The sequence below is a fragment of the Xenopus laevis genome, chromosome 7S (assembly GCF_017654675.1).
Source record: "Xenopus laevis strain J_2021 chromosome 7S, Xenopus_laevis_v10.1, whole genome shotgun sequence".
NCBI classification, from domain to species: Eukaryota; Metazoa; Chordata; class Amphibia; order Anura; family Pipidae; genus Xenopus; species Xenopus laevis.
Genome location: NC_054384.1, coordinates 8,124,171 through 8,175,511, shown reverse-complemented (window position 1 = coordinate 8,175,511; position 51,341 = coordinate 8,124,171). Strand labels below are relative to the sequence as shown.

General features: G+C 41.6%; 1 protein-coding gene across 1 annotated transcript; it reads left to right on the top strand.

Moving 5' to 3' along the window:
- Nucleotides 1–323: 323 nt before the first annotated feature.
- Nucleotides 324–33,873, top strand: ccdc6.S (coiled-coil domain containing 6 S homeolog). The gene is given in 9 exon segments (NM_001086144.1): nt 324–610; nt 18,799–18,948; nt 23,807–23,935; nt 24,774–24,877; nt 27,258–27,418; nt 28,008–28,164; nt 28,381–28,481; nt 29,857–29,981; nt 32,804–33,873. Coding segments are annotated over 9 exon segments (1,365 nt in total). The 5' UTR covers nt 324–349; the 3' UTR covers nt 32,981–33,873.
- The last annotated feature ends 17,468 nt before the right edge of the window (nt 33,874–51,341 follow it).

Sequence of the window (51,341 nt, the reverse complement as noted above, 5' to 3'; positions counted from 1 at the left end):
CAAAAAACAGTAGCCCCAAATCTGTACCTTGGCTAGTTTGTACTTTCATAAACAACCTGGGCTTTAAATTAGTAGCCCAATTTGGCTGGAAAACCGCCAACATGGAGGAAGGATCCGAAAGGAAATCCTAAGGCTTTACCTGTAGCCCAATGACTTGTACTTTCACTCCCATCCTGCAGGTGTCGCTGTGACAGGGCAGCTCGTGTGGCGCATTAGGCGCGGCTCCCTCTCGGCCGTCCTCACGCTCGCTGTAGGCGCACATGCGCTGAGTAGTGTGAGTAAGTGTCTCGCCACTGCCGCCGCCTGCCCTGTGTCATCCTTTTCCCCGCCTGCCCCTCCCACCTCGGCAATGGCGGACAGCGCCAGCGAGAGCGACACCGACGGGGCCGGCAACAGCACAGCAGCCATGCAGACCTCCTCTCCGGCTTCATCATCTTCGGGTAAGTCCGGCATCGTCATCTCGTCCTTCCGCCTGGAGGAGCTGACGAATCGGCTGGCCTCGCTGCAGCAGGAGAACAAGGTGCTGAAGATCGAGCTGGAGACGTACAAGCTGAAGTGCAAAGCCCTGATGGAGGAGAACCGAGACCTGCGCAAGGCCAGCGTCACCATTGTAAGTAATGGAGCTCATGGGAGGGATCTGACAGATAGAATTGCCCTCTGAGCCTTATTTCTACTGCCATTTGCCCCTGCAGCCAAGTGCCACACAGACTGTTCCATTGTGTAACAAGCCCCAGGGGTGTCCCAGCTTGTCTTTCATCTACAACCCCTTTTCCCTTATCTCCCACTGTCAGAAGGGGGTGAGTTCCAGTTCAACCTCAGCTTCAGTGGCTCAAGCATAAAGTTCTTTTCTAATCCCTGTCCTTGAGGCCCATCATTCTAGAATAGGAATGAGTTGGGCTCCTTGTAAAAGACATTGGCCTGACAGTTGCAAGTTGGGGGCGAGACGTAAGATTTGCATGATGTGCTGGTTATTAAAGGAGACGTCAACCTATACCGGAAAAACCCCTCCCCTGTGTAGGCCCCGCCTACCTGCCTCTAACTTGTTACGCCCCTTTCGGCGCAGGTTCTGTTTTGCGGAGTTCATGGGCGCCATCTACTCCCAAGCGCTCTTCTTCCTGCTTTGCCCGGCGTTTTTTGGCGCATGTGCAGTACAAGGCTTTTACTGGTAAGGATCTTTTGCGCATGCGCCGGAAGTCACAAAGATTTCTGGTGCATTTGCCGGTACAGAGCTACTGCGCATGTGTCCAAAAGTCGCAAAGGTTTGATCTTTTTTTCGGAAACTGAATGACTTTCGTCGCATGTGCAGAAGATCCTTACCAGTAAATGCCTCGTACTGCACATGCGCCAAAAAACGCCGGGCAAAACAGAAAGAAGAGCGCTCAGGAGAAGATGGCGCCCATGAACTCCGCAGCAGAGTACCTGCGCCGAGGGGTGAGTAACAATTAGGGTCATTTGCCCAGGGGGGCAGGGAGGGGTGCCTACACAGGGGAGAGGGATAAAGGATAAGTAAACCTTAAAAATAAGTGAATGTAAAACTGACGAGGGGGCTATTCTAAGCACTTTTGTTTTTTACATACATTATTTATTTTTCTTTTAATTCCAAGATATTAAGGGACATATGTACTGTTAATATGAATAAACAGCGCCACCAGTCTGACCACCAAGTAGTCAAGGAAGTTGTCAGGAGAAAGAAAGAGGCTGCTCTGATGTTCTTCTGCTTAGGAAAGATGTGATAAAGGTTTCTAATTTTATTCCTAAGCAGAAGAACATCAGAGCAGCCTTGTTCTTTCTCCTGACAACTTCCTTGACTACTTGGTGGTCAGACTGGTGGGAAACTGACCAGCAGGTGGTGCTGTTGTAACAAAATTTATTCATATTAGTACATGTATCCCTTAATATCTTGGTATTAAAAGAAAAAAAATAAATGTAAATTGCAAAAGTTCTTCGAAAAGCCCCCTCATCACTTTTACATTCACTTATTTTAAAGGTTTACTTATCCTTTAATTGTGCGTTTGTTTAATAAGAGCCGGGAGTGATGGCATGTCGTGTAGAGAAGGAATTAAGTGTGACCTTTGCATTGGTTTAGGGAGCACCTTACATTGGAAAAGTGGGGGCATATGTTCAAGGCTGGGTCTATAACACAATGATCAGTATTGGGCATAAGAGCCGACCAAGAGCAATGCTTGGAGACAGTGACTGTAAACGGCTAATTCTGAGCATCTTTTCAGTTGGTCTTTATTTTTCCTTTTTTAGTTTTTGAACCATTCGCCATCTTCTTGGGAATCTTTCCATGGGGTTCACTGATCCGATCTAGAAAACAAATGCTCCGTAAGGCTACACATTTATTGTTATTAATACTCTTCCTTATTCAGTTTTCAGTTCAGGGCTTATTCAAATCAGTGCGCTGTTGCTAGGGGAATTTGAACCCTTGCAACCAAATAGCTTACATCGCATACTGGAGAGAGCTGCTCAAAACGCAACATAACTTAGAAACCACAAATAATAAAAAATGGAAAAGAAAATTGTCTCAGACTGTCACCCTCTACACGGCACTAAATGTTAATATAAAAGTGGAGAAGCCCTTGATGGTTGACTTGAGAAAACATTTGATTTTGGAAGAGAAACATATAAGGTTAAGGGAGCAGAATATAGAGTTGGGATTGGGGTTATGGAAGCAAATTTAGGGTTGGTATAGGGTAGGTACAGACAGAATAGAATTTGGATCGGTAGATGAAAAGACTTGTAGTTGGGATGGTGCGGGTTGTATTACAGGTCTGGGACCTGTTATCCAGAAAGCTCAGGACCTGGGGTTTTCCAAATAAGGGGTCTTTATCTAATTTGGATCACCATAACTTATGTCTACTAAAAATGATTAAACATAGGATGCTATTGCTTCCAATAAGAATTCTTTATATCCCATTTGGGATCAAGTACACGGTACAGGTATGTTTATCTGGAAACCTGTTATCCAGAAAGCTCTACGGAAAGGCTGTCTCCCATAGACACACTTTTTCAAATAATCCATATTTTTTTTTAAAAAGAAATTATTTCCCTTTTCTGTGTAATAATAAAACAGTAACTTGTACTTGATCCCAACTAAGATAAAATTAATTCTTATTGGAAGCAAAACAATCTTATTGGGTTTATTTAATACTTACATGATTTTCTACTAGACTTAAGGTATGAAGATCCAAATTACGTAAAGTCTTTGCTTTGGAGGATACTGTGGGACATTTTACAGTCAGTGTGGGTTTAACTGAGCAGGCACATGGCACAATCCAACTGAACTGGGCACCCTATTAATCTCTGCCCTTGCTAAAGGCACTGCTTTGTATGCTTGCCAGCTCCGACCATTAAAGGAGAACTAAAGCTTAACTAAAGAAGTAGCTAGAAATTATGTTTTAGACATTATGTTTTGTGCTTCTGTACCAGCCCAAGGCAACCACAGCCCTTTAGCAGTAAAGATCTGTGTCTCCAAAGATGCCCCAGTAGCTCCCCATCTTCTTTTCTGCTGATTCACTGCACATGCTCTGTGCTGCTGTCACTTACTGAGCTTAGGGACCCACTCACAATATACAGTACACATAGAATAGAAATGTCACAATATAAGGCTGATTAGTAATTAATACACATAATTACTACATGACAGCACAGAAACCAGTGCAATTAGCATCAGAATTTAATAATCAGCAAACCTGTAGCATCAGCTTATATTACAGCCAGGGAAGCTCATTTTCTGCTGGATAATTAGTGACGAGCCCTAAGCTTAGCTTCTCAACAGCCAATCAGAGCCCACTGAGCATGTGAGTGTCACAGACACTTTCCAAGATGGTGACCCCCTGTGACAAGTTTGAAGTCCTGGATCATTGCTGCTATTGACAAGCTGAAACTTTAAGCTGGTACAATAAGAATAGAAAGATGAGTAATAAAAAGTATCAATAACAATACATTTGTAGCCTTACAAAGCATTTGTTTTTTAGATGAAGGCCAGTTGAAAAGTTGCTTAGAATTGGCCATTCTATAACATACTAAGGGCAGAAACACATGGAGATTCGGGAGATCCAGTCGCTTGGCGACAAATCGCCTCTTCTTCGGGCAACTAATCTCCCCGCAATGCCTTCCCACCAGCTAGAATCTAAATCACCTGCGGGATGGCACTCGGATCACTTTGTTTGCGAGCAAACTTTGGGCGACTTTGGAAAATGAAGCACTCTGAGTGCCATCCCGCCGTCGATTCAGATTCTAGCCAGCGGAAAGGCATTGCGGGGAGATTAGTCGCTCGAAGAAGAGGTAACATGTCGCTGGGCGACTGAATCTCCCTGAACGTGTGTCTCTGCCTTTAGTATGTTATAGAATGGCCAATTCTAAGCAACTTTTCAATTAGCCTTTTTTTATATATATAGTTTTTAATTATTTGCCTTCTTCTGACTATTTCCAGTTTTCAAACAGGGGTCACTGACCCCATCTAAAAAACAAATGATCTGCAAGGCTACACCGCCTTCTTTTTATAATATTTGTCTGTTTCCATCAACATTTTCCAAATGAATGTAACATATCTGTATGTTTGTCTGCGGAAAATGTATTAGGTTGGACAAATCCGGCATTGCCCGGGGGGCCGACATGAGCCGACTGGGTGTGTAAGTGATGGTTTAGCCCGGGTAGGTCTTACTGGCCACAAAGCTCTGCGTTCGCTCATTAGGTGCATCCCATTATTTTGCTTTGGAAAGAATTTCTTGGGCGTTGCTCATTTAAATGTGTCTTTGCTTGAAACCTAATGTAATTAAACTAATCTTTTCTTGGCATTGTATCTGTGGCAGGTTGGGTGTTGTTGTGCAGCACAAATGTTAGCAGTGCAGGGATATACACCTAACGCTTCATGCAACATAGCCTGTGTCCTTCACTTTTAGTTGAACTGCACTTCTCAAGCAGAGTGGAGGGACCTGGAGATAGAGGCTGACCCCCCTCTCTGTTTCTATGAATGGAACGTCTTGCTGGAGAAGAATGTGTCTGCCTGGGAGCACAGGGTGCAGCGGGTAGAGCCGATTGTATTATATCTAAACAATCTCTTGTATCTTATCTGCTCCCCACTGGGCAAAACTGCTCCAAACCAGATAAACGGATCCTTTACAAGCACCAGAGCGAGTGTTTGTGCCTTTGTGCGCCCAGAAAGGCTCGTGAAGCCTGATAAGCTGCCGTCGGGAAAGTCATTGCCATTACTTTGGACTTTTGTACAATAAAATCACACGGCAAACACAGGCGCGTATGTGATTGTCTTGGAGACGAGTCAAACACAACCGTCCTATATTCCTAGCAAATGTGTAAACAATTCCGTTGTTGCACGACTGCAGCCTGCGCCTGTCTGAGTTAATGAGCAATAACCCAGTGTAGTTTGTATTTATCCCGTCTGCAACCTGAAGCAATGGCGCTGCTTATAGGCTCATTGCAAGGCGCCATATTGTACGGGAAAGAAGCTCTGTGGTTGCTTGTGGCTCCCTGATTAATTAGAGGCCATGTTTTGTTCCGGTTTTGTCTGCTGCTTCCCACATTGTTCCAGTGTGCTCTCATTGTGCCAAAATCTGTGTGTGCGGCAGTCTAATGTAGGGTTCTTCGGCAAGGTCAACAATACCCCTCTAACAATGTAGGTCTCTATAAAAAGATATTGCATAAAACAGCTCATATGTAAATCCCTGCTTCATGTAAATAAACCATATTCATAATAATATACTTTTCTCGTAGTATGTGCCATTAGGTAATCATAAATAGAAAAGTGCCATTTAAAAAATATAAGGGCCACCCCCTGGGATCGTAGGATTCACGGTGCACACAAACATACCATACATGTAAGGTCACATGAACCAATTAACAGCCAGAGTTGTGTCTTTTGCTTCAACACTTCTTCCTGTTGCAGTTAGAGCTGCAGTATTTCTGGTCAGGTGATCTCTGAGGCAGCACACAGACCATCACAAAATGGTGGCTCAAGGCAAGAGGTGTAAGGGTTAAGGTGGCCATACACGGGTCGATAAAAGCTGCTGACAGACCGCTCTGAATAAATTATTTATCTACTGTGTATCCTGTGCTTGAATGGCTGCCCCCATGGCTACACAGCAGCTTGTTTATATAAACTATAGTAGTACTTATCTGTTATCTACTGTGTATCCTGTGCTTGAACTGGTGCCCCCATGGCTACACAGCAGCTTGTTTATATAAACTATAGTAGTACTTATCTGTTATCTACTGTGTATCCTGTGCTTGAATGGCTGCCCCCATGGCTACACAGCAGCTTGTTTATATAAACTATAGTAGTACTTATCTGTTATCTACTGTGTATCCTGTGCTTGAATGGCTGCCCCCATGGCTACACAGCAGCTTGCTTATATAAACTATAGTAGTACTTATCTGTTATCTACTGTGTATCCTGTGCTTGAATGGCTGCCCCCCATGGCTACACAGCAGCTTGTTTATATAAACTATAGTAGTACTTATCTGTTATCTACTGTGTATCCTGTGCTTGAATGGCTGCCCCCCATGGCTACACAGCAGCTTGTTTATTTAAACTATAGTAGTACTTATCTGTTATCTACTGTGTATCCTTCAAAGGCGCCCAATCAAAATATTCCAGCCAGCCCGATAGACGAGCAGGCTGATATCCAAGTCTTCTGCTGATATCGGTCGGCTTGTCTCCCACCATACACGCACTGAATATCATATGAAAATTCGTTTCACCTTTAGCCCTGACCAGTTATCTGTCAGCTATGTTTTCTAGAGTAGAAAGTTTTTGGTTGAGTTATAGAACTGTCAACACCACGAGGGTGAGTAAGTGCGCGGTGCTGTTCCAAGACTCTCCCCATTTCATTCGCCACTTAAACCTCGACATGTACATACAATCACTGCATTTTGTGCAGCGGATGTGCTCCAGAATAATTTGTCTTGAATGGAAAAGAATTAGTTAATGGGTGTTGTGGTGGTTTCATTAATTCCTGGCTCATTACGTTGTTGTGTGGAACCTGAAGGTAAGCTTATAATAGTGCAGAGTTTCCCCTGTCAATGTTTGTCACCAAAGCATTGGCCTTAAAGGGGTGGTTCACCTTTAAATTAATCTGAAATTTGTTATAGAATGGCTAATACTCAGCAACATTCCAATTCGACTTCAGTTTTTTTTAAAATCATTTTTGAATTATTTGCCTTTTTCTTCTGACCTTTTCCAGCTTTCAAATTGGGGGTCACTGACCCCATCTAAAAAAAAAATGCTCTGTATGGGCAGAGACACAATCAGATTGATATCAGATAAGTCGCACGGCGACAAATCTCTTCTTCGGGGCAACTAATCTCCCCGAACTGCCTCCCTCCAGCTAGAATGTAAATTGCGGCACTAATATTTTTTGGTTGTATATAAATCATTTTAATACATGTATTAGGGATGCACCGAATCTAGGATTCGGTTCGGGATCTGGCCTTTTTCAGCAGGATTCGGGCGAATCCTTCTGCCTGGCTGAATTGAATCCTAATTTGCATATGCAAATCAGGGATGTGGAGGGAGATTGCTTGTCTTTTTTCCCCCTTCCCACCCCTAATTTGCATATGCAAATTAGGATTCAGTTCGGTATTCGGACAAATCTTTCGCAAAGGTTTCGGGGGTTTGGCCGAATCCAAAATAGTGGATTCGGTGCATTCCTAACAGGTATTTGACCTGTTATCCATAATGCTCGGGACCTGGGGTTTTCCGGATAACCGATCTTTCTATAATTTAGATCTTAATACCTTAAGTCTACTAGAAAACCATGTAAGCATTAAATAAACCCAGTAGGCTGGGACCTGTTACCCAGAATGCTTGGGACCTGGGGTTATCCGGCTATACCTTAAGTCTACTAGAAAATCATGTAAAAATTAAATAAACCGAATAGGCTGGTTTTGCTTCCAATAAGGATTAATTATATCTCAGTTTGGATCAAGTATGAGCTTCTGTTTTATTATAACAGAGAAAAAAAAAATCTTTTTTTTTTTTTTTTTTTTAAAAATTGGATTATTTGAATAAAATGGAGTCTATGGGAGACAGGCTTTCCATAATTCAAAGCTTTCTGGATAATGGATTGTTGTACATATAGGACTAGCTCTGCCTTTGAGCAATGGATGTGGATCTGGCTAATTATCTTTCTCCCCAGGGCAATGCAAGACTCCATGTAATTGCTGCATGTCTCGGTGACGTTTAATTGCTGTTTATTTAGGATTTAGGGATGGGCAGATTTAGTCTTGTTTTTTTTAATTTAATAATACCTGTTTCCTTTTTGGCTAGAAAAGCAGGAGACATCAGTACTGATTGCATTCATTTGATTGGCTGCCTGTGAAGCTGGGTGCATGCAGCCAGATCCATTTGTTTGGTAGGGCTGTGAATGGAGGGATTTCACCCCTAAAACGGCATGGGGGGGAGGTGCATGTCGTCTTGAGAAACATAGGGGAAGACATTACCAGAGTGATCAGTCATCTGATCAGTCCTGTCATATCAAATAAACTCCCTTAGCGAGATGTCTCTTCTTCTCAATATCACAAGCGTGCGTGGGATGTAGAGCTTGCTCGTTATTTTTGGCAGTGCGACTGCTCGAGTGGATGCCCAAAGTGAGCTCCAATGACATATAAAGCTTTTGCTTAAATTGCCAACCTATTTTCTATGCAGACACAAACTCTACAACGTGTTGTCTTTTGGTCCTACTGTTAAAGGGGACCTGTCACCCTAAAAAATAATTTCAAATTCTTTTCTATCATGTTAGTTGAGCAAAATAAACTTTACTTACACTGTATTTATTATTTACATTTTGTTTCCTTCTGTCTTGGAATTATACAATCACATCAAGCAGGCAGCAGCCATTTTGTGGACACAGTTATTAAGGGAAATTGTGTATCACCCCAAAATCTTGTGTATGCACCAGAATGGGGGACCTAATGTCCATGTGCAGTGCCCTAAACAATTATAGAGCCTGAGGAGGGCAGGGGGAATGTGAGGAGAGCAGTGACATGTAGGAAGTGCTGAATGGAAAGTGAAAGTAATTGACTGCCCCTCCTCTATGCCACGGGCATAGAGGCGGGGCAGGTAATATTTGATTGACAGTTTAGATATTTAAACAACTTTATAACAGGTATGGATGTTTTAATGAAATTTTTTTTGGGGGTTTCATATTTAATTTGCAAAGGACTTTCATTATGCAGCTTTTTATGTGTAGGTGACAGGTCCACTTTAAGGGGCTGCACACTTAAAAAAGTAGATGAATGCACAACGATGGTTTCGCAAAAAAAAGTTTCTTTCTAGATGATTCATTTATAATACAAAGATACATTTTCAGAAGTGAGAATTACCCCGTTACGGCCGAAAAATTATTTTTTTTTATCTGGGGGTAATTCTCACATCTTTGGCAAGGGTATCCGCTTGCTTGTATTGCTAACATAATCTGCTTACAAATTGGTGGTACGTATTTGACAATTACCATTGTTCTTTTCAAATTTGACTTTAAGGGTCAGGGCACACAGGCAGATTCGCGGAGATTAGTCGCCCGGCGACAAATTCTCCTTTTCTTCGGGGCGGCTAATCTCCACAAACTGCCTTCCTGCCCGCTAAAATGTAAATAGCCGGCGGGATGGCACTCGGAACGATATGTTTTCCGAAGTCGCCCGAAATTGCCTCACGGGGAAACTTCGAGTGACTTCTGAAAATGAATCGTTCCGACTGCCATCCCACCGGCGATTTACATTTTAGCGGGCAGGCAGAGGGGGACAGTTCCTAGCAAATTTATGGTGTTGCGATTGCTGCGAAGCAGTCACTCGTGTATTTTCGCTGTTAAGTAAATTCACCCCTATAAGCTAACTCAAAGGTGAACACCCCCTTTAATGCCTAAAACCCCCTACTTCACCTTCTTCCCCATCCAGTGCACCCACTCCTTCGACTATCTGACTGACTCCCCAGTTTCCGGTACCTCCAACTCCTCTGTATTAATATACTAATGTATTTCCCATGTTGATTGAAAGTACAATATATATGAGACATTTTATCACTGCCAAACCTCACAAATATAAACCACATCCTTTTGTAATTCTAAACCAAAATCAAAGTTAAAATACATAAACCAAAAAACATTGGAAAACCTAAAACAACTTGTATATTAATTGAACCTGGCATATACCTGTAGAATAGCTGTTAGATACAATCCAAAATTAACTAAAGTATTGCTCTTAGAGAAACGCATATCCTCCTTCATAAAAGCTCTTAAAAGGGAAGTTTACATTTACTTTTAGTATGTTCTACAATGGCCATGCTAAGCAACTTTTCTATTGGCCTTCATTATTATTATTATTATTATTATTTTATTGTTTTAGAATTATTTGCCTTCTTCTTATGGCTCTTTCCAGCTTTTAAATGGGGGTAACTGACCTGTATCTAAAAAAACAAATGCTCTGTAAGGCTACACATTTATAGTTAGTGCTACTTTATTTTACCCATCTTTCTATTCAGGCCTCTCCTATTCATATTCCAGTCTCTTATTCATATCAATGCATGGTTGCTAGGGGAATTTGGACCCCATGGCTTCACAGCAGCTTGTTTATATAAACTATAGTAGTGCTTATCGGTTATCTACTGTGTATCCTGTGCTTGAATGGCTGCCCCCATGGCTACACAGCAGCTTGTTTATATAAACTATAGTAGTACTTATCTGTTATCGACTGTGTATCCTGTGCTTGAATGGCTGCCCCCATGGCTACACAGCAGCTTGTTTATATAAACTATAGTAGTACTTATCTGTTATCAGCTGTGTATCCTGTGCTTGAATGGCTGCCCCCATGGCTACACAGCAGCTTGTTTATATAAACTATAGTAGTACTTATCTGTTATCTACTGTGTATCCTGTGCTTGAATGGCTGCCCCCATGGCTACACAGCAGCTTGTTTATATCAGCTTACTGTTGCTTTAATTGCTCCTAGAAGAATACACGTCCCCTGCTTATTGCTATCTATTCATAGTAGCAGTGCCCCTGTATTATCTAGGCAAAATGTCCCCCAGGGGAAAATGCCTCACACTGATAAAATTCACATTTCTCAACATCATTTTATACTCTGGGCGTAGTCGCATCAAGGATTTTAAAGGCTTCCTTTTGAAGTACTCATGAGTAATAGGTGTGACATAGCTTTGGGAAACTTAAAGGAGCACTACATTTTCCTATTTTAGTATTAAAAGGACTTTTCCTTCTCTTTAGGGTTGCGGCAGACAAACAGATTCGGGGAGATTTAGTCGCCTGTCGACGAGGCGGTGCTTCGATTTCTGTAGTCGCCCGGAGTTTGCTCATGAGGCAACTTCGAGCGGCTTTGGAAATCGAAGTTGCGAGTGCATTAGCGCAGGCGGTTCTTCATTCAAGCGGAAGGCAGTTTGTGGAGATTGTCGCCATGCGGAAGAGGCGATTAGTCACCAGGCGTCTGAATCTCCCCGAATCTGCTCGTCTGCCCCAAACCTTAAAGAATATAACCTTTCTGCGAGTGGGGAAGATATGGCATTCGGTGTTACTGAAAGGCTCTCAAGATAAAATCTAGGATTAAGGTCGGCACGGGTTACACTGTGCTTCTAATCTTTATATCTTCACGTGTTCTCTCTAATAATTTATAGCATTAAATGCTCCGTATTTACCATCAGTATTGCAGCCACTCGACAAATGGATATATTGCTCCCCTGCAGTAACAACATTCTGCTGCTGTCCTTGACTGTCCTTACAGAGAAACGAGACTGTCCTTACAGAGAAACGACTGTCCTTACAGAGAAACGAGACTGTCCTTACAGAGAAACGAGACTGCCCTTACAGACAGAGAAACGAGACTGCCCTTACAGACAGAGAAACGAGACTGCCCTTACAGAGAGAGAAACGAGACTGCCCTTACAGAGAGAGAAACGAGACTGCCCATACAGACAGAGAAACGAGACTGCCCATACAGACAGAGAAAGGAGACTGCCCATACAGACAGAGAAAGGAGACTGCCCATACAGACAGGGAAACGAGACTGAACATGCAGACAGGGAAACGAGACTGCCCTTGCAGACAGAGAAACGAGACTGCCCTTGCAGACAGAGAAACGAGACTGCCCTTGCAGACAGAGAAACGAGACTGCCCTTGCAGACAGAGAAACGAGACTGCCCTTGCAGACAGAGAAACGAGACTGCCCTTGCAGACAGAGAAACGAGACTGCCCTTGCAGACAGAGAAACGAGACTGCCCTTGCAGACAGAGAAACGAGACTGCCCTTGCAGACAGAGAAACGAGACTGCCCTTGCAGACAGAGAAACGAGACTGCCCTTGCAGACAGAGAAACGAGACTGCCCTTGCAGACAGAGAAACGAGACTGCCCTTGCAGACAGAGAAACGAGACTGCCCATGCAGACAGAGAAACGAGACTGCCCATGCAGACAGAGAAACGAGACTGCCCATGCAGACAGAGAAACGAGACTGCCCATGCAGACAGAGAAACGAGACTGCCCATGCAGACAGAGAAACGAGACTGCCCATGCAGACAGAGAAACGAGACTGCCCATGCAGACAGAGAAACGAGACTGCCCATGCAGACAGAGAAACGAGACTGCCCATGCAGACAGAGAAACGAGACTGCCCATGCAGACAGAGAAACGAGACTGCCCATGCAGACAGAGAAACGAGACTGCCCTTGCAGACAGAGAAACGAGACTGCCCTTGCAGACAGAGAAACGAGACTGCCCATGCAGACAGAGAAACGAGACTGCCCATGCAGACAGAGAAACGAGACTGCCCATGCAGACAGAGAAACGAGACTGCCCATGCAGACAGAGAAACGAGACTGCCCATGCAGACAGAGAAACGAGACTGCCCATGCAGACAGAGAAACGAGACTGCCCATGCAGACAGAGAAACGAGACTGCCCATGCAGACAGAGAAACGAGACTGCCCATGCAGACAGAGAAACGAGACTGCCCATGCAGACAGAGAAACGAGACTGCCCATGCAGACAGAGAAACGAGACTGCCCATGCAGACAGAGAAACGAGACTGCCCATGCAGACAGAGAAACGAGACTGCCCATGCAGACAGAGAAACGAGACTGCCCATGCAGACAGAGAAACGAGACTGCCCTTGCAGACAGAGAAACGAGACTGCCCTTGCAGACAGAGAAACGAGACTGCCCGACTATGACACCGATTCTTACCATTCAGTTCAGTACATGTATGGTATCGTTATCTGGAAAAAAAAAATTCAGAAAGTTCCGAATTACGGAAAAGCCATCTCCCATAGACTCTTTTATCCAAATAATCCAGATATTTAATAATAGATTTCCTTTTTCTGTGTAATAATAAAACAGTAGCTTGTACTTGATCCAAACTGAGATATAATTAATCGTTACTAATGGAGCAAATTGTAACAGAATCTGCACCCGGATCACTGAGCGACACCAGAGGGAGGAACTTTAGCTTCAAATTTGGAAAAACTGTAGAAAAAAATAAGACAGCAATTGATAAAAGTCTTTATTTCTGAACAACATTCTGAAAACAGCTCAACTGAAAAAAAGCGTTTGAAAGGCGAACACCCGTTTAAAGGGCAAATATACCCTATTTATAAAGTTTATCTACCGTGTAACCACATCAGTTTATTTCGTCAATTCCAGCATCTCTATTACAGGCTCCTATTCAGTCGTTTGGAATATTCATTGCTGCCCACATCAATGGCTTCCTATTGAGTCAGCCTGGCAAGGGCTTCGCTATCCACAGAGTTCTCGCTGCCAATGTAAAATTAGACGTGGCTCTTATTTATTAATGACAAAAGCAAATGGAGAGTCTGAAACCAAACAATTTGTCCATTTGCTTTTATCATGAATAAATGAGCAGCCTTCAGCTCCTTTTGCCTTGCATTGCCGACTCACTGGGGATGTCTGACTGCCAAATTCTAGAGGTGTTTATGGTTTTTCTTCCATTACTTGTGCCGGTTGCTGCCAAAGACAGTTGAGTGTTCTTTCTTTAGCGTGGCACATGTGAAATTTTATTTCATTGTATTTATATCCATAAGCATTGGTCAGAATGCTAAGAAAAGGTTTCAGTCTCTGGTCTTTATATAATATAAATATAATATAAAGACCAGAGTCTGAATCTTATATATAGTAATATATAATACACAAAAGCCATGAATATCTTGTAAATTATATTAGGGATGCACCGAATCCTCTATTTTGGATTCTGCCGAACCCACGAATCCTTTGGGTAAAGATTCGTCTGAATCCGAACCCTAATTTGCATATGCACATTTATTGTTATTTATTCTAGCTCATTCTAAGCAACTTTTCAATTGGTCACCGTTATTTATTTTTTATAGTTTTCGAATGATTTGCCACCTTCTTCTGACTCTTTCCAGCTTTCAAATGGGGGTCATTGACCCCATCTAAAAACAAAAGCTCTGTAGGACTACACATTTATTGTTATTGCTTCTTTTTATTACTCGTCTTTCTATTCAGGCATATGCAAATTAGGGGTGGGAAGGGGAAATTTGTTTTACTTACTTGTTTTCTGAAAGTCGCGTGAATCCCCTCCCCTAATTTGCATATGCAAATTAGGGTTCGGATTTGTTTCGGCCTGGCAGTAGGATTCATCCGAATCCTGCTGAAAAAGGCCGAATTCTGGATTGGTGCATCCTTATAAACAGTGAGTAGTGATGTCATCAGTTATAAACAGTGAGTAGTGATGTCATTTCTGTCACATGACTCACTGAAACTTGTGTATTATAATAAAGTACTCCCTGTTGCAAAATATGAGGATATTAGAAGTTAACTATGTTACTTATAATATCCTTATGATTTACAAGATGTACTTTATTCACTATATAATATATATGCAGGGAGTAATCAGGGAGGGGAGCCAGTGGTGATGGTGAATGGGGGCTTTTAACTATAGGGGGGTTTAGTTTAGTTCACCTTCATGTGCATTTTTAGTATGTTATAGAGTGGCTCATTCTAAGCAACTTTTCAATTGGTCATCTATCTTTTGTATAGTTTTTGAATGATTTGCCGCCTTCTTCTGACTCTTTCCAGCTTTCAAATGGGGGTCACTGACCCATCTAAAAACAAATGCTCTGTAAGGCAACAAATGTATTCTACTTTTTATTACTCATCCTTCTATTCAGGCCTCTCCTATTCATATTCCAGTTTCTTATTCATAACCCGCTGGTTACCAATAAAAAAAAGTGGGCACCCTGCGGAATGAGGGGGAGGATTTTCAGGTGCGGGTATAGCCGCGGGTCTGTGGGTTGGTTTGTGGGTCTTATCTTACGTAATATTGTCTATATTTTACTCCTTTTAAAGTTTAAACTTGTTTCTGCCCCCACCCACCTTTGATGATGTCACTTCCGGTTTGCAGCACCTGTTTGATGGTGGTTGGCGGGTTGGGTTGCTGATAAGGCAGTTGTGGGTTCGGGCCGGGTCAGAGTCTTAGAAATTGGTTCCTGTCTCTGTTGTCTCAGTCTGGCAGCTCAGTAATTCAGGTGATGGTCTGTGTGCTGCCTCAGAGATCACCTGACCAGAAATACTGCAGCTCTAACTGGAACAGGAAGAAGTGTGGAAGCAAAAGACACAACTCTGTCTGTTAATTGGCTCATGTGACCTAACATGTATGGTTTGTGGGTTTGTTTGTGAGTACAGTGAATCCTACGATCCCAGGGGGCGGCCCTTATTTTTTAAAATGGCAATTTTCTATTTATGATTACCCAATGGCACATACTACTAGAAAAGTATATTATTATGAAAATGGTTTATTTACATGAAGCACGATTTTACATATGAGCTGTTTTATGCAATATCTTTTTATAGAGACCTACATTGTTTGGGGGGTATAGTTTTCCTTTAATGACTATAAGTCATTGGATGATTTCTTGGACAGACATAATATCAAAGGCTATTAGTATAGATATGGGTATATATAATTTATGTGAAAGTATGGATGCTGGTTCTTCTATGGAAGATGGGCTTTCCGTAATTTGGTGCTTTCTGGATAACGGGTTCCAAGATAATGGATCCCATACCCCTAATTAGGGATGCACCGAAGCCACTATTTTGGATTCTGCTGAACCCCCCTAATCCTTCACAAAAGATTCAGCCGAATACCGAATCGAATCCGAACCTAATCCAAATCCTAATTTGCATATGCAAATTAGGGGTGGGAAGTGGAAAGCATTTTTTACTTCCTTGTTTTGTGAGAAAAAGTGACGCGATTTCCCTCCCCACCCCTAATCCTAATGCAAATTAGGATTCGGCCGAATCCTGCTTAAAAAGGCCGAATCCCGAACTGAATCCTGCATTCGGTGCATCCCTACCTGTAATCCAAATTTTTAAAAATGATTTCCTTTTTCTCTGTAGTAATAATAATAATAAAAATAATTTAATAAAAATAATAAAACAGTAACTTGTACTTGATCCCAACTAAGATATAATTAATCCTTACTGGAAGCAAAACCACCCTATTGGGTTTATTTCATGTTTACTTGATTTTTTAGTAGACTTAAGGTATGAAGATCCGAATTATGAAAAGATTCTTTATCCGGAAAACCCCAGGTCCCATACCTGTATAAAGCCAAGCAATGAATCCAGCGCCACACTAGGGGTTCCTAAATAAATCCCACATCTGTTAAAGGATAAGTAAACCTTTAAAATAAGTGAATGCAAAATTGATGAGGGTGCTATTCTAAGAACTTTTGCAATTTATATTCTTTCTTTCTCCTGACAACTTCCTTGACTACTTGGTGGTCAGACTGGTGGGAAACTGACAGCAGGTGGCGCTGTTGTAACAAAATGTATTCATATTAACAGTACATGTATCCCTTCATATCTTGGAATTAAAAATGAATAAATAATGAATGTAAATTACAAAAGTGCTTAGAATAGCCCCCTCATCAGTTTAAGTCAACACCGGGCAATTTAATATTAACTATAATAAATATGGGATCCGCTCACCATTCCCAGTTTAGGGCCTGGGTGCATCCAGCCCCGGACCTGGCGCTTATACTTTGGAGCGGTTGATTTTCCCCACACTTGCAAGGTTAATGAATCATCCGTTAAGAATCTGACCCGGTTGGCGTTGTGACCCAGGTGCTGCCGCCCTGAGTCCGTCACTAAGAAGAGCGTATCCAGTGCACACACCGATCATTGTAGCGGCGCACTCCAGGGTCCTCTCAAAAGAGTTGCTTGATTTCAGATTATAAGGAAAAAATTGTTACTTTATTGATACACATTGATACACCGATAAAAACAGCGTCTGAGTTCTGACGCGTTTCGTGTCACTGCACTTCCTCAGAGACATATATATATATATATATATATATATATATATATATATATATATATATATATATATATATATATATATATATATATATATATATATATATATATATATATATATATATATATATATATATATAATGTGTTTTGCATACAACCATCTCCATAATAGTGGGACAACTTTGTTGGCAGTGCTGCTAAAACAATTTATATTGCTGTTTTCCCTTTGGTGAATTTTCAATTTCCATGACACTTACCCTTTAACGGCTCCCTCTCTTATCGGCACCATAGTGTCCTCTCAATGGGCACCGGGCCAAACACTTGCGTCACCGATTTTGGTGGGATACAGATAATATGGATTTCTGGAAATGGAAAGGAAATGTGACATTTGTTTCCCCTGAAGAAATAAATGTTTCAGTGACTTATTTTCCTGTTATCAGTCGTTTGGCCCTGGATTTTCTCCTTCCACTCATTGTGTTTTCTTCGCAAGTCGTCTCATTCCCAGCATCACATTGTTGTCCGTGTTCGTGAGTCACAAGATCTGGAGGTTGGAAATGTCTGCCCGGCTTTTATACATTCACGCTCTCCTATGGGTGTCAGGCCAGTCACATGAAAATACATTACCGGTATATTATATTATAGTCTGTGCAAGTGGCTGTGCAAATCCTTTTAACAGACTAGAATAAAACTACTTTATATGAGGAGTCATCTCTAGGTGTGATCTGTCTGTGTAAGCAATTATAGCCCTGCAACCATTGTTATAGAAATTTGTCAGCCTTTTACATGGCATTTGGGAGATTTGTTAAAAATTTAGGGAATATATTCTACTCTACTGTAATTATACACATATTAGAAGTCACTGAGGGGTTGTTCTGTGACCATATAAAGGCACAAGGCTGCAGGCTGAGTTATACAGGGAACTCTGAGTATCACTCATGTATTATAAGGGATAATGTACCCCCTACTGTAAATGGTAAGGATATTAGAAGTCACTGAGGGGTTGTTCTGTGACCATATAAAGGCACAAGGCTGCAGGCTGAGTTATACAGGGAACTCTGAGTATCACTCATGTATTATAAGGGATAATGTACCCCCTACTGTAAATGATAAGGATATTAGAAGTCACTGAGGGGTTGTTCTGTGACCATATAAAGGCACAAGGCTGCAGGCTGAGTTATACAGGGAACTCTGAGTATCACTCATGTATTATAAGGGATAATGTACCCCCTACTGTAAATGATAAGGATATTCGAAGTAACAAGGCTGCAGGCTGAGTTATACAGTTCAGGAAATCCCCATGTGTCTTGCAATTCCTTTGTATTTTATGGTACCAGTAACACCAACTATTAAACGTATGTGTGATTTACAGTTTTTTTATCTTTCCCTTGCATTTACAAATGTTTGTCAAGTTGTTATTGCAATGTGTTCATAAACTGCCCCAAAATGCTGTATAAGAAAAACTACAAGTTATTTTTTGATTTCTTTCCCAGCAAGCCCGGGCAGAGCAAGAAGAGGAGTTTATCAGCAACACGTTATTTAAAAAGATCCAGGCTTTGCAGAAAGAGAAAGAAACCCTCGCTGTCAACTATGAGAAAGAAGAGGAGTTCCTCACTAACGAACTGTCCCGGAAACTCATGCAGGTGAATGGGCTCTTTCCTTTATTTATCTCTTTCCTACACAAGTGATTTTCATCCCTACTTTTTATAACTGTAGCAGAGCCCACTAAATTGTAAGCACCCCTAAAGGGGACCATAGGCGTGAGCGGATCTCTCCCCGATATCCCTACATCGAAGTGGGCGATATCGGGCTGATCCGATCGTGGGACCTAGTGCCCAACGATCGGATCCCCTTTTTTTGGGCTCCCCTTTTTATTCAGCAGCTCTCCAGTTTGCTGTTTCAGCAATCTGGTTGCTTGAGTCCAAGTTACCCTAGAAACCATGAATTGATTTGAATAAGAGACTGGAATATGAACAGCAGAGGGCCCAAATAGAAAGATAAGAAATAAAAACTAGCAATTCGTTGCCTTACAGAGCATTTGTTTTGTTTTTTAGATGGGGTCAGTGACCCCCAATTTGAAAGCTGGAAATAATTAGAAGAAAAAGGCAAATGATTCAGAAAGGATAAATAAATAATGAAGAGTTTCTTAGAATTTGCCATCTTATTCCACAATGAGAATGCAGCTGATTGCTACCTGCATGAGATTACTGTTAAAAGGGTGGTTTGCCTATAAAGGGATACTGTCGTGGGAAAAAAAATTTTTTTCAAAATGAATCAGTTAATAGTGCTGCTCCAGCAGAATTCTGCACTGAAATCCATTTCTCAAAAGAGCAAACAGATTTATTTTATATTCAATTTTGTAATCTGACATGGGGCTAGACATATTGTCGATTTCCCAGCTGCCCCCAGTCATGTGACTTGTGCTCTGATAAACTTCAATCACTCTTTACTGCTGTACTGCAAGTTAGAGTGATATCACCCCCCCCCCTGGCAGCCAACCAAAAGAACAATGGGAAGGTAACCAGATAACAGCTCCCTAACACAAGATAACAGCTGCCTGGTAGATCTAAGAACAACACTCAATAGTACAAACCCATGTCCCACTGAGACACATTCAGTTACATTGAGAAGGAAAAACAGCAGCCTGCCAGAAAGTATTTCTCTCCTAAAGTGCAGGCACAGGTCACATGACTGGGCAGCTGGGAAACTGACAAAATGTCTAGCCCCATGTCAGATTTCAAAATTGAATATAAACAAATCTGTTTGCTCTTTTGAGAAATGGATTTCAGTGCAGAATTCTGCTGGAGCAGCACTAATAACTGGTGTTTTGAAGAAAACATGTTTTCCGATGACAGGATCCCTTTGTTTACTTTAAGTATGTTATAGAATGGCTAATTCTAAGCAACTTTTCCATTGGCCTTAATTTTTTCTTTTTTTTTTTAAATATTTGCAACCTTCTTCTGACTCTTTCCAGCTTTTAAATGGGGCTCACTGACCCCACTAAAAAAAACAGATACTCTTCTTAGGCTACACATTTATTGCTATTGTTACTTTTTATTGCTCATCTTTCTATTCAGGCCTCTCCTATTCATGTTCCAGTCTCTTTTTCATAACAATGCATGGTTGCTAGGGTTATTTGCACCCTAGCAACCTGATTTGCTGAAATTGCAAACTGGAGAGCTGCTGAATAAAAAGCTAAATAACTGAAAACCCACAAATAATAAAAAAATGAAACCGATTGCAAATTGTTTCAGAATATAGTTTTCTACATCATGCTAACAGTCAATTTAAACGTGAACTTCCCTTTCCCATTCATAGCTCTCTGGCTAACCAAGATTAGTTGGAACCAGATTGTCTTGGACTAATTAAGCTTCTGATCAGCAATTCCTGCCTGACAGCTAGGAGCTATGGGAAACTGGGGTCCCATATGATGTAAACATTTGTGTAGGATGTGACTATACAGATGATAAATTAGAGAAAGCTTCCTCCTCCAGTCCCTTGTAAGAAGCCACTAATCCATTATTTCCCGTGGCCTCGTTTTCTCCAGAAGTATCAGTGACTCAGTAAAAATTCCAGCATGTCAGTAGCGCAGCGGTTTCAATGTACCTGAAACACAATGCCACCAGTATTCATTCTCCGCAGCTTTCTTATGGGATCTCAAGGAAACCCTGTGCCCTTGCTTCAGCTCACAAATGACTTTTTACAATCCTATTTTCCATTCAATATCCCATTGTCTTGTACTAAAGTCAGAGATATGGATCCATCCCCCCCCCCCCAATTATATCTTAGTTGGGATCAAGTACAAGTTACAGGTCTGGAACCTGTTATCCGGAATGCTTGGGGTTTTCCAGATGACGGATCTTTTTGTAATTTGGATCTTCATACCTTAAGTCTACTAGAAAATCATATAAACACTAAATAAACCCAATAGGCTGGTTCTGCTTCCAATAAGGATTAATTATATCTTAGTTGGGATCAAGTACAAGCTACTGTTTTATTATTATTGTTATTATTATTATTGTTATTATTATAGAGATAAGGGAAATAATGTTTAAAAATTTTGATTATAATGGAGTCTATGGCAGACGGCCTTTCCATAATTCGGAGCTTTCTGGATAACGGGTTTCCGGATAACTGATCCCATACCTGTATTGTTTTATAATTACAGAGAAAAAGGAAATCCTTTTTAAAAAATTTTGCTTACTTAGATAAAGTGGAGTCTATGGGAGATGACCTTTCTGTAATTCAGAGCTTTATGGATAACGGGTTTCCAGATAATGGATCTCATACCTGTCCTGTAATTCACTTGTATCCTGCACAGATAATCCATACCCTCCCTGCAAAGCTCACTTCCTTCGATCGTTTCCTACTCCAATTGTATTTCTTTTTAGCTTTTTTAATATCGGTAGAAGGTTACGCAGTGTATGGCCCCTCGTAATGTAACTGTTATTTCAGCCCATGGTCCAGTCGTTCTGATAGCGGATTGGCCCAAGTATGGCCGCCGTTGTGTTCTTATCGAATCAGTGGCGTAACTAGATATTACTGGGCCCCACAGCAAATTATTTTTCGGGACCCCAAAATGTGACTTTTTACCAATATTTATTGAAATTAGGGATGCACCGAATCCAGGATTCGGTTCGGGATTCGGCCTTTTTCAGCAGGATTCAGATTCGGCCGAATCCTTCTACCGAACCGAATCCTAATTTGCATATGCAAATTAGGGGCGGGGAGGGAAACTGCGTGACGTTTTGACACAAAACAAGGAAGTAACATTTTTCCCCTTCCCGCCCCTAATTTGCATATGTAAATTAGGATTCGGTTCGGTATTCCGCCGACTTTCGAGAAGGATTCGGGGTTTCGGCCGAATCCAAAATAGTGGATTCGGTGCATCCCTAATTGAAATTGTATATGAATTAGGGTCTCATGGGGCCCCTATACTTCTTGGGCTCTCCCTGCAGCCACAGGGTCTGCTTCCTCTATAGTTTCACCCTGTATAGAATCACACAGTGGGCCCCATTCACATTTGTGTAGGGGAGTTTATAGCTAAAGTAGTGGAAGGTTTGCTTGCATTTACAGAGGAGTAAAAAACATATCGGGCTTCTCCAAAACTCTGCCCTTGTTTCACTATACAAGACTGGGCATTCTGTATTTTCAGGATCAAGAGTTGGTTGGTACATAATGTAACTGAATCACTGTGTTTGTGTTAATCATCAGCGCAGGACAACCTTCCAAACAACTACTCACACGTATAGTCTACCCTGTATGGGAATGTAATGGAGTTTAGAGACTTTTAGGCAACTCCCTCTCATAGAAATGAATCCCAGATGTTCTCTTCACAGCTCATTAATCATAGTGTGACCAAAGCACCGGCATTTTCATATAAATTTTGTTAAAGGATAAGTAAACCTTTAAAATAAATGTATGTAAAACTGATGAGGGGGCTATTCTAAGAACCTTTGTAATTTACATTCATTATTTATTTTCTTTTAATTCCAAGATATTAAGGGATACATGTGCTGTTAATATGAATATGAATGAATTTTGTTACAACAGCGCCACCTGCTGGTCAGTTTCTGACCACCAAGTAGTCAAGGAAGTTGTCACAAGAAAGAAAGAGGCTGCTCTGATGTTTCTCTGCTTAGAAAAAATGTAAGAAAGGTTTCTAATTTTTTTCCTAAGTAGAAGAACATCCGAGCAGCCTCTTTTTTTCTCCTGACAACTTCCTTGACTACTTGGTGTAGAAATCCAATATACTGCAGCACACTGTAATTTGTGTAAATATAAAGATGTGCTTTATTGGCTCAAATACAAGCAGACATGTGGCAACGTTTCGGGCCTCGCAGGACCCTTTCTCAAGCCTTCCTTGACTACTTGGTGGTCAGACTGGTGGGAAATTGATCAACAGGTGGCGCTGATGGGGGGGGCCGTTGGGCAGCAACAGAACAATGGGAAGGTAACCAGATAGCCGCTCCCTAACACAAGATAACAACTGCCTGGTAGATCTAAGAACAGCACTCAATAGTAAAATCCAGGTCCCACTGCGACACATTCAGTTACATTGAGTAGGAGAAACAACAGCCTGCCAGAAAGCACTTCCATCCTAAAGTGCTGGCTCATTCTGAAAGCACATGACCAGGCAAAATGACCTGAGATGCACCTACACACTAATATTATAAATAAAAAATGATTCACTTGCTGGTTCAGGAATGAAATTTTATATTGTAGAGTGAATCATTTGCAGTGTAATTTAGAAATAAAGACATAAAAATCATGACAGAATCCCTTTCATTTAAAAAACAGGGCAGATAAAATGGTTTTATCCAAGCATGTGCAATATAACGCCATCCAGGCTGGAGAGCTGTAGGTTGGGTGTCCCTTAAACTTCAACTTTTTTGGCACAATCCGGCTTTCTTTCTAGTAAATATTATCTTGTAAATATTAAATAATGAAGCTGCAGTTTGTTTTGACTTAGTCACATATACATATTCTTTGTCTCTTTAGTTGCAGCACGAAAAGGCTGAGCTGGAGCAGCACCTGGAGCAGGAACAGGAGTTCCAAGTGAACAAGCTGATGAAGAAGATTAAGAAATTGGAAAATGATACCATCTCCAAACAGCTCACCCTGGAGCAGGTACACTGCCTGTCAATGTGTAAGGATCGTGTCTTTGTAGGTTAGTGGGGTTGGGGGTCGTGGGGAATGCCAGGGAGGGGGTTAAAGGAGAAGGAAAAACTAAGTAAGCTTTATCAGAAAATCTACATAAATACACCAGTAAACCCTCAAAGTAATGCTGCTCTGAGTCCTCTGTCAAAAGTAACACCACATTTCTTTCCTTCTATTGTGTACTCATGGGCTTCTGTATCAGACTTCCTGTTTTCAGCTTAAACCTCCAGGGCTTGGGCTTGAGCATGCTCAGTTTGCTCCTCTCCCCCCCTCCTCCCTTCCCTGCTGTAATCTGAGCCCAGAGCTATGACTGAGCAGGGAGAGGCAGGAAGTGATGTCACTCCAAGCTAATATGGCAGCTGCTATCCTAAAACAGAGAGAGCTTCTAGAGCTGTTACTCAGGTATGGTAAAGCATTCTGCAGAATAAATAGTCTTATAGCTTGCACTATTGTGGCTTATTTATTGGCAATAAACTGCTTCTGTAGCTTTCCTTCTCCTTTAAAACTATTCTTTAGACATTTGTAAAGCAAATATGCAGTTACTGCAACTAGCAGAGGCTTTGCATATACTGTATGTAGCCTCCCAGGCATAAAATGGCTGCGAGAGCCTCTAGGTGGATATAATATACCTTTTATTGAAGAAAATCATTCCTCTTTTTTACTAGGAGTGTGGGAGGAAGTGTATGAGGGAGTAATGCTGAAAATATATCAACTATGTGGGGCAGCCCATGTTCATGTCTTAAATATTGAAATTATCCGTGCCAGTTTGGGTGAAGTTAGTAAGTTGCCTGCGTTGTTATGCCCTTAGCTAAGGCGGGAGAAGATCGATCTGGAAAACACACTAGAACAGGAACAAGAGGCTCTGGTAAACCGTCTCTGGAAGCGAATGGACAAGTTGGAGGCTGAGAAAAGGTTGGTAATTGTGATGTTGCTCATTGTGGGTTTGCAATACAAGATAAAGATGTCATTCCTGAACCAGCAAGTGTATTTTTTTTGTTGTAATATTGGTGTGTAGGTGCATCTCAGGTCATTTTGCCTGGTGCTTTCAGAAAGAGCCAGCACTTTAGGATGGAACTGCTTTCTGGCAGCCTGTTGTTTCTCCTACTCAATGTAACTGAATGTGTCACAGTGGGACCTGGATTTTACTATTGAGTGTTGTTCTTAGATCTACCAGGCAGCTGTTATCTTGTGTTAGGGAGCTGCAATCTGGTTACCTTCCCATTGTTCTGTTTTTAGGCTGCTGGAGGGGAAAGGGAGGGGGGTGATATCACTCCAAATTGCAGTAAAGAGTGACTGAAGTTTATCAGAGCACAAGTCACATGACTGGGGGCAGCTGGGAAACTGACAATATGTCTAGCCCCATGTCAGATTTCAAAAAATTAAATATAAAAAATTCTGTTTACTCTTGAGAAATGAATTTCAGTGCAGAATTCTGCTGGAGCAGCACTATGAACTGATGCGTTTTGAAAAAAACATGTTTTCCCATGACGTTATTCCTTTAAGTAAATCACAGTGTAGCATATGAAGGTAGACACGCACACACCCCCCCCTCTTTTATGATCAGATTGCCTAGGAGGCCTGCATGATTACATTAGCCTGGTTTGTACATGTGTAACTAAATTAGGCAAAGATCTGATCATTTACTAAATTCACCAAATGAGTAGATATATGTCTATGGCCTTTGTGTCCACCCTTAAAGGAGAACTAAACCCTAAAAATGAATATGGCTAAAAATGTCCTATTTTATATAGTGAACTTATTGCACGAGGCTAAAGTTTGAGCTTGTCAATAGCAGCAATGATCCAGGACTTCAAACTTGTCACAGGGGGTCACCATCTTGGAAAGTGTCTGTGACACTCGCATGCTCAGTGGGCTCTGATTGGCTGTTGAGAAGCTAAGCTTAGGGCTCGTCACTAATTATCCAGCAGAAAATGAGCTTCCCTGGCTGTAATATAAGCTGATGCTACAGGTTTGCTGATTATTCAATTCTGATGCTAATTGCACTGGTTTCTGTGCTGCCATGTAGTAATTATGTGTATTAATTACTAATCAGCCTTATATTGTGACATTTCTATTCTATGTGTACTGTATATTGTGAGTGGGTCCCTAAGCTCAGTAAGTGACAGCAGCACAGAGCATGTGCAGTGAACCGGCAGAAAAGAAGATGGGGAGCTACTGGGGCATCTTTGGAGACACAGATCTTTACTGCTAACCTGCTAAGGGCAGAGACACACGTGGAGATTCGGGAGATTAGTTGGCTGGCGACAAATTGCCTCTTCTTCGGGCAACTAATCTCCCTGAACTGCCTTCCCGCTGCCTAGAATGTAAATCGCCGGCGGGATGGCACTTGGAGTGTATCGTTTTCCGAAATTGCCTGAAGTTTCCTCACAAGGAAACGAGGCGACTTCGGAAAACGAGGATTTCCCAGTGATTTACATTCTAGCCGGTTCAGGAAGGCAGTCGGCGAATCTCCGTGTGTGCCTTTACCTTACCCTTAGGGGCAGATTTATCAAGGGTCGATTTGAAAATTCGACTAGGGAGTTATCCAAATTCAATTCGAGGTTTTTTTTATATTTTTTTAAAAAAAATTCAAATCTGATTTTTGAGATTCATCATACTCTGGCCCTTTAAGACTTAAAATTGGACTATTTGCCACCTAAAACCTGCCGAATTGCTGTATAAAGGTGGCCATACATGGGCAGATCAAGCTGCTGATATCGGTCCTTTAGACCAATTTGGCAATTTATCTTCCGACGGGTCTTCCCGATCGATATCTGGCAACGATATAGATCGGGAAGGTTTAGTTTTTTCGCAACCAGTCAGTCGGACCCCATTGCTCCTTGCTATAATCCAAACGTTCTGCCTTAGGGCCGAATGTTTGGATTACCCCGACATAGCCTTGCTGTTGGGCATATCCGTGAAAGATCCGATTGTTTTGCAATGACGCCAGACGAGCGGATCTCTTCATGTGTGTCCGTAGCTTAAAGGTGGCCATAGACGTAGAAATCCGCTCATTTGGCGATGTCACCAAACCAGCTGATCTCTCACCGATATGCCCACATTAAGGTGGTTTAAACACATTTTTGTGTTGTTTAAATTCGACCGAGTTAAAAAAAATTGATTTTATTAATACATTTCGGTAAGTCAAATTTCGAATTTAGGGGAGTTTTAAAAAAACTCACATGAATTCAAAATTCGACCCTTGATAAATGTGCCTCCATGGTATTGTAGTCTTACATTGTCTGATTCTTAGCTGTCTCTTAGTTGTTGATCATATCTGGCTTTGTTCCAGAATATTACAAGAGAAATTAGACCAACCTGTTTCTGCTCCGCCGTCCCCACGAGACATATCAATGGAAATCGACTCCCCGGAAAACATGATGAGACACATTCGATATCTGAAGAATGAAGTCGAGAGGCTAAAGAAACAATTAAGGGCTGCACAACTGCAGCGTAAGTAAACTGCCTTATAAGTGCAGATCTCGCTGCTGTTTGTTCACCTTGTGCACTTTCTAAGGGGTTGAGATATGAGCAGCATTGGAGAAACCTGCAGAGTGGAGCCTGTTTAAAGGACAAGTAAACCTTTAAATTAAATGAATGTAAAACTGATGAGGGGGCTATAAGCACTTTTGTAATTTACATTCATTATTTATTTTTAATTCCTATTTACCCAGTTTTTATTTTTATAGTCCTGCTATCCCCTGCTCTGCTGCTGATGTTTTCAGTCCTCCAATCCCCTGCTCTGCTGTTGCTGCTTTCAGTCCTCCAATCCCTGCTCTGCTGTTCCTGCTTTCAGACCTCCAATCCCTGCTCTGCTGTTCCTGCTTTCAGTCCTCCAATCCCTGCTCTGCTGCTGCTGCTTTCAGTCCTCCAATCCCTGCTCTGTGGCTGCTTTCAGTCCCCCAACGCCTGCTCTGCTGCTGCTTTCAGTCCTCCAATCCCTGCTCTGCTGCTGCTTTCAGTCCTCCAATGCCACATCAGTTTACAAATACAAAAGCTGGTATGTTGCCGTCACAGCTTAGTTGGCAGTTTTCTGTTTCAGACACTGAGAAGATGGCACAGTATTTGGAGGAGGAGCGCCACATGAGGGAAGAGAACTTACGGCTTCAGAGGAAGTTACAGTGGGAGATGGAGAGGAGAGAAGCGCTGTGCAGGCAGTTATCAGAAAGCGAGTCCAGCTTAGAAATGGATGACGAAAGGTGAGTTTTATGGTCTGTTACATCCTAATTTACCCCGAGCTTTAACCAGTAGCAACTAGTCAGCTGTTTCATTGCTCTGGTGCAGTGGCTTTGTGCTCCGAGACTGGGAAAGCCAAGTTGTCTATTGACAGATTCTGTTGCTGTCCCATTGCATTATGGGTAAGAACCACACACTGTGGTTAGTTAGTTAGACTCACTGATTTTATTTAATTGTAGGTATTTTAATGAGATGTCGGCACAAGGCCTGAGGCCTCGCACTGTGTCCAGCCCAATACCATATACACCGTCACCAAGCTCCAGCAGGCCGATTTCACCCGGTAAGTCTTTTCTCTACCAAGTTTGTCTTAGAGATACCGACACCAGAAATTAAACTCTTTTTTACATATAGCATAATATTGCCTTTGAACGCTACTTATAATTTTGCCATAAAATAATTGCACGATGCTTTTACATTACCTGTCTGATGCCCCATGTTCCCGTATGAGGGGGCTGCCATATTTGTGCAGCAGGAGTCCGTTAGCATTAGAATCTCTAATCTGATAGGCTGAGATGGGACAGTCAGGTTGGCAAAACAGTCAGGTTTAGGAACTTCAAGTGACAATTACTTACAAAACAAACCTCTCGGCAAAAAACCATCAACATGACCTATAGGTAACTTTTAATGTATATTCATATTTTTAAAAAGTAGTTGTTTAGTGTCAGTATCACTTTAAGCAGGTCACACACATATCGTATGAAATAATAAAATTGTATTGATTGTGTGTATGACGGGAGACAAGGTGACATTGGCAAAAGACTTGAATATCGTCCGTCTCGCCGATTTGCCAAGACAAGTACATTTTTATTGGCATTAGTTTAGCGCTGGATAGTCAGAGATAGAATCCTTTTTACTAGGGATGCGCTGAATCCCGGATTCGGTTCGGTATTTGCCAAGGATTCGTCCCTTTTCAGCAGTATTCGGCCGAATCCTTGTCGCTGGCCGAACCAAATCCTTAAAATCATGTGACATACTGAATTGCATATGCAAATTCAAGTTTGGTATCCACAGACAAAGTGGATTTGGTGCATCCTTACTTTTGGTCTGTATATTTGATGGTTCAGCTCTTAATGTTTTTAATGAAAACCAATGGCCGCAGGAAAGATCGTATTTGTTACTTGTAGGGTCACCTTTAGCTCAACCACTTGGCATTTTAATCCTAAAGTGGTGCCAACTGTGAATTTCCACTCGGATCCTTGCACCACTGTGGTTTGAATGTGTGCTGTAAAGCACGTTAGAATTGCTGCTTTGTGAGAGAGAGGAAGGCTTTTTAACTGTTTGATTGTATGTCCCAGCGAATCAGGATTTGTGTGCATCATATATAATACACAAAAGCCATGAATATCCTGTAAATTATATCCTTATAAATGGTGAGTTCTGATGTCATCCGTTATAAACGGGGAGTTCTGATGTCATTTTTGTAATACTTGTGTATTATAATAAATAAAGTACCCATTGTTGAAAAATATGAGGATATTAGAAGTTACCTCGGAGTTTCATGACCTGTATAAAAACACTCAGCCTCGTACTTTTATATGGTCATGAAACTCCTCGGTAACTTATAATATCCTTATATTTTACAAGAGGGGGTACTTTATTCACTATATAAAACCATTTCAATTCTAACTATTTTATTGCTCTTCTTTGCGCCCCAGGTCTGTCGTATGCAAGTCACACCGTCGGCTTCACCCCTCCAACTTCTCTGACCAGAGCTGGAATGTCGTACTTTAATTCGCCGGGTTTACACGTGCAACATATGGGATCGTCTCACGGTATCGCGGTAAGAACACGGGTTTGTGCAGGAGTGCGTTTAGCTTCTCACATGTTACTGCATCTTTTATGTGGAACAGCAGAAATTCATGTGCGTGAGAGAAAGTTCCAGGATGAAAGTAGGTTAATGGATTTTCTCTTCTGTTTGCGAATGCATATATGTGTGTGTGTGTGTAGGGGTATAAAAAAAATGTGTGTACAAGGATAAAGGCCCCAGTGATATATATATATATATAAAATACACAAAAGCCATGAATATCTTGTAAATTATATCCTTATAAACAGTGAGTTCTGATGTCATCAGTTATAAACGGTGAGTTCTGATGTCATTTCTGTCACATGACTCACTGAAACTTGTGTATTATAATAAATAAAGTACCCCCAGTTGCAAAATATGAGGATATTAGAAGTTACCTCGGAGTTCCATGACCTGTATAAAAACACTCGGCCTTCGGCCTCGTACTTTTATATGGTCATGAAACTCCTCGGTAACTTATAATATCCTTATAATTTACAAGAGGGGGTACTTTATTCACTATATATAATGTATTCAGTTTGTCAGCATTGACCAGAAGCAAGGTTGGATTGGGGGGCCCAGGGCCCAATGGGGCTGCTGTCCGAGGGCCCCCCTCCATTCTCCCTTTCAGAGCCGCACGCATGGGGCAATGTTTTTGCCGTTTGTCGGGCAGTAGCAGCAGGAAGAAGGTGTGGATCTGGGCCGGCAGGGCCCACCGGGTTTTTTCCCGGTGTCCCGCCGGCCCAGTCCGACACTGAGCAGGAGGATACAACCCCTGGCTGCATTGTGTGCTCTTGCTGTGCTATAGACCGCCACAAGGGGGAGCAAATATCAAATCTCACCACTTGCTATATAGTTTATAGTTGCTATATAGTCTATAGTTGATATATAGAATTGCAAGAGACGTTTTTGAGAGACTGTCCTGCTGTACCAGTACAGTTTGGTTTGTAGCCTTTTAGTGTGTGTACTTGCCTTTTGGTGCGTGTGGGCTTGGAAGGAAGTGTATCTCCTTGCAGCCCCGTTTGCCTTTATTTTGCTTGGTTAGTGGGTAAGTCTAGTTAAGGGCTCTTACTCACGCGCGTTTTTACCTGCGCTCCCCTACGTTCCGTTTTTCAGCGTTCAGCCGCAGGGGAGCGCAGGAATAGACGCATTCATTTTTTCAAATGGGGCTGTACTCACACAGGCGCATGTAGGCGCCGAATGCAGGTTGAGACGCAACATGTTGCATTTTTCCTGCGTTCGGCACCTACACGCGCCTGTGTGAGTACAGCCCCATTTGAAAAAATGAAATGCGTCTATTCCTGCGCTCCCCTGCAGCTGAACGCCGAAAACCGGAACGCAGGTAAAAACGCGCGTGAGTAAGAGCCCTTAGAGATTCCACTATTACTGGTTTGCTGCAGCTGAAGTTTCTAGCACTTCAAGAACAGATCCAGGCTCTGAATTCTGATCCGTTTATTTAGTAAAACAAGCAAATTTTCCCAGTACAGATATGGGACCTGTTATCCAGAAAGCTCGGGATCTGGGGTTTTTCCGGATAAAGGATCTTTGGTTATTTGGATCTTCATACCTTATGTCTATTATAAAATCAAGTAAACGTGAAATAAACCCAATAGGCTGGTTTTGCTTCCAATAAGGATTAATTATATCTTAGTTGGGATCAAGTACAAGTTACTGTTTTATTATTACAGAGAAAAGGGAAGTAATATTTATAAATGTGGATTATTTGGATAAAATGGAGTTTGAGAGATGGCCATTCCGTAATTCTGAGCTTTCTGGATAACGGGTTTTCGATAATGGATCCAATACCTGTATTTGCTATGCTCTTCTTGAAGGGTGGGTTGACTGCGGATTCTGAAGAACTGCACCTCCCAGAATCCCCCCTATTATTAGTAGCAAGATTGCAGGGCATAACATTATTCTGTAGTGTAATTAGTGACCTCTTGTGTTTGATTGTGAATTGAGCTGATGTAGGATCTTCCTCTTGCATTGCTTAGTTTAAAGGGGAACTAAACTCCCCAAAGCAAATTAATTTACCCTCACTGCCCGTTTTACCCAATTTTTCCCTAATATCCAACATATTAGCCATTATTCAACTGATGAATTTAAAACATAATTGTACAGTTACACATTTGATCATTGTTGGCAAATGAGCGGTTGCATTTTCTAATAAGTTATACAGTGTAGGACAGGAGCAGGGGGATGTTATTTGAGGGGCACGCTTTATGGCGACCCTACTGGCAATGGCGTGTCAGTTAAAATATATTTTTAGATCATATACAGAGCTGTGATCATAATAAATTCAGTAACCTTGAACAGGCCTAGACACAAGGAACCCATCCTTAAAGCTGCACTGGTCTCATTATGATCCCTGCAGCTTTCCTTTCAAATGTTCCTTTTCTTAAAGGAGAATTACTGTGAAAATGAAAACTTAATTTAAGCTTCGTGATAGTTCCCCTTTTAAAGGACCAGCAACATCAAAAAAATTTTAAAAAAAATTCATTAGTATACATTGAAAAAAAAAAAACAACCAAGACAAATTAAACCTTAAAACTGCAAAGCCTTTATTAAGAAATAACTTACCGAAACTCCGCTTTCAGAGATCGATCGAGTGATCCATCGCGCGGCTCTCGATTTCTCCTCCCTGCCTTCCTTATAGGAGAAATCGAGCGCCGCACGATGGATCGTCGCCCTGACGCCTTTTCCGAAGAGGAAAAGGAAGCGGAGTTTCGAGCAGTTCGGTAAGTTTAATTTGTCTTGGTGTTTTTTTGGGTTTTTTTTTTTTTTAAATTCAAAAATTGCTTCCTTTTATTTTCCAGAGACCTTCTCCTCGAAGAAGCAACAGCCCGGACAAGTTCAAGCGTCCTACACCTCCTCCATCTCCCAACACCCAGACTCCTGTTCAACCTCCACCACCTCCACCTCCTCCAGCACAGCCTGCAGCGTCTCAGTCTTCAGCCTCCCACAATTCAGTGCACCCCTCCTCTCAGCCCTAGTGCATGACCCTCTGCAGTCTCTGCATTTTGAGTTGGACTCATAACATGGGACAGTTTACCGAAAGCCAAAGGCTTACCCATCATATTTGGATTTGACTATTTGCACTGAGGTTACATAGGCTTCACTGTTTAATCGTGTTGTAAATGTTTGTCTACTAAATGCAGCCGGTGTTGTGGGTCCTACATGCGTTAACCTTCCCAACACATATCCCCGTCCATGTTTACGGAATACTACATTTGCGTTCATCCTCGGCTGGAACATTTGGTATTGAGTAGAACAAACCATGTTAAAGGGCACCTATCACAACCAAAATCAAACACATATTAACAATCTGACCAGCACAACCTAAAAACGTTTAATCAAACTACATATATAGTTTTTTTGAAAAAAAAATGCAGGTTTTAAAAAATTCCCTTACTTTGGCAAATGGGTTCTTTCACTGAGGGAGGCCATACTGAGACTATAACATGCAAATGAGTTCATGAGCATGCTCAGATTGTAGCACTGCCGTGAGTATTCTACCCAGAATGCATTGTTTTAAGTATCACGAGATTTCCCTATCTTGTCCCCTGCTGGTGATGTTATTATGCAAATGAAGGGCACACACTAACTTTCAGAAGGTGGCAGCGCTACAGAACAGCAGCTAACACAGAGGTTTGGCTGATTTGGTAAGTAACCAAGGAATTGCAACTGAGCATGTGCGAGATTTCAGAGCTTTAGAAAATAAAGGTAGGAGGAGCCAGTGAAATCCAAAATGGCTGCCTCCGCTAGAACTGCAGTGGAGATAGGGGAGATCTTGCAGAAGGTAAAGTGAGCTGAGGATTTACATTAAACAAAAAATTGGATTTCTTGAACTTTCACATAATATTTACTTATTAAATGATTTTAGTTATGATTGGTGCCCTTTAAGTCACGCTGCTCCGATGCTTTCCCTGTTCAGGCTTTTAGGTTTGTATAATTAAAGGGATACCTCGTTTTTTGGGGTTTTTTTAAGTTCCCCTTTCGAGGGGCTGCGTACAAATGAAAACGCATGATGGTCTGGACTTTTAGTTTTATGGGGTATCCCAGCTTACAGTAATTAATCACTACGTACGATTAATGTTGAATAATGAACTTACAGGGGCATGTGAAACCACTGCAGTTACTTGGCCCGTCTGCATTTAGAAAAATAATGTGACGGAATCCACTATCAATAAAACCAGCATTTCTGCTTAATTATGGTAGGCCGCCTGTTGGAATATAGCAGCATGTTTTATTGCAGAGCTTTAAAAAAAAAAAAAAAAAGCACAGAGCTGTAGAGCATTGCAGAGCGCGCAGAGCAATACCGTGCGGCTGCTTTCTGGTACTGTTAAGGGTCGGATACCGAAATCGCGTGCTAGACGGAAGCATAATCTGGCTGGGGGTGCAGTCATTCAGTGCCTGTAATTCACAAAAAAAACATTTTATATTTTAATACTTACTGAGCGTAAAGTCTGCGTCTTGAGGCCGCAACACAAAAGGCGGCGCTGATTTCGCAGATTACTTCTTTGTCCATGACATGGTTGTGAAACGTTGTGGGAGAACATTTGTTTAAATATGTGGAATGTATTGTAAATGGATCTTAATCGTATCAGTTTTAGATGATCGTATCCAGTCCGCCAATCCATTTCTGAGAACGCCATTTTTTTTGTTTTTCTTAATGTCCAGTTTAGAAGCTTTTTGGCCTTATAAGTTCGCCTTCGTATATCTGCAAAATGAAAGGATAAGGAATACTAAAAGGCAAGCCACTCCTAAAAAATGCAGTTAATCCTTAATTTCATTCATTTGGCACAATACCAAATCTGTCACGATTCAGTTGATGCCGAATCCAAGTTTGCACGTTCAGTTTTAAAGGAACAGCTCAGTGTAAAATTAACAACTGGGTAAATAGGCTGAGCAAAATAAATGTTTCTAATATAGTTAGTTAGCCAAAAATGTAATGTATAAAGGCTGGAGTGACTGGATGTCTAACATAATAGCCAGAACTCTACTTCCTGCTTTTCAGCTCTCTAACTCTGAGTTAATCAGCGACTTTAAAGGAGAAGTAAACCTTTAAAATAAGTGAATGTAAAATTGATGAGGGGGCTATTCTAAGAACTTTTGTAATTTACATTCATTATATATTTTCTTTTAATTCCAAGATATTAAGGGATACATGTACTGTTAATATGAATGAATTTTGTTACAACAGCGCCACCTGTTGCTCAATTTCAGACCAGTCTGACCACCAAGTAGTCAAGGAAGTTGTCAGGAGAAAGAAAGAGGCTGCTCTGATGTTCTTCTGCTTAGGAAATAAAATTAGAAACCTTTCTCAAATCTTTCCTAAGCAGAAGAACATCAGAGCAGCCTCTTTCTTTCTCCTGACAAATTCCTTGACTACTTGGTGGTCAGACTGGTCTGAAATTGAGCAACAGGTGGCGCTGTTGTAACAAAATTCATTCATATTAACAGTACATGTATCCCTTAATATCTTGGAATTAAAAGAAAATAAATAATGAATGTAAATTACAAAAGTGCTTAGAATAGCCCCCTCATCAGTTTTACATTCACTTATTTTAAAGGTTTACTTATTCTTTAAGGACGGCCACATAAGACATAACTGTTCAGTGAGTTTGCAATTGATCCTCAGATTCATAAGCAACATTTATGACCCATGTGGCCCCCCTCCCTCAAGTCTCTGATTGGTTACTGCCTGGTAGCCAATCTGCCTGGTAACCAAATCTAGCTATTATGTTACATCCAGTCACTCCAGCCTTTATACATTACATTTTTGGCTAACTAACTATATTAGAAACATTGTTTATTTTGCACAGCCTGTCTATTTACCCACTTTTTATTTTTACACTGAACAATTCCTTTAAGTAAAACATTGTCCGTAGCTTTAAAGTCACATGACTTTATTTGGCTCAACTAAACATTCAGGTTCTGATCAAAGGGATTCCACGGATTCCCAAACCAAATTCTGGATTCAGTGCATCCCTTTACCACTCTTTGTCATATCCAGGGACCCTTTAGTTTGATTATCCCAATAGATATCAATAGTTTTCACAATGGCTGGACTGAACTATCCTCCCAAACCATCGTCCGCTTTGCTCAGGGAGGCGTAGAAAGGAAAACGACAGCCTTCTGTTGACTTAACCGATCATTTCTGAGTTCCTGGCAAGCTGCAAATGTTTGCTAGTAATTGTTCAGTATAAAAATAAAAACTGGGTAAATAGACAGGCTGTGCAAAATAAAAAATGTTTCTAATATAGTTAGTTAGCCAAAAATGTAATGTATAAAGGCTGGAGTGACTGGATGTGTAACATAATAGTCAGAACTCTACTTCCTGCTTTTCAGCTCTCTTGCTTTCCACTGATTGGTTACCAGGCAGTAACCAATCAGAGACGTGAGAGAGGGCCACATGGGTCATAGCTGTTGCTTTTGAATCTGAGCTGAATGCTGAGGATCAATTGCAAACTCAATGTCCCATGTGGGCCCCCTTATAGTCGCTGACTAACTCAGAGTTAGAGAGCTGCAAAGCAGGAAGTAGTGTCCTGGCTATTATGTTAGACATCCAGTCACTTCAGCCTTTATACATTACATTTTTGCCTAACTAACTATATTAGAAACATTTTTTATTTTGCACAGCCTGTCTATTTACCCAGATTTTATTTTTACACTGAACTGTTCCTTTAAAAATAAAAATTCTTTTAGAAAGGGGAGACTTGGAATTTTTAGATTTCCTTTTAGAAACACATTGCCTTCTTCATTTATTGGAAGGCATTTTAAAATGCAAATCCGGTCCTACTAGGAGGTCTGTGAGAAGGTGGATTTAGCATTCCTTCCCTGGAGTTTTCCCAGAGAATATTGCCTTTAAAGCTCTGTACTTCTCTCTTATGGATGGAGCAGAGAGAGAGTAAGGGCAGAAGTCGGACTTTTAAGGAGACTCTTTGATTTTTAGTCTGTATGTTCCTGGGCACCCGTTGGTAGAAAGCCTAAAAGCATTGGAAATGGAAGTTTTAGCATTGGCTGCTCTGCAAATCCTTTTCTATTGCTTAATATAAGCGGGACAGGTCACAGAGACCGTAGCACAGCTTGGCACTAATGAATGCTTAATTAGCAGAATACGGTAAGCCGGTACAATTGTATAAAGGAATTATTTTTGGAGAACTTTTATTTTTTTTTTTCCATTCATTTAGCACAAATAAATTGTTTGCGTTCACTTTGCAGTGGAACATCACGTGTGTTTTATTTGCTGTGTGGACAATATACATGTCATGCTTATTACTGGGCATTATACATATCATTCTGAAGAAGAGAGAAGTATATTTATCAGCTCTTTAGTATCCAAACACGCCTTTTCCTCTTCTTTTATTTATAGGGCTCACCCAACTCTATTTTGCCAATTCAGCACCTTTCTATGGATAATAAAGGTCAGCAGTAGCTTTTAGGGAACGTTGTCCAGTATGAATTGGCTTAGAAATTACTGCAGCTGGTTGTGCTCCAGTGAATAGTGGTATTTATATTTCACTAGCGAGATTAATGAATATCTAGACATTTTGGAGAGGAGCAAGGTCATGTGAGGGCAAATCTTTGGACCAAAGCACCAACATTTACTTATAAAGTAGAAACCCCCATTTTACGTTTTTCAAGGGACCAGAAAAAAAAGGTGTAAATTCCAGGGAAATGTAAAATCAGAGAAATATAATATTGTGGAGGGTTTGACCACAAAACAACAATGTAAAATGAGGGAAAACTTCCAATCAGAGGATGTAAAATTGAGTTGGCTGCCGACAGATTATTGGTCAGTGTATGGGGCTCTCTGGCGGGCTTCCCGATCGATATCTGGCTGAAAGTCAATCATCCAAGTTCCCATTGGATCAAGGACTGCATTGGTTCATCTTCAATCCGGCTTTCCCTATTCTGCTCATTGTGATCTGATCGCAATCTGATCATGATCAGATCAGCCCGATATCACCCACTTCAAGGTGAAAATATCGGCGAGAGATCCGCTCATTTGGCAGACTCTCCATACGAGCGGATCTCTCTTTATGTATGGTCAGCTTTAGGGTTTTTGTTTGTTCAATAAATCAGCCCGAAACACTGCTGATAATGTTTTATGGCAGCTGTACCCAACAGTGGTTCGTGGGCAACATCTCGCTCTCCGGCCACTTGTATGTTCCTCCTCATGGCCTCAAACCAGGTGATTATTTTTGAGTTCTGGGCTTGTAGGCAAGTTTTGGTTGCATAAAAACCAGGTGTACTCCAAAAATGAGCCTCCTGTAGGTTGACAGTCCATATAGGGGCTACCAAATAGCCACTCAGTCTTTATTTAGCTCCCCAGGAACATTTTCCATACTTGCGTTGCTCCTCAACTCCTTTTACATCTGAATGTTGCTCACGGGAAAAAAAATGTTGATGGCCCCTGTTTATGGTATAATGCTGAAACTGTTATAAACCAACCTTTAGTTATAAGGTTTAGGGCAGGTTCACTTATGACCTTATGTTCTTGGCACCTTCTTATTAACATGTTTGGAAGAACCGACACTTCACCAGCTTGTGATGTGATCTCCATCAAATTGTAAGACCTGTATCTTTATCCTATGGGATATCTAGGTTGTGGGGGAAGGTAGTTGCAGAATTGCATGGAAACATGGCATAAGATGGAAAGGAATAAGTTGAGGCAAAATGAAAAGACCTTTGGTTGATCCCAATTTCCAGATTCCATTTGGACTCCTGATGCAGAACCAGGTGGTTACTCCAACCCTTGGGTGTTTTCTAAACTAGACTTCATTCACCAGAATACTGTATTGCTTTTGCAAAGGAATTAGGGGCAAGAGCCACGTTTTATTTTTGCTTGACCTTTGGCTGATGGAGGAATGTTCAACATCAGGAGGGGTTTTACTTTATCAAACAGGTAAAATGGGCTGCTATAGCAAATGTAATGGGGCACTTATTTTTTAAAAATAAAAAACATCATCTTTGTAGTGTAACCACCCAAACTTCCAGGCCTGACTCACTATTGACACTACAGATTACAAACAGGCAGCATTAGGCATCTCATTCTTTTTAGTGGCTTTAAGAAAAGAGATGATGATCTTGTGAGTATCCAGTTGAGGTCACAGTGATGTGCACTATATTCCCTGGGAACCTTACCGCGAACTTGCCCAATGGCTTCATACATATACTACACATTTTAATTCTTTCTTTAAAGTCTAATAGGATTATTAGAACAAAGGACAAAAATAACAGTTCTGTGAAAGATTTCACCTGTAATCCATGAAATCGTTATGAAAAAAAATACCAATTCTTCGCTTTTTATTCTCATACATTTTCAAAACAATTTGATCATTTTCTCAAAGAATAAAAGATTAAGCCTAACCGTGCATAAAGGCTAAGAAGTCAAGAGTTATTCATCTGGAAGAAGTTGGTCAGCCAAGTTGGAGATTAATAAACATAGATTAAGCCCTGTGTAGCCCTTCTATGAACCAGACTCCACCAAGTTCAAGTGCAGGAGCTGAATAGTTTGAGGTGGCCCATATTATTATAACTAACATGATAGTGGTAGAAACATTGTTGACTATGAGGGTTCAGGGCACAGAGAAGAAGATGCTCAATTTGCTGATGTTCTGTGAGGAACAGTAACCCCGGTGAAACTGGCTTGCTGAAGGAAAGACCAACAAAAATACAGGTTTTCAGACTGCAAATTCTGTGCTGCTGGCAGTCATATCCTGGATAGCTGGAGCATTATAAGCATTATAATCTATAGCACGGGTCTCCTACCTTTTTTTTTTACCCATGAGACACATTTAAATTAAAAAAAAGTTGGGGAGTAATACAATCATGAAAAAAGGGTGCCCAATAAGTGACGTTATTGGTTATTTGGTTGCCCCTCTGAGGACTGGAACGCTAAAGGTTGGACTTTTTGGCCTTCAAGAGTTTCCTCCAAGTCAGAATTCCGAAAATAAGCATCTGCTTTTCGGCCCTGGGAGCAACATGTTGCTTGCGGCCACTGGTTGGGGATCATTGAGCTATACAGGATCCCCAACCTTTCAAACCCGTGAGCAACATTCAGAAGTAAAAGGAGTTGGGGAGCAACACTAGCATGAAAAATGTTCTTGGGATGCCAAATAAGGGCTGTGATTGGCCATTTGATAGCCCCTATGTGGATTGTCAATCTACATTGAGGCTCTGTTTGGCATTAGACCTAGTTTTAATGCAGCCAAAACTTGCCTCCATGCCTGGAATTCAAAAACAAGCTCCTGCTTTGAGGCCACTGGGAGCAACATCCAAGGGGTTGGAGAGCAACATGTTGCTCACAAGCTACTGGTTGGGGATCACTGAGCTATAGCATCCAAATAAATCATATTTTGTAGACCCACCATTTGTATCAATCAATCAAGCTCATTCAGTTGGTCTTGTGTAATTTTTTTGCAAAAAAATAATTGCATAAACACTATCTTAATAGTGAATAATATCGATTTTTTACACGGTCCCTCAGATTGAGAGGAAACTATGATAGACTGGGACTTGTAGGAACCATTTCCCAACTTCACTGGTCATTCAAGAGTCACTCGTCCCCTCCCTCATCCTGTTCAACGTTGAAGTGATGGATTCTGGGACCTAAAATTCCTCTGCTTTCCAAAGAATTTGTTCAGCTCTGACCCTTCTGAAGAGCTTACAATCTATTGAGGAGACAAAGCAAAATGACAAGGGAAAACCAGTGCATAAGGATAAACTTATTTTTGTCCTTGAGCTACTCCAGGGTTTTGCCTTGGGTGTGGGATCACTGTCCTTCTGAAAAATGAACTTACACCCAAGCTTTATTTATTTATTTATCAGCCTAAATCTTAAAGTATTTTGCACCATGTGTTCTTCCTTCTATTCTATCAAAATACCCAATTTCTGCTAATGAAAACCACCCATAACAATGATGCTACCACCATATATCACAGTAGCTATGATGTTATTCTGGTGTGGCCAGAGTTCAGTTTGGCCACAAAACTCTCTTTGGTTATAGTTTTTTGGAAACCTTCAGGTGAGCAGTCAAATGGTTCTGTTTGAGTAAATAATGTGCCACTCTTCTATACATTGTTATGCAAAAAGCTCTTTGTGTGGTCAATCCATATCCATACCTACAGTGAAGCGTCGTTGTCATGACAAGGGATATCTCCTCCGGAGAACATTACCAACTGTCACCTGTAAACTTGTTTTTATCCAACGACTGCAGCTTGAGGTATAGATGATTTAATGGCTCACTTACCTACCTGGACTATGAAAGAATTCCTACTATGTCTCCAAGTTTGCTCATGATTCAGCTTCATTGTGGCAACTCCCTAATATGTATACAGTAATTGCTATGTAATCTTACCAGTGAATGGTATTAAAAAGAGAATTTGAAAGAATTGGAAAATAAAGCAAAGAACAATGTAAAACTGAACACACATACACTGTGTCTGAACCCAGGAAACAATGGAGTTCCAGGAACTGACGTTTTCAGATAAGTTTTGTTTATTTAATATAATCTGGGCAATAATGAATGAAATCAAGTTAAATTAATAATCGCAGTTATCTGGCAGTTGTATAAACTGTGCTCAAATGTTCCCTGGCAGAGGCTTCCCCTGACAATACGGTGATTAGTTAAGATCAGGGAACAGCAGCTCCAATTCAGGTCTCGGTGACTTACATGGAGTTTTCTGGATGCTACAGACAACTATTTATGAGAATGTCCATGCTTCTTATATTGTTATGTAAAGGTTAAAAGCAAATTTAAGAGGCTGTTTCTCCAGAATTGTGCTTTGGGAATGGAAGTGTGACTGTGGGATAGCAGGTATAGTAGGGAGAGATGGTGCCTATAGTAACAGTGGGATAATAGTCTCTGGGAAGGGAGTGTGACTGTGGGATAGCAGGTATAGTAGGGAGAGATGGTGTCTATAGTAACAGTGGATAATAATCTCTGGGAAGGGAGTGTGACTGTGGGATAGCAGGTATAGTAGGGAGAGATGGTGCATATAGTAACAGTGGATAATAGTCTCTGGGAAGGGAGTGTGACTGTGGGATAGCAGGTATAGTAGGGAGAGATGGTGCCTATAGTAACAGTGGATAATAGTCTCTGGGAAGGGAGTGTGACTGTGGGATAGCAGGTATAGTAGGGAGAGATGGTGCATATAGTAACAGTGGATAATAGTCTCTGGGAAGGGAGTGTGACTGTGGGATAGCAGGTATAGTAGGGAGAGATGGTGTCTATAGTAACAGTGGATAATAGTCTCTGGGAAGGGAGTGTGACTGTGGAATAGCAGGTATAGTAGGGAGAGATGGTGCCTATAGTAACAGTAGGATAATAGTCTCTGGGAAGGGAGTGTGACTGTGGGATAGCAGGTATAGTAGGGAGAGATGGTGCCTATAGTAACAGTGGATAATAGTCTCTGGGAAGGGAGTGTGACTGTGGGATAGCAGGTATAGTAGGGAGAGATGGTGCCTATAGTAACAGTGGATAATAGTCTCTGGGAAGGGAGTGTGACTGTGGGATAGCAGGTATAGTAGGGAGAGATGGTGTCTATAGTAACAGTGGGATAATAGTCTCTGGGAAGGGAGTGTGACTGTGGGATAGCAGGTATAGTAGGGAGAGATGGTGTCTATAGTAACAGTGGATAATAGTCTCTGGGAAGGGAGTGTGACTGTGGGATAGCAGATATAGTAGGGAGAGATGGTGCCTATAGTAACAGTGGATAATAGTCTCTGGGAAGGGAGTGTGACTGTGGGATAGCAGGTATAGTAGGGAGAGATGTGTCTATAGTAACAGTGGGATAATAGCAAGAAGGCAGGTTTAGTAGGGAGAGGTAATGTAGTGTAAATATTATAGTGGTAGTGCAAAAACAGCTCAAATGACTATAGTTTAAAGGGCCCTACTTTATATGAAAGTATCTCTGGTGATTGTATATTGGACATATTTAGAGAACATTATACAACCTGTCCAATGTAAGAGTAAACTGCCTAAATAACACTGAGAACTTTTATGTACAGTTGTTACACTAATCTGTAAATTTCTAAGCACAATAACATTTTTTAACAAGACAACATATCACATGTTGGGCAGTATCCAGGGAAACCAAAATTCCATTTAAAAACATTTGTGTTTATAATCCGGGAGGCTTTCAATCTGTGCATAATGCTTGGTGATTCATTAAGTAGGAAAGGAATAATCCTTGGTATGGGGTGTTTTATTTAAGATCCCTTTTTTTGTTGAAGAAGAGACAAATTTCCTTGGCACAATACATCACATTTACCTAAAGTTACGACTTATTGTATCTGCACCATATACAACAGGGCAAAAGACCATTGGCATTAAAGGAGAACTAAAGTTTAACTAAAGAAGTAGGTAGAAATGTTGTACATGATGTTTTGTGCTTCTGTACCAGCCCAAGGCAACCACAGCCCTTTAGCAGTAAAGATCTGTGTCTCCAAAGATGCCCCAGTAGCTCCCCATCTTCTTTTCTGCTGATTCACTGCACATGCTCTGTGCTGCTGTCTCTTACTGAGTTTAGGGACCCACTCACAATATACAGTACACATAGAATAGAAATGTCACAATATAAGGCTGATTAGTAATTAATACACATAATTACTACATGGCAGCACAGAAACCAGTGCAATTAGCATCAGAATTGAATAATCAGCAAACCTGTAGCATCAGCTTATATTACAGCCAGGGAAGCTCATTTTCTGCTGGATAATTATGACGAGCCCTAAGCTTAGCTTCTCAACAGCCAATCAGAGCCCACTGAGCATGTGAGTGTCACAGACACTTTCCAAGATGGTGACCCCCTGTGACAAGTTTGAAGTCCTGGATCATTGCTGCTATTGACAAGCTGAAACTTTAGCCTCGTGCAATAAGTTCACTATATAAAATATGCCATTTCTAGCCACATTCATTTTGGTTTAGTTCTCCTTTAAATGATAAGTAAACCTTTAAAATAAGTGAATATAAAACTGATGAGGGGGCTATTCTAAGAACTTTTGTCATTTACATACATTATTTATTTTTCTTTTAATTCCAAGATATTAAGGGATACATGTGCTGTTAATATAAATTAATTTTGTTACAACAGCACCACCTGCTGGTCATTTTCCCACCAGTCTGACCACCAAGTAGTCAAGGAAGTTGTCAGGAGAAAGAAAGAGGCTGCTCTGATGTTCTTCTGCTTGGGAAAGATTTGAGAAAGGTTTTTAATTTTTTTCCTAAGCAGAAGAACATCAGAGCAGCCTCTTTCTTTCTCCTGACAACTTCCTTGACTACTTGGGCTGAAAATAAATAATGAATTTAAAATACAAAAGTGCTTAGAATAGCAGTCTCATCAATTTTACATTCACTTGTTCTAAAGGTTTACTTATCCTTTAAGTCTTTTGTTGTGAACTAGAGAAGACATTACTTGTTCTGTATAAGCCCTGGGTATTCGCTTTTCCTCTTTATAGTAATGACATCAGGGGTGAAACATAGCCATCCCTCTGTAGAACCTACACTTTTGGAATCCATTACAGGTAAGGGATCCGTTATCAGGAAATCTGTTATCCCGAAAGCTTTGAATAAAGGAAGGGTCATCTCCCATAAACTCCATTTTCTCCAAATAATCCAAATTTTTAAAAATGATTTCCTTTTTCTGTGTAATAATAAAACAGTACCTTGTACTTGATCCCAACTAAGATATAATTAATCCTTATTGGAAGCAAAACCAGCCTATTGGGTTTATTTAATGTTTATGTGATGTTCTAGTACAGATACGAGATCCGTTATCCGGAAACCCTTATTACAGACTTCATAGACTCCATTTTATTCAAATAATCCATATTTTTTTAAATTATTTATTTTTTCTGTGTAATAATAAAACAGTAGATTTTAATTGATCCCTACTAAGATATAATTATCCTTATTGGAAGCAAAACCAGCCTATTGGGTTTATTTAATGTCTACGTGATTGTCTAGTTGTAGACTGAAGGTATGAAGATCCAAACTACAGAAGGTCAGGGCAGACTATTGTAAGTGCCGAGGTCAAACTAGGGGACAATTAAGAACAGGGAAGGACACACAATGGGGGGGGGAACTCAAAAAAGTGGAGAGAGACCATTTGGAGCAAAAGTGGTGATAAACGGGTGTAAAATACTTTCTCCATATTCACAACCAGAAATCCGCCTCAATTCCGACATTTTTACGTGATAGTTTACAGACACTTTTATGAATTTGTCTTTCAAACTCCATAAAAATAGTGCAAAAACTACATTTTAAATGACATTTTCTCCCAAAAAATGGAGTAAATCTCAGAATAAAGGCCCCCATACACGGGCCGATAAAAGCTGCCAACAGACCGAGTCGGCAGCTCATTAGTCTATGTGTGGGGCTTTCCCGATCTCGATTGGGCAGGTTAAAAAATCCCGTCATATCGCGGCCGCATCTGCGCGTTTATGCAGTCATCTCCGTTGCAAAAGCCAGTGCAGAAGCCACAAATCCAGTAGAAATGACGTGAAACAAGAAAGCGCAGCAGCAGCGCAGAGAACAAAACCTCAAATATTTCAAAATGATAATGCATAAAACTCAGTATTAATTAAACGTTTGTGTTGCTTTAACAGCCATGCAGTTCAACAGATGAAATCAATCACATTTCTATGTTTCCCCTTGTCTCCCTCTTGTTTAATTACTCTGAAACCAAAACTTTCCGATTAACTATATACAAAAGATTGTGAATACCCTGAATGGAGGAAGCGCAGGAAAGAGGCACCAGCGAAGGGAATATTGAGCTTTATTTATATAGTGTTGACATATTCTGCAGAGTATTACACGGATTATTAATCATTCATATTACTCCCTGCCCCAGTGGAGCTTAAAGTCTAATGTCCCTATTTCATTTACTTACTCTTGGGCAGGGATCCCCAACCTTTTTTTTACCCGTGAGCTACATTCAAATATAATAAGAGTTGGGGAGCAACACAGGCATGAAAAAAGTCATTGGGCATGCCAAATAAGGGCTGTGATTGGCTATTTGGTAGCCCCTATGTGGACTAGCAGCCTATAGGAGGCTCTGTTTGACAGTAGTGGTTTTTATTAAATAATAAGGCCACTGGGAACAACACCCAAGGGGTCGGTGAGCAACATGTTACTCGTGAGCCACTATTTGGGGACCACTTCTCTAGGGTCAATGTTTGTTTTTGGAATGTGGGAGGAAACTAGAGTAATTGGCACTTCCAGGTCTACTGCTGCCTAGGGCAACGGCCTGATCACATCATCCCTCCCACACTAACCTCCAGCACTGGTTCCAGGAGTGGCTTTCATACAGCAATTTTGCAGACATTTAAGACTAACCATTCAGATATATCATTAGTTCAATGCTTTGTTTGCGTAGTGCCGACACATGACACCATAGGATACATAGAATCCTTTCACTTTTGTTGGCTCAACTTTCCATCTTCTTATGTAAAATTCCAGAACCTGAAGCATGTTGGAGCTCCTGGTGATGACCAGCAGTCTGGAATCTAAGAAAGAAATCAAAAGGTGTTAGCTTCAAAAAAAGATCATAGAGTCAGGTCTTAGTGTAGACACCCAGATTAGGCTTTATCATCTTTTATGGTAGTCTTTTTTTTAGAACCAAACCTTTAACTTGGACCTATAGATTCCAGATGCCCATCGATTCACATTGTCTTCCAGTTCTGGGGATATGAAAACCGTAGAACGCCCTGTGCATGTCAGCTTTGAGGCTCGGATGAGAAATAAAGAAGTCTTTTTGGAGGACTCATAGGGGCAAATGCACTAATGGGCGAATTTTCCCTGGCGAAGGCTTCACCACACTAATTGTATCCTGATGAAGGGTGTTCCCCCCCGTTCCCCCCCGAAACGTTGATGTTTGGTGGCTGAATAAAAGGGGATATTCCCCGACTGCATTAATCAGCGTGTGTGCAGATCCGTTTCCTATACACATTGGTCACCACACTTTGGGCCACATCGCAAGTCATTAATTCGCTACCACTACGCTAATTCACTAAGATGCGAAGTTACATCTCAGCAGCCGAACACTGGCGAAGTTTCGCTAGTGTTCATTCGTCAGTGCGAGCTAGAGTCCTGCGTGGGTCCATACCCGACCCGTACCCACAACCCAGACCCACAACCAGCATCAGGCCTGGATTGGGAGTCAAAATAGGCCCAGCCATTCCAAGTACACAGAGGCCCAAACAGCCCCCTACCAGCCCACTATATGGTAATTTTCTATTGAACCATACAGCAGCCCCTCGGGCATTTGCCAGAACCCACAGATTGCCAGTCCGGGCCTGACCAGCATTCTTAACCCGCTTGGACTCGCTACCCAACCCGCAAGTATCTTATCCGCAACCCGGACACGCGACCCGCTGACCATCAAGAATTAGGAAGTGCTGTCATTGTAAACCGGAAGTGACATCATCCGAAGAAGACATGATCAGGAAAAAAAAGAGTAAAAATTGCTATTGAGAAGACCCGCGGCCTGACCCGCAAAACCACCGACCCACGTCTATACCCGCACCCAGAACTTCTACCCGCAACCCGCAGTGTACCGCAGGTTTTTGTGGGTAACCCGCGGGTACCCGACCCGCCGCAGGACTCTAGTATGAGTATTTCATAGCAAACTTTCACTAATGTTTGTTTCTGCCTAGCGAAACTTCGTTAGTACTCTTACGCTTAGGTCAATATGAATAGGGTGGGTACATATAGGTCATATATATGTCTTTATTAGAGATGTTGGTGCAAATGCTTGAAGTGGCCACAATTATTACAAATGTCCAAGGAAGCAAAATAAAGACAAAAGAGATCCTCTAATGCCCTAGATATGAGCCCACCCTAAAACAAATGTGGTATGCCCCTCAAATGGTTGGGAATAAAAAAGTTATCAAAAAAAAAAAAAATCTTTAATAGTCAGAACTTTTAAAGACATTCCGCTTTATAATATTAAAAAACGCCAGCATTTTTTTAGAACTATGACTTTTCAGCATACAGGATATGATGTCACTGACATAAGATTGAGGAGGATGTAGATTCATCTTATCAGTTCGCCAGCTGACGAAGGAAACTCTGGCGAAAGAGGTAACGTTATTGAAAATTCGCACTTTAGTAACGATCTTCGACATAATGAAAATTCGCCTGGCGAAAGGGCGTGAAAATTCATTAACGATGTACTTACGCTAGGGTATTGTCCTCTACGCTTGTTAGTAAATTGGAGATCTCCCTGCAGATCTCCCGACGGCCACTTCGCCCTTTAGTAAATCTGCCCCATAGACTTGTTTTAGAGCTGACAAACCAGGCAAGCGAACAGTCGCATGCTTGAAGTATCTGCCTATGAATTCCAGGAACGTGTTGGACACATTTAAATGAGAGTTTGAATCATTTCATTAGGAATCTGGCACTGGACATCTCCTTCTATGTAGCAAAGATGACCTCTGTCCCATGAAAGTTTATGTAGGTGCCTCCTTTCTAAATTAACAATGTGGCTTTCCATACTTTTCAAGGTTTATGGAGTCTAGGTCCTGGCTTTGCGTCCGCTATTTTATTAAATGGGTGGCTCTGTGTAAGGAAGGAGTTTGTTCAGATAAAATTGTTGCCTTATATATTCCTCCGGCAGCTGGTAATACTGCTCCTATAAGAAACGTATGAGAATTAGAGTAAGAGAATTATTTCTCTACTGCTCAGGCTCAGCTTCTATAGCTAGTAACTTGCTCTTACTCCCCTGGTTCCTACTCAGTATAGAGTGTGAGTAAAAGTTCCAGCTATTCTTGGGTGTTCATATGTGGATCAACTGCATCCGTGGCACATTCTTCCACTGCTCTAGTCTTGGATACTTGGCTGCTTTACTGAGGCACCTTACATTCTCCTGCTTACTCATCCTTCTGTAGTCTCAGATGCTTGGGTGGTTTCCTCTGTAAGCAAATGTGAAAATAACTGCCCCTTCACCCAAAACAAAGAAATACAATAACAGCCAAACATAATCTCATAAGGTCATGAGCAAGGGCATATGGAGCAATTTTAGGTGTTACCAGTTAGACTAAGCACAATAGGGAGTGTTTACTAACATTGGAGATAAATATCTCCAATGATGTTGCCCATAGCAACCCGTCAGCAATTAGATCTACAAGTTAGAAAACAAAAGTAAGGATGTAACTGGTTGCTACGGGCAACATCACCGGTGATATTTATCTCCAATGTTAATAAACACGCCCAATGTTCTCTATTTCTTCCATGGCTTCTTTTGCCTTCTAATCTGTCTTTTGGTTTTGCCCAACATTGTGTAATAATACGGGACCCGTTATCCAAAATGCTTGGGACCTGGGGTTTTCCGCATAAGATGTCTTTCTGTAATTTGGATCTCCCTACCATAAATCTGCTAAAATAACATGTGAATAGTACATAAACCTACAGACAAATATAAGAGGTTCCCGGCACTCAATCCATTAATCAATATGGGTCAGGGCTGTCCAACCGCGGACCTCCCCCTTATATGGCCCTCTACATCAAAGTCTCCCTGCTGTGTCTCATTACAATGTGTAAACTTTTAAAGGTATCACTACAGAGATTAATTGGCCCCTGCATTGTCTAAACCTCAAATTCACACTAATCCCCTAAATTGTTCACACCTGTGATCCCCCTGTATTGTTCACACCTGTGACACCTCTATTGTTTATATCCTAAACCCTGTACTGTTCACACCTGAGACCCAGAAGGAAACTGCCACATTGTTCACCTGTTCACACTTTATACAAAATGCTAAAGGGGCACCAGCAATATGTCACTGTATGTAGTACATCTTAGTGTGGTCTCCTGCTCTGTTCTGCCTTCCCTATGCTCCCTGTGTGTGTCATACGTTGGCAGGGCAGCCATCAGGGGGGGACAGGGGGGAGAGTTGTAGGGGGCCCGTGGGTAAGGGGGGCCCAGCCATGCCACACTTACTTGATTAGCCGTGCCCCCCATCTTTCTGAGAGCTACTGACTTTGGGAAGGCATGGACGTTTAAGGGGCCCTGGCCACCAATTTTCTCATAATGGGGGGGGGGGCTGGCTAACAATTATTTTTTTCTCATGTGGGGTCCTAGCCACCAATATTTTTTAATGGGGGGGCCCTAGCCATAAATGTTTTTTGTATGGGGGGCCCTGACCACCAATATCTTTTTAGTTGTTTATTAACATGTGGGAACCCTAGCCACCTAGGACCTGTGGGGTGGGGAGGGCGGACCTGTAGGTGGAGCTTGGGGTGGGTGCAGCCCAGGGGGCCCAGGAAATGTTCTCGTATGGGGCCCTGCGATTTCTGATGGTGGTCCTGTACGTTGGTATTTGTTCTGGGGGCCCCTAAGGTGTTTAATCATATGCTGGGGTATTGTATTATACACAGGGGAGGAGGAGGCATATGGATTTATGGGTAAGTCTTATATGACTTAACTTTTTCACATATGAGTGACATCCCTGCCAGGACAGACACAAGGAAGTTTGGCTCCCTAGGCAAGAGCTTCAATCAGTGCCCCCCTGTCCTGCATTACCATTTCCCTCCTTACCATGATGGTTTTTAAATAAAGAGAGCAAGAAAATGTACAACACTTTTTCATTTATATTACTGCCCCCTGTACCTGTACCAGCAAGCTCAGCAGCCATCCATCATACAGCCCTCCTGCAGCCATCATATTGCCCCCAATCTTTACCTGCGTCAGCAGCAGCCAAAAATAAATCTGATCACATCATATTGACCCCAAGCAGGCCCGGATTTGTGGCGAGGCCACATAGGCCAGGGCCTAGGACGGCAAAAAATAGGGGCGGCATGCCGCCCAGCCGCATAATGGGGACGTGTGCGTCCCCATTCACTTACACCAGCTGCGCTGGCGCTTTTTCGCCGGCGCGCTGGGTAGGGGAAGTGTAGGCAGGCGCTAGGACCGCGCGGACGCCTGGTCGGACCTCACGGCCTAGGGGCGGCCGACAAACAAATTCGGCGCTGCCCCCAAGTATTTATGTACCTGCACCAGCGCCCAGCTCAGCAGCAACAGCAACATATGGGCCCCAAATCTGTACGTGGCTGTGCCAGCAGGAAGCTTCACACTTTACAGTAATAGAAAGAAAGTCTTCAGTTCAGTGTAACTGTGCCAGGCTGAGAGCAGCGAGAGACACACCAAGCAGCCCCCCAGCTCTCTGTCTCTCTCATCAGTGACGTTATTGGCGCGTATACGCACGTCGCGCTACACCACACAGAAGGAGCAATTACTTGCCGGCAAGAGGGAGAAGGTGAATGAGACGGATTCCACTCAACTGGGTGACCATGATTACTTAAACAAATGATTAAATAAACGATTGAAAAAACCAAGAGATTAAAAAC